Raw genomic sequence first — 52309 nt, 5'->3', positions numbered from 1 at the left:
CTCAAAAATGGGCAAATAGTAGGTGTCTTATATACTAGGCACTGGTAGGCGGTGGATAAATACACTGTTGCTAAACATCCAATAGTTTTAAAAAATTATGTTTGTGTGTGTGTATATATATATGCATACATACATACACACACCCAGGCTTATTTTGTAGAAGTACATGTCACACATACGCACACAATAAAAGTGCATACAGAACAGTTGAAAGTGTTCATTAAAATGCTGATTGGCAAGGACTCTCTGGGCTAAGAATGGAAACCCCATCTCTGAGAGGCCTCTACGTGACCTTGGCTTCCTTCTCCTTGGGACCCAGGATTCTATAAGTCCCAAGTCCCCAAGAGAGTGAGCTGCCTTCTCCTTTCCTTCTTTTGGGACCTCAAAGCCCCAGCCCAGTACGTCTCCCCAAACTGCGGGCCAGCAGTAGGGACTACTGGCAATCAGGCAGCCCAGGCTGCCTTCCAAGGCCCATACCGGAAAAACCGAGGAGAAAAGGGAGAGAACATTGGGGCGGGGCTCGCGCCAGGCCCTAGATCCTCAAGGGGGTGCCAGTTAGCCCACCACCGACCGACGCCAACCCCTCTTCCGGTCTGTCTCCACAACGCGCATGCGCAACACTGGCCTTTAAACGTGCACCGCCGGCCTATCCGGAAAAAGGTGCCGGTACACTAATTACAATCCTGTACCTCCGCCGTTGGGGTGGACTATTTGCTCTCAATCGGGGCGGTACTTTTGAGTTCCCGCTACCATATAGGGAAGCCACGCCAGTCGATTCAGCTCGTTCCCCACAGGATGAAGGCTTCCTACGGCTTAACCTGACGCAAGGTATAAGAGGCTCGGAGGACCACCCCGCGGAGGGATCCGGTTTGTTGTGGCGAGGGGAGGGGAGACGCTGACAAACCAAGATGGCGGCAGCGGCGGCGATGAAGGCCGCGGCAGTTGGGAGGTAACTGTGGTGGTGAATGCTGTGGTAGTTGGGAGGCAGCGGCGGAGTTTGGAAGGAAAGGAACGGGACGAAGAGCCTGTAGCAGCAGCGCCATCCTGAGAGTTTCAGAGCGCGGCAGCCACACACCTCCCTAGGTCCTCGGCGGGCGGCGGCCGCCCTGTTTAGGGCCTACTCTCCGAGCAGTGTCTCGGTCTCAGATAGCGGCGGCGCCATGAGCCCTTAAAGGGCGGTCCGAGTCCTTCTGATCCCTGGCCCAGTCCTAGGGCCCACCATGGAGCCAGGGGCCGACGACTTCCTACCACCGCCGGAGTGCCCTGTGTTCGAGCCCAGCTGGGCTGAGTTCCGAGACCCGCTTGGCTACATCGCGAAAATCAGGCCCATCGCTGAGAAGTCGGGCATTTGCAAGATCCGCCCACCCGCGGTAAGGCCCGGGGCCAGTGGTCGCCGGCGGTGAGGCCGGGGATGGGGAGACTAGTGTAGTCGGCGGAGAAGTCTGCGGCCGAGGGTAGCTCGAAGTGTGGGGAAGTGAGGCGGCTGGGACCCTGTGGATGCGGCCAGGTTTGGATAAAGGGTGCTAGGGCCAGGGGTCCTCTTGTGGTATGAGGCCCGCAGTGACACGGTGTCACAGAGGTTCCTCCGACCCCTCCATCCCCGCCTTCAGAATCACTCCTGGTAAGGTTCAAGACGGAATGCCTAGTGAGTGGAGGAGAGTTCACAGAGATACATCCTGCACATCCCTTAGTTACCCCTGACCTCCCAGGACAGGGCTGCACTAAAATAAGGCCTTTCCCTCATCTACTGTCATCACTTCCCTTAAGGCAGGCAGCCTGTTGTAATGGAAAGATCACAGCTTTGAAGGGAGACAGACCTGAGTTTAAAACTCCACTCTGCAGCCCTCCAGCTGTGTGATCTTGGGCAAGTAATATAATCTCTCTAAGCCTGGAATTGGGTCTCAGGTTCTTTGGTTATTTTAAGGTTGATTTAAACTAGGTAGGTAGTGTCTGTGTGTAGTAGGCACTAGATAAGTGGTAATTATTGTGGCTGTGAAGGTATTTGATGTGGTTATTGATTTGCTTCTCTGTGGGTTGATTCACTTACTCACACCCTGCCAGGCCAATCCATCTGTGATAATATCCTGGCCTAGTGGACCAGAGTCAGGAAGTCAGTTTCACAGGGAATGCTGTATCTGGCTCCCCTGAGATGGGTTGAAGGAATTGTCCCTTTCCTTTCTTAGGGTTGAAGGCCATGTCAGAGCTTTTCCTACATGTCACTCACTCCCCAGGCTTTACTTACTACAGAGAGGATTGGACCAATCAGCTTTGGGGTTGGGGTATGAGTCCTTCTCAGAAGATATTTATTGTGCTCTGTCCCAGGATGTAGGAGGTTCTGGTGGATAGGACATTTCTGGGTCCCCAGAAACAGAATGGGACTATGGAAGTCTGCACCACTGGAGCACTTGATTCCCAGAGGTCAGCAACAAAGGGCCTATTTTTTCTCCTAGGCCTGGCTTCAGGCCAGAAGTCCCCCAAGGGTTAGGACAGGCTGATGCCTTGCCAGCATGGAGGAGAAATAAAGATATATGGTGTTCAGTGACCACTTGGGATTTCTTGGGCAGAAATTGAGAGTTTGGCTGGAACAGGGTGTTTTTGAGTGGGTGTCTCTTGACTGGAACGGAATGGGAAGCCTAACTCCCACCTGAGGAAGGCACTGCAGGCCTTATCCACCTTGGTGCTTTCTGGTGCTTAGCCACAGAGCTAGACTGGATTCATGTGGATCCTCTGGGAGGTGTTGAGTAAGCCAATTTCTTCCTTATTGAAGCCTGGCCACAGACTTCTGAGGTATCCTTGTTCATTGTGAGAGAGTGGCAGTGGGTAGTGAGAGGGCAGGGAAGCTGGTAAAGGGGAGAGGCTGGAGTCCTGGGCACCCTCAAGGAGGAACTCCCTAAGGTGGTTGGGCAGGCCTGTGGGAAAGAGGCATATCTTACATAGGAGGTAGTTGAGGCCTTAATTTCCTTTATTCTGTATTGGACTTATCTGGGCATGCTGGTGTTGTCAAACTGCCTTGGGGGACCAGGAAAGGGAAAAGTGACATGTCTCAGGTGTGTGTGGCCAGCTGGGAGCTGTCCTTTGTTGTGCTTCTCTTGTCTACCCCAACACTGCTTCCCTCCAATCAGAGACCCAGCTGTCTCTGATTTTGTTTTGTTTGTGTTTTTTCCCTTTTGAGGCTGCTCCTAAAGGCAGCTAGGCCTTCTTCTATTTGGAATTTGAAACATTCACCAAAGTGGTTCTTGGACCCAGGGTGGGTGCTGAGAATTGGAGGTTTGCCTGTGGAAGGATGGTTTGGGGTCTGAATTGCAGGGCATGTGACTATGCTTGGGAAACATGGGTGGGAGGAGAGTGTTGATAACCTGGAGTAGTCCCAGGGGAGCTTGGAAGGACCTTTCTTTCTGCATCAGGTAGCCAACCCTTATATCACCACATCCTGATAATACTGACATATTGACTATTTGGCACACAGCAGTATGGGACTGAAGGAATGTTGAGGGAGCTGGTAGGTCCCAAAGGAGAGCCAGGCAGAGAGATTGCTGGACCTTTCCCAGCTGTCTGTTGCACCTACAGCTCCTGCTCTCGGATTCCTCATTCTGTCATTTCCTGTTGGGTTGCACTTCCTCTTTTTTAGAACTTGATTCCACAGGAAAGGAAGGGTGCCTGGAGTTTTGGGTGTGAACACTTTTCGAAGCAAGAGGGCATGGCCACCTTTGGGAGCCTGTCTAGGCTTGAGCCATACCATTTTAGACTACGAAACTTTTTTTTTTCTCCTGGCTTCACTGAGGCCCAGATGTTCACTGCCTGCATTAGGAGTTTGGGGGGAAGTCCTCTAGTGCCTTTTCTAAAAGTGTGTGTGCAGAAGAAGCCATTCGCTCTTCTACTGTCTACCTCCACCCCCCCCCACCCCCACACATACAAACATGTATGCATGTATATATAGACTTAACCTGGAAGCTTGGTATAGTGCAAAGAGCCTTGGACCAGAGGTCAGAAGACATGGGTTCTAGTCTTGACTCTGCCACAAATTCAGCATTTGATTTTGGAAAAATCACATTTCTTCTCTGGGCTTCACTTTCTAATTTGTAAAATGAGAGCATTGGTCTAGGTTACTCTAGGTTCTTTTCCCCATCCCGTAGGAACCAGAGCTCTGGGGAGAAGAGGACTGTGTGAGAGGTTTGTGTTAAGGGTGGGATGGGGGAGGGATCCCCACAGGCACCTTTGGGTAGGATAGAACAAGCTCTAACTTGGAAGAGCAGAGCCTACCCCACTTTTACCTTTCCCTGACTCCTTTTGCTGAAACAGTTGGGCATCCCAACACTTCCCCCTTCCCTAGGCTTCCTCCCCTGCCTCTTCCTGGACTGGGGAGGTATATGAGAGAATCCACAGAAAGCCTTCCAGATCTGGTGAGTGATGCAGGTTCTTGCTCCCTGTTCCTTTTTCCTACAGTATCTGTCTTAGGCTCCTTAAACTGAGAGGACAGACATTAAAGGCCCTAATCTTTAAATCCTGCCAGAGTCAGAGCTGAGCTACCCTGCCTGTGTATTGGGTGGTGTGGTCAGCTTTAGGTGTCAACTCTCAATGATGACTCCTTTGAATAACATTTTCATTTGAAAGCCAGTTTAATTTTCCAGTGTGGTCATGTGAGGAAGCCAGGGCAAGAGTTCATACTCCTGTCTTACAGGTTCAGGAAGGTAAAATCCTATAGCTAGTAAGTAGAGGTGCTAGGACATGAACCCAGGTCTTCTGACTCCAGGTCCTGTGTGCTTCCCAGTACTCACATACTGTGTGTCCTTCAGCACATGCCTAGAGGATGAGGAGTTAATGTGGAATGTAGGGAGGGTTTGGGGTCACCTGTTTTGGGTCCAATCTATTTCTTCAAATCTTGGCACAGTACTATTGTGAGGGACTTGGGAGAAATTTCCCAGAGCATGTGCATGGGGCCTTGGACATGGACTTGAGGGGCTACTAAGCCTGTTGTGAGTTAGGTGTGTTGGGGTGATAGGTTGATATTTGCCAAGTTGAAGGGTCTGGGATGCATAGAGGTCTGGAAAGGGTGCTGAGCTGCTTTTGGTGCCCTCTGGTAATGCACTGTGCTGTAATAACGCAAGTCCCTTTCTCTCCCTCTATCTTCTTAGGACTGGCAGCCACCCTTTGCTGTAGAAGTGGACAACTTCAGGTTTACCCCTCGAATCCAGAGACTGAATGAACTAGAGGTAAGAAGACTAGTAGCTGGTTGGGGGATGAGGAAAGTAGATACCTTAGCTCTGGTCCCACTTCCCTCTTATCCTCTGACTAAAGTGCTTTACCTAACTAGACCTTTATTCTCCATTCTGTGAAATTGATTTCTGTTGTGCCCAGGGTATGGAGTAAGCTTTACAGCTCCGAATATAACCAAGAACAGGGGGCATTTAACATCTCTGATTTGATAGCCCAAAAAAGGTTTGCTATTTCTGAAGCTCCTCTGTCAACTACGCTATCCTACCTAGGTCAGCAAAAGGGAAATTTGGGGCTATCTGGGACACTTTCTTGTAAGGCCAGCTGAATGTGGCCTTATCTGTCCAATTCACCCATGACCCTATATTTCCTACCTTCTTTCATGGTGCTTGGTAAGGTGGGAGGTGAGGTAGATGCATCGATGGGAGCAGCACAAGAACTACTCTTTGTAGAGGTTAGAATGGTTAAAAACTTGGACAGGGGTCAAACGTGTAAGCTTTTCCTCTCCCTTTTGTTCGGTACAGGAAATCCAGATTCTTGCATGGGTAGGTGGGGTTCTCTAGTAGGGACTTGAGAATTCGCTGGGGTGATAGAGTGGATCCCCTGAATACAGTTCTAGGTATGGTCCTAGAGTTTTCCTTGGAAGATGTAGGCTAGAAGTGTGATACTACACTTTCCCCCATTGGTTATTATGTATCCACAAGCCTTAATAGATGTCCTAAGGGGTTATTAGGCCCAGCTGAGTGCCCATGACCTAAAAGCTTCTTTGTCTTCTAGACCAGGGTTTTATTTTCAACCTTGGCACTACTGACATTTTGGGCGAGATAATTCTTTGTTGTGGAGGGCTATCCTATACATTGTAGATGTTTATCAGCATCCCTGGCTTTTACCCATTAGATGCCAGTAGCGCCCTCACCCATTATGTCAGCCAAAAATGTCCCCAGACATTGCAAAATGTCCCCTGGGAGGTAAAATTGCACCCCTCCCTGCTTCCCATTGAGAACCACTGGTCTAAACTCAGTCTAGGTGCATTTTTGGTCAGGGCAAAAGTCATCTCTGGTAAAGGGTGCAGTTCCTTAGAAAAATAGATGTGACCAGGGAGTAGGAGGAGTATACAGCTAGGGCAAGGTATAACCTAGCATAGGACAAGTACAGGTGTTCTAAAGGTATAGTGCTAGTTAATGTGGGGGAGGAGAAGGGGTGAAGCCAAGGCCAGAAACCTAAGGGATTGAGATGGAAGGAGTAGGATTTCTGGCCCCCTAGGGATTCTTACAGCCAAAGAGCCATAGGTTGTTTCTTTTAAAAAATAGGTGTTAGTTTTCCTCTTCTATGAAGTAGAAAGACTTGTCCCTGTTCCCCCTAATGCAGGGGTTCTTAACCTATTTTGTTCCATAGACCCCTTTGCCAGTAAGGTGAAAACCACTGACCCCTTACTAAGTCCACACTATACTGTGTATTATTGAATAAATATATCACACCCGCACCAACACATCCCCACAAGAATGTTTTGGTTTTTGTTTTTTTGTTTTTAATTTTAAAATTTTTATTTGTTTTTTTTTTAAAGATACATAGATCACCAAAAAAAATGTTACATTAAAAAATATAAGAGGTTCTCTTATACCCCACACCTCCCACCCCCCACTCTTCCCACATTGAAAACCTCTTTCATCATTATGGCACATTCATTGCATTTGGTGAATACATTTTGGAGCACTGCTGCACCACATAGATTATAGTTTACATTGTAGTTTATACTCTCCCCCAGTTCGTTCAATGGATTATGGCAGGATATATAATGTCCTGCAGTATCATTCAGGACAATTCTAAGTCCCAGAAATGCCCCCACATCACACCTCTTCCCTCTCTCTGCCCTCAGCAACTCCTGTGACCACTGTCTCCACATCAATGACACTTTCTTCCATTGCTAGAGTCACGATAGTTCTATAGTAGAATACCAGTAAGTCCACTCTAATTCATATTTATTCCTCCAACCTGTGGACCCTGAGATGGTGATATCCACTCCACCTCTGAATCAAGAGTGGGCTTAGATCCCATGTGTCTTGTGTTTTTTAAAAATTTCAATTTAAACTCATAGATCCCTTGTTTAGAACCCCGGCCCTAATGGGACCAAGCAGGGTAGTGAATGATAATGACTATCTAGTTCTTCTTGGAACCAAGCCTTCTGCTAAGGGTGAGGAGGTGATAGACTTAGGGCCTTTGGGAGCCCTTTTTGGGCTACTGAGATTTCAGGGAAGCATGGTTCATGCCTTATTCCTAGGATTTGGGGCTCACATTGGGTCCTGGGTTGACCAGGCACCAGTGTTACTTTGGTACATCATCTCTTAGTTCTTTAGGCCACCCTCTCTATAGCATGCTCTCTCATCCTTTAGCCACCATGGAACAGAGTTTCATGGTGCATAAGAAGAGGTTAATGTACTCTTCTGGAGCCTTCACTCTCTGAAACATCTTTAGAGCTTTGATAGAACTTTGATAGAGGGCCTTCACTGTTACTTTTCATAAAGTCCCCTCCTCTGGGGTAAGTGGACGGGGCAGTTATTTTATTATCTTTCACAATCAGAAAACTGGGGTCCAGATTGTGGAACTGATATGCCCTTTCTTATACAACAAATCAGTAGCAGAGGAAAAGCTAAAACTTAAAAGTTATTTGACACCCAGGTCTCTTGGTACTTGTTGTGCAACCTAACCATTGTGGGCCTCTTGTTTCCTCATCTGTAAAAGGTAATATTCACACAGCCCTGTCAGGGAAATTGAGTAAAGCTTTGACTGTCGTGACAGTTTCTGTTTTGAGACCTTGGGTTTATTTGAATAACTAGAAAGTACCAGAGGTGAGAGAGCAGGTGGGGCTAAACACTATCTAGAGACTGGGATCTAGTTCATTGGGAGAGGCCCTGAATAGTACAGGTAGGCTGTTGTGTATCCTTTCTCCTCCCCTAAGATTGGACCAGAAGATAGGAATTGGTATGGGGGGAGGGGAAGGGGTGGTCTCCTTGAGCCATTTTTTTCCCCCAGGCCCAGACAAGAGTGAAACTGAACTACTTGGACCAGATTGCCAAATTTTGGGAAATCCAGGGCTCCTCGTTAAAGATTCCCAATGTGGAACGACGGATCTTAGACCTCTACAGCCTCAGCAAAGTAAGAACCACCCTACCAAAACACACAAATAGTCTTGTTATTCAGGGGCCCTTCTTGGTGGGGATGTTGCATCTCTGGGCTAAAATGGAAGGGTCACAGCACAGCCTGGCAGCACAAAAGCTATAATCAGAACTTCTTGGCATCTCTTGCTGCAATTTGAGTCTGGGTAGTGGTGTTTGGGAAGAGAGTGTAGTCCCGGTGATGTGAAGTGCTGGAGCTGTCCTTTCTACAGACCTTCTCCCTCATATACATACACCCAGCACATTCATGTCCCTTCCCTCTTGTCCTTTTAGATCGTGGTGGAGGAAGGTGGCTATGAAGCCATCTGCAAGGACCGTCGGTGGGCCCGGGTGGCCCAGCGCCTCAACTACCCACCGGGCAAAAACATTGGCTCCCTGCTGCGCTCCCACTATGAACGCATTGTTTATCCCTATGAGATGTACCAGTCAGGAGCCAACCTGGTGGTAAGGACGTGAGGCTGGGGTAGATAGAGGCTTTATCTCCAGACACAGATTTCTATGGTTCTGACTAGGGACCTGGGAGCTAAACTCTATCCTTTTCTGTTGATGTTTATTCAATTTCCACATTACCCAGGGCCAGAGGTCCTAGAGTTATCTGGTCTGCAGGGCTAGGCTCCTTATCTGTTATGTGATAAGTCCTTAAATAATAGAGGAATTCAGAGGAAAGAGAGATCTTTTGGGCTGGAGGTGTCTAGGAAGAGATGGAATCTGGTTTAGTTGGGGAGATGGTTGGGAGGGAGGTGGTTGGAAGGAGGAATGATATAAGCAAAGGCACTGAGAAGAATTCCCAAAGTGTGTGCTGGTGTCAGTGAGAAAGATCAATTGAGTGGGGGCTATTGATGTGGGTCAGGTGGGTGGAATCACAACTTTGTCATTGGGTAAAGGTAGAGGGAAGCCCTTGCTGTTGGGGCCTAGAGCCCCATGCCCTGACTCTTACCCCTCACCTGTCCTCAGCAGTGCAACACACGTCCGTTTGATAATGAGGAAAAGGACAAAGAGTACAAACCCCACAGCATCCCCCTTCGACAGTCTGTGCAGCCTTCCAAGTTCAACAGCTATGGCCGGCGGGCCAAGAGACTACAGCCTGATGTGAGTACTTCCCTTCTTCTGTCTTAGAGCTTTTGGGTGGAGTGAGTGCTCTTCCTCCCTCTTCCTTTTTTCAGTTTTCTTAGTTCTTCTGAGCACTAGTGTGTTTCTTTGGTTTCATTCTTGCTTTTTCCTCTACTGTCTGCTGAACTGGATCTTGATCTGTTCATACTATATCTTGGCATATCTGCCCTTCTTGTCTGTCTTATTCCTTTCCTGACTCTCTCTGCTCATAGAGATACAACTCTTCTTTCTTGTTATATCTATATCCTACCTCCAGGCAGAGGCTTATGTGCCAGGCATTCTTCCTAGGCACTGAGGATACAACAGAGAACAAGACAGACACTGTTCCTGGGCTTATTGAAATTTGTAATTTAGCAAATCATCTTAGTCATCATATTTTGAATATTTACTCTATGACAAACATTTTGTGTTTTTGTATACATTATCCCCTAACACCCTCGTAACTATAAGGTACGAATTAAATTCTCATTTTATGGTTGAGAAAACAGATCCTGTCTTAATTCCTTTCTAGGAAAGGGCTAAAGAGGGAACTCATTTCCCAGTCTCCAAAAAAACAGCTCTGAATTTTGCCCTGGCCTGCTGTCTCTCAGCCCCTGGCATGAGCCCAGGCGATATATAATCTGAGCTATTGTTCTTTTAGAATGGGGTAATCTGCCCCAGATAGCAGTCTTGATTCATTTCTTTCTTTCTCCCTAGCCGGAGCCTACAGAGGAAGACATTGAAAAGAATCCAGAGCTGAAGAAGCTACAGATCTATGGGGCAGGCCCCAAGATGATGGGCCTAGGTCTCATGGCCAAGGATAAAACTCTACGGAAGAAAGGTGAGGCGTAACAGGCTGGGACAGTGTGAAAGATAGACTCACCTGGGGAGAGGAATCAGGTCCTTAACTGTCCTGGACCTGTAGAGCTGCTTTTCTCTCTCCTAGATAAGGAAGGGCCCGAATGTCCCCCAACTGTGGTGGTAAAGGAGGAGTCAGGCGGGGATGTGAAGGTGGAGTCAACTTCACCCAAGACCTTCCTGGAGAGCAAGGACGAGCTGAGTCACAGCCCAGAGCCCTGTACCAAAATGACCATGCGACTGCGAAGAAACCACAGCAATGCCCAGTTTGTAAGGACTAGCCCTGACTTCCTAGTGTTCTGCTTCTCGTCCCTTCAAAGAGCATTTCCCCAGCATGACACTGGGCCATTAAGGTTGCATTAACAGAAAAGTGGGCCTGGTGGGCCCTGCCCTCAGGTAGTTCACTTAAATGGGGAAACAAGGCCAACTCAAATGGAACAAAGAACGAGAATGGGTGTTCAAGTGCTGTCAACATGAAGTGCTGAAAGGGTCCAGAGGAGGAGACTTATTATCCATTGCTTCAGGATAAAGGCTAAACTCCTCATTACCATGCATGATCCAGTCCCTGCTGACCTCTAGCCTCATTCCCCAGCACTTTCCACCTCACTTCTCTGCTATAGCCACACTGACCTACTTATTAGGTATGTTCATTTTTTTCCCCGAGGTGCGGTACGCTCTTTTTGCTCCCCCATGCTTTGCACATGCTGTTCTACCTGGAAGACTTTCCCCCTGTGCCTCTGCCCTACTGCCAAACTTCAGTTTGCTTTCAGGTTTTAGCCAGTTTCAATTATCACTTTTCAATGAAGTCTTTCCTAAAGGCTGTCTATCTCTAGCTGATATGAGTGCTTCCTTTTCTAGGCTCCCACAGTATCCTTTATGGACCTCTGTTGGCTGTTTTCACACTGTGGTTTAATTTTTATGAACATGTATCTCTAGAGTACTGTATGTTCTTAAAAGGCAAATACAATGTCTTGTTTTATTCATCTCTGTGACTGCAGAGTCCAGCATAAGTGCTGAATGCATAGGTGTTAGTAAGTGATTACTGAATGAATAAAATCGGGTATCCAAGATGGAATGCTAAAATCCCTGCTCTCATAGCTCTGCCCACTTATTTGGGTTGTTAGTACGTGCATGCACTTAAATTCCAGACCTAGCATAAATAGCCTACATAAGGACTGAATGTTCCCACCAGCAAGCATAGTGGGTTTATAATGGACTGTGGACTGGAGTACTGGACTCTAGAGGAACCTGATGTTTGAAGGCTGAACAGTGCTTAAGTTGGTGACCTTATGATTCCCTGGCAGATCGAGTCATATGTGTGTCGGATGTGTTCCCGAGGGGATGAGGATGATAAGCTCCTACTGTGTGATGGCTGTGATGACAACTACCACATCTTCTGCCTTCTGCCTCCCCTGCCTGAGATCCCCAAGGGTGTCTGGCGATGCCCAAAGTGTGTCATGGCGGTAAGGCCTCCCCAGCTCCAGTCTGCATCTGCCTCATTGGGTGTCCTTGCCTTATTTCATTTAGCCTCATCCCCAGTCTTAGGTTTTGAATTCCTGGGGTGTGGCTGAGCTGGGCAGAACTTTGTGGGAAAGACTTTGCTTCTGTTTTTTGGGTGCTCCCAGGCCATTTGGGGAAGCAAGATTCGTGATTAGACAAACTGATAATCAAATGCTAAATTATGTGTTTGAAACTCTGAGAGTGGAAGTTCGGAGGAGAGAACAATGACTAAAGGCAGTCTTAGGAAGTATCAGGACTGAGATTTGAAGAACAGGAATATTAAAGAAAAAATTGTTCTTTTGATTTCCAAGTTATTTTGTTTTTTTCTTTGTTTTTTAGAAAGCTTGGAAAATAGACAAATTACCTATCAGCTCACTATCTAGAGATAACCATCGTTAATAGTCTGGTATATTTTTTTCTCATCTTTTTGCTATTGTGCAAATAACTATCTTTAACAAGCTTGGGATTTTAAAAAAATATATTTTCATTTGTTATTTCATATTGATTTTCTGTATTAAATTTATTCACAGGTATGTTTTTTTTTTCTTCTAGGGAATATATAATAGTCCATTATATGAGTATAACATTTATTTAGTTTTTCTTTTATTGTGTTATTTACTTTGGTTTAAAATAATGTATTCTTTAACTGTAAAAGAATGAGAAACTATTCTAGACTGGGGGACAGAGGAATAGCAGGAGCAAAGGTATAGAGTGAGAATGTACCTAGAGTAGTAGGGACAGTGAGAAGAGTTGCAGAAGCAACAGTGAGGCCTAAGAGACCTAGGAAATCTGGCAGGGACGTTTCATCAGCTGCCTCCCTACATCCAAATTCTGGGTGTTCAACATTTTCATTTGGGTATCTAGAGGCAGGCATTCATTGATAGTCTCTTGCCTTAGCTTAAGGATTTACAGTGGTCACAGAGACTAGGTATACATGTGAGAACACATGCAGATGGAAATGAGGAAAGCGATCAGGGCAGTGCATAATGACCTTGGTAGTGGTGGCGAGTCCAATGGGGAAGAGTTTGGATACAAACATTACCATGGGCAAGGAAGATGTCAGCTGTACTTGGCTCCCTTCTCTTAAATGATTGTGGGCCACTGGACCAGATTGACATATACTTTTCAGAAACGAGCAGGGTATGTGTCTGACTCAGGTACACTTAGTTCTCATCTAAAACCATGAGCATAGATACAAAGTGAGTCTTCTGAGCCAGCCTAAAGAACAGCAGTAGTGTTGGGTGTTTGACACTATAGAAGCTGGTGCCTTAGTTTCCCATGCTCCAAGATTTTAGAATATTCTGTGTCATTTTCCCAGGCCTGTAATTCTAGTCTGGACATAGAAAAAGCTTACCTGAGCATCCTATATGAATTCACATTTTAGCTAGAGAGAAAAAATGGTGGTACAAGTGCATAAGATTGCATGTTTAAGTCAGAGCTCAGTAAAGTCCTGAAGAAAGGAAAGATCATGGGATGTAGTGAAGAGGAAGGGCTTCCTGGAGGCTGGGGGACTGGAGTTGACTTTTGAAGAATCAGTGAAAGAAAGCAGGAGAGAATAGCCCAATAAGGAGAAATTGTATGAGCAAAGGCATGGTGGCAGTGCGTGTGAGAAATGAAAAGACTTAATTTTATCTGAGGGAGAAAAAGGTGGAGCTTAAAAGTGGCCTTAAGTGCAGACCTAGGGCTTGTTCTCCCTCCCTACTCCTACCCAGTATTCAAGTTTCACTTTTGAAGATTCTCTACCTCTTGCCGCTGCCTTTGTGACAAGTTCTCCTTTGGGTTTCAGGAATGTAAACGGCCCCCTGAAGCCTTCGGCTTTGAGCAGGCTACTCGGGAATACACTCTGCAGAGCTTTGGCGAGATGGCCGACTCCTTTAAAGCTGATTATTTCAACATGCCTGTGCACGTAGGTGATGGAGAGTTGGGATAGTGTTGGGGCTAGGGATGTAGGTATTGGTGCCTGATGGTCTCAGCTCTCCTGGGGCAGTGGGACCAAAATGATGAGCCACAGTTACCTGCTATTCCTGTTTTCCTAGATGGTACCCACAGAACTTGTGGAGAAGGAATTCTGGCGGCTGGTGAATAGTATTGAGGAAGACGTGACTGTTGAGTATGGGGCTGACATCCATTCCAAAGAATTTGGCAGCGGTTTCCCTGTCAGTGATAGTAAGCGGCACCTAACCCCTGAGGAGGAGGTGAGTGGATGATTCATGGTTGTATTTCATCTATGTGACTTTAGGCAAGTCATTTAATATCTGAAAGATTCAGTATCTTTATAAGATGGAGATAATTATGCCTTCCTCACATGGTTGATGTGAGATTTATATGAAATAATGCGTGTAAAGAATACAGCCTGGTAGCTGGCATGTGCAGACATGAGATTGGTTCTTTCACCCCTGTGAGCTTATTTATTTCCCTGCCTGTAAAATGGGGATAATGACTACCTTGCAAATTGGTTATAAGAATTAAATGAGAAGGCTTATGAAATGCTTCATTAATGAGAGGTGTTCAGGGACTGGAGGAAAAGGTGAGGGTCCAGGTCTGCCTTAAGAGAAGGCAACATTTTAGTCTGCAGCAAAGTTTTTAAACTTGCAGATATTTTGGTGGGTGAGCTTATCTGTAAACCTCTCGGAAATTGATGGCAAAATTGTGTGTATATTCCTTTTTGTGGAGAGGAAACCTATAATATTCCTTAGATATTTCAAAAAGGTCTCTGTGACCTCAATGTTCCCCAAGCTAGAGCAAATAACTTAAGATCTCAATTTCCTTACCATAACCTTCATCCCCTTTCCACAAATACCTGACCAGGAGTATGCTACCAGTGGTTGGAACCTGAATGTGATGCCAGTGTTGGAGCAGTCTGTACTGTGCCACATCAATGCAGATATCTCAGGCATGAAGGTGCCTTGGCTCTACGTGGGTATGGTCTTCTCAGCTTTTTGCTGGCATATTGAGGATCACTGGAGTTACTCCATTAACTACCTCCATTGGTGAGAAGGGGCCCTGGGGGAGCCATAGAGGTAGTCAAGGCAGGCTCCCTGCATGACTATGGGTGTGACAACTCTCTCTCCTTTCCGCTTGCACAGGGGTGAGCCGAAGACCTGGTATGGGGTACCCTCCCTTGCAGCAGAACATTTGGAAGAGGTGATGAAGAAGCTGACACCTGAGCTATTTGATAGTCAACCTGATCTCCTGCACCAGCTTGTTACCCTCATGAATCCCAATACCCTCATGTCCCACGGGGTGCCGGTGAGTGCTCAGAAAACAGGGACAAAGGGCAGGAATAATTTAGTGCTGTCATTTCTGGTGGTTGTCACCTGGAATCTACCGTTTGCCCTGTTCCTGTTCTGTATTAGTTAGGCTATAGATTTGACCACTGTAATAGAGGCCCAAAATAATAGTAGCTACTCATACAAAATGCAGTGGTGAGTCCTCTGGGCCACATGATTAAGGGAAACATCCTAGGGATGGCTTATCACATCCACATTCTAGCCAGTAGAAGAGGGAAATGGGGGAAAGACAGGGTAAGATAAGTCTCCTTACCTTTATTTTTATTTTTTTTAAAGATTTATTTATTTCTCTCCCCTTCCCCCCCCCCCCAAGTTGTCTGTTCTCTGTGTCCATTTGCTGCATGTTCTTCTTTGTCCGCTTCTGTTGTCAGCAGCATGGGAATCTGTCTCTTTTTGTTGCGTCATCTTGCTGCGTCAGTTCTCCGTGTGTGCGGCGCCATTCCTGGGCAGGCTGAACTTTCTTTCGCACTGGGCGGCTCTCCCTACGGGGCGCACTCCTTGTGCATGGGGCTCCTCTACACGGGGGGCACCCATGCGTGGCACGGGCACTCCTTGCGCGCATCAGCTCTGTGTGTGGGCCAGCTCCACACGGGTCAAGGAGGCCTGGTGTTTGAACCGCGCACCTCCCATGTGGTAGAAGGATGCCCTATCCATTGGGCCAAGCCCGTTTCCCATAAGTCTCCTTACCTTTAAAGGCACACATCATTTCCCTTTAGTCAGAACTTAGTCATTTGGCCACATCTAGCTACAAAAGAAGCTGGGAATTGTGATTCTTCTTCTGGATTGTCATGTACCAGCTACAAATTGGAGGTCATGCTATTTGAAGGATGGCGAAAATAAATTACCATGAGACAACACACAGTCTGCCATATTTTTCCTGTTACCCTTCTTGGAGTAATGGGTAGGTCTTTTTACTCAAAAGTTGAATCCAGAGTCCTGGCCTATCCTCCTTCTTATGTATTTCTTTCCTCACTGATAAAATGTGTGCAGGGTATATAACCTGACTGACTTGTGAGGAACTTTATATTCCTGTGAATTTCTACTGTTAATTAGCAGCAGCCCCTTTTTTTTGGTGTGGATCTTAAAACAGCCTGATCAGCAGCCCTATTGGAGCAGGAATTGGTACATTCTCTGTCCCTGCTATAAGCCTTATTCTTTGCTACTCTTTTCTATTCTTTTCCATTTCCTTTGGCCTTGGCCACTCTGCCACTTAGTTTAGTGCATGGAACATGGTAGGCAGACAATAAATACTGAATTAATGTGTCCTTGAGCTATCCCTGGGCATCTGTATAGTAGGGGTTAGACTAGGTCGGTGGTTCCCTCCTGAATTTCTTCTTATCTTCGGTTGTTTTCATGCACTACATATCCTATGAGAAACAATTTTTAGTATAGGTTGTAGTGATATTTAATCAAGGATTGTAGTATCTAGGAAACTGACCAAGGGAAGACATTCTATGACAGTTCAGGCAACCCTCCTCCACTCAGAAAGGGCCTATCCTTTCTCCTCTCTCCCTCACCCCATTTAATAATTATTGGACTAGAGATGTTAAGACAATCAAAGGCTCTTATAATTCTGTTGCTTCACAAATATACATTGGGTCTGACCTTAGATTCCTCTCTCCCTGACCCATTGCACAGCATCATCTTTGCCTATAATGCCAAAGAAAATTTTAAGAGTAGAAAAGAATTCTCTTTAACGATTTGGACAGTTTAAGATGCTTATATATAGAAGGAAATGGAGCTCATTAATCCTTACCTTTTTTAAAGAAACTTTGTCACAGATTTTTAAATGTGTTCTTTGCTTCTACGTCCACAGTATTTCTCCTGGTTATATGGCTCACCAGCTTCTCTGATCAGCTAGTTGATACTGCTCTGCCCTGTCATTTATCTGCCCTGCCCCTCAGTAGTTCTCAGCATCTCCAGGCTCTTTGGCTTTGCCAGTATCCCTCCTATCCAAGGTGTCTATGATTTTCATATTGTCATGCCGGCATGCTGCAGTTTAGCTAGCTGGAGCTCCCCCAGAGCTATCTTTAGACCCCTCACAGGGGCCGCGTTTGGGGAGGCCATTTCTTTTTATAGATACATAATGCAAGTATTATTTTTGTTAAAAAAGAAACACGACTCCTTTCCAAAACAATAGAAAGTAGAAAGATCATCCTTGTTTCCTTTACCCCAAACCTTTTGTTTACATAATACTTTTCTATGTATATTTTGACATAGCACTCGCTAGTCACCGTATGAATTTTATAATTGGTTTTGTGTCTGGCTTCTCTCACTCAGAATAATGCTTTTGAGGTTTATGTGTGTTGTGTGTATTGTACTTTGTTCCTTTTTGTGACTGAATATGTATATACCACATTTTGTTTATCCATTCTTCAGCTGATAGAGATTTGTGTTTTTACGTTTTGGCTAGTCATAGTCTTCATTTTTAACAGCTGTGGAATATTAGGAGAGCTTTTCTAAACAACAAGCTTTTCTAAACAAATATAGAAAACAGTAAAGTAGCTTTGCCAAAATGAGGGAGCCAGTCGAGACAGAGTCAGGAGCACTAGGTTCTACTCCAGGCTCTACTACCTGAGGCTTCTCTAGGACTCAGTTTTCACATCTATAAATTAAGGCTGGATTATGACAATAACCAAAAGGAAACAACCCAAGTTTCCATTAGCAGATAGAAACATTACTTCTAGTGAAATAGATCAGACACAAAAGGACAAATATTGTATGATTCTGTTTATATGAATATCTAGAATAAGCAAATACATAGAGACCAAAAAAGCAGATTAACAGTTACTGGGGGAAGGGGGTGTGTGGAATGGTGGTGGTATTGCTTAATAGGTGTAGAGTGATGAAAAAGTTTTAGTAATGGATGGTGATGATGGTAGTACAATATTGTGAATGTGATTAATACCACTGAAGTGTACACTTAGCTTTGCACAGTGGCAGTGTCATAGCCAATAAGGTTTATCTGAGGCATAATTATTACTAACTGAGAACTTCCCAATACCCCACCATGACAATTTGAAATATATTCAGCCCTGACAATTTTTGACAGTTTTTATGGAGACTGGATTAAAAAATAAAAACAACCAAAAAATGGTTAAGATGGGAAATGTTATGTTATAAATATGCTGCCACAATAAAAACTTCTTAAAAATTAAGGCTGGGACTAGATTGTTCAGCATGTATTTCTAGAACTCCTTCTGTGTACAAGGCCTCCAGTCAGTACCCTGAAGGTAAATAAACTAGTCCCTCACTTCAGGGTATGCACAGCTGAATGGAGGACAGAGATGAGTATGCAAGTGGAGTAAAGTGTTAGAGGCGCTACAAAAAAATAATAGACTAGGTCACTTAGGATGGGGTGCTCAGGAGAGGGTTTGTAGAGGAGGTGACCCTTGAAGAAAGAGTAAGAGTGGACATGGGGCTTTAATGAGAGACTCCTAACAGAGGCTTGGCATGGTCAGATTTGCATATTTTGGAAAACTATTCTGGTGGTTGGTAATGGTGGCTAGTACAATAATACAGGTAAGAAACGGTGATGGTGTTTCTAAGTAGGGATAAATTTGAGAAGGAAACTTATTAGGGTGGTGGGAACTGATGAATAACCTGAAGAAATGTGAAGATATCTCATATTCCTGAATGGCAAGATTGAACATTGTTAGGATGTTGATTCTCTCCAAATTAATCTAGAATCCTAGCAAAGGAATCTTTTGTTTGATAGACAGAAACATTTTAGGTTCTTAACATATTAACAAGTTTCTTTCCAGAGAGTAGGATCTATTGATCCCTTTAGCCACATGGTGTCTGTTTCACTGTTCTTTGCCAAAGTTGAATATTCATCTTAAAAAGCTCTGTGAGGCTTCTCAATAAAGAGAGCAAATTAATCATACACATGGCTATTTCCACTCCTTCCTGAAACCTCACTAAAATGACACAGAGTAATTTTTTTTTAATGTGAAAAATCAGAGATGAAGAAGACAAGAGAGGAGACAATAAAACTTCAAAACTAGAAAACAGAATCTTACACTGCATAATCCCCCACAGTTCAGGAGTTGGTGGCACCAAGCATTCTGGAGGTTAAGATGGATGGAGTGAAAATAAGGATTGGTTCAAGTCTATGTAGGAAGTGGTAAGATCCCCTCATGTACTGAGCAGCTAGGAATTTAACCCTCCCTTACTCTTTGAAAAGACTGGAGGTTTATTTCTGAAGAGGTTAAAACAAAGTCTCTCCATTGAGGTCTTCTAGGTACAGTCGAGGGTAGAGTATAGTGAAAATAGTAGGATTCATTAATGTATGCATATGAGATGCTGAGATTCTTATTCATCTTCCTGCACTTGGCTCTTGAAAAACTGGCAGCCAGGCCTTTTTCCTACAGGTAGGAAATTGGTAGAGTTTTTCTCTGTGGAGAATCTGACTGGCCTGAGAGAAAGACTTAGATTTTCCCAAACTAAATAGCCGAACCAGATTACCCTGTTCTGTAGCTCTTAATTAACAAGCTTCACATATGCAGTCAGAGCTTCCGTTCCATTTTTCCGTCTTTTACTTTTAAATATGAGGTACAGATTAACAGATAATTGAGGAAAACCAAAAAGAAAAAAAGCAACTTGGAGAAACTGGCAAGGCAAAGAGAAGGAAACTTTAAAAGAAAAGGAAAAGAGACCTCAGTATCTTCAGAGATAAGCCTATATTGCAAACATGAAGTAAGAACAGGATATTATTAACAAGGAACATACTGAGAACAAAAAAGAGCTCTTGGAAAGTAAAATTATAATAGCAAGTTGAGAAAGAAGCAGCTATTTTTAACATATTCTAGAAGTATGTTATTTAGGCTTGCGAGGTTAAATACCAAAATAATCAGAAGAGAGAAATGTGATTGCCTCTGGGGAGGATAGAATGGCAGGGCCTTCTGATTTTGTAACCTTGTAGAACCATTTGACTCTTGACATTGCATATATGATGGATAAAAATAAATATTAATGAAAAATGCTTTGTCAGTTTAATGAAAATTTTTAATAAAAATTACCAGGAAAGTCGAAATATTTTTATATACACATTTCCTATTTTTGACTCTGAAATCTTATGTCGTCTGTCAATACAAATAAAAACTTGAGAGTAGAGACCTTAGTCCATCCTTTCAGAGTTGGAAGTTCTGGGAATCTGTTGTCAGACTGTGTTTCCTGAGGCTTTCCTTTACCTCCTTAAGGATCTTGCACTTAGATTAGGTTTCTATAGACTGGAAAACCTGTCTCACCAACCTTGGCCTTTCTTTTCCTCAGGTTGTCCGCACAAACCAGTGTGCCGGAGAATTCGTTATCACCTTCCCCCGTGCTTACCACAGTGGCTTCAACCAAGGCTACAACTTTGCTGAGGCTGTCAACTTTTGCACTGCTGACTGGGTGAGTCTGGAGTATGGTGGGCTGACTGGGAGAAGCAGGAGAGTTGTGCGGGAGGTTGAAGACACCATGGCTTCCAGACTCAGCCACGCTCAGTCTTGAATCTGTCCACAGTTGCCTGCTGGGCGCCAGTGCATTGAGCACTACCGCCGGCTCCGAAGATACTGCGTCTTTTCCCATGAGGAACTCATATGCAAGATGGCTGCCTGTCCAGAGAAGCTAGATCTGAACCTGGCAGCAGCTGTGCATAAGGAGATGTTCATCATGGTGCAGGAAGAGCGGCGTCTACGAAAGGCCCTGCTGGAGAAGGTGGGTGGTAGGGAGAGTGCCTGGGTCAGACATCCTCATCTGGTAGAGATAGGGGGAGGAAAGGACAGCATCATAAAGTAAAAGATGTAGCCTCTACTCTTGGGGTGTAGTGAAAAGAAGTAGACCTGTGATTGAAAACCATGTTCCATTCTCTATTAACACCATTTACTTGCAACCTTGGACAAGTTAGTTTACCTCACTGAGTGTCAGTTTCCCCATCTGAAAAATGTGGATTAAAGATAATGGTTGTTACATAACTGGCCTATAGTAAGTGCTGGTATAGCCTTATTTCATCATTATTTAATCCAACAAGATAGACATATGGAAACCCCCACCGCTAACTAGCTGGGTGACCTTTTCAAGTTAACCTCTCATGTTCTCACTTTCCCACTCTGTAAAATGAGAATAAATATCTAACTTGCAAGGTGGTTATAAAACTTAAGCAAGGTGATTTATATCAAAGCATCTATTACTGTACTTGCAGCGTAGCCACTGCTATTGTTATTGATAATATTAAGGCATGAAAAAAATGATTGAAATATGGAACTTTTGTCAGGAAATTCCATTTAATTATATTCATATGGTTCAGTAACTCAAGCTAGAGTAATAATATTACCAAGTAGTAGGAGGTCCTACTTTAACAGGTTTCTCATTAGGGGGCATTGCTACAAAGCTATAAAGTCCACTCATATACTTCAGCCTTTTTAAAGTTATACTTGTGTAGTTTGCAAACTAATTTAGTAAGGATCCTCCATAAGATTACAAAGAAATATTAGTCCTAAGGACCTCTTGCTGCTTGTTTGGTAATACTTTATTATTTTAAAGCTGAATTACAGCTTTCCTACAAGCATGAAGAACTGTAAGGAAAGTTGCAGCTATAGTAAATGTATGGGGCCTTGCAGTTTGTGGTGTTGGTGATCTCTTCAAGGATCATTTTCTCTCTAGGAGCCTTTCACTGCTGTTATTAAGTGATGACCTTGTGGCTATGCCAGGCTATGGGAAGGAGCCAAAGCAAGGTGGGGAGAATAGACATTCTCATGCTGACATTCAAAATTCTTTACACTTCAAGTAGGGTTCTGCACCCACCCCCAGTCTTGAAATTCTTTAAAAGATTGTATGTGTATTTGAGTACTTTTCTGGGGAGAGGGCTTATAGTTTGTATCCCGTTCTCAGTGGAACAACAAAAACAACAACAAATATACCTAGGGGCTTCACTCTTAGAGCATTTTTTTGAAGTCAAAATTGACTGCAGTCATATTCTTACTTTAGGCAAATTGCTGACTCTGAGACTTCCTCCTCAGTAAAATGAGATTGGCCTATGAAGTAGGTATTCTTGTCTGAAAATTAGAGATAATAACCGTAAATATTGGTTGAGCATTTATTCTAAGTTCTAATGTGCTTTTCTCAGCCCTTCATTGCTTTATGTTTGTTAATCCTCAACACCCAGTGAAGGTGGTACTGTTATCTCCATTTTACAAGATAAGGAAACTGAAACCCAGAAAGGTTTATATAATTTACTCAAGATCACATAGCTAATAAGTGGTGAAGTGGGATTTGTTTTATGCAGTGGACTCATATCTTATGATGCAGGGGTTGGGTTTTGTTTTTGTTTTTTTATTTAATCTTATTTTTAAAAGATACTTAGATTATACAAATGTCACAAAAAATATAGGGGATTCCCATATGTCCTGCTCCTCACACCTCCCACATTTTCCCACATTAACAACATCCTTCGTTAGTGAGGTACATTCATTGCAATTGATGAACACATTTTAGAGTATTGACACTAAGCATGAATTAAAGTTTACATTGTAGTTTACACTCTCTCCCACTTAATTCTGTAGGTTATGGCAGGATATATAATGGCCTGTATCTGTTGTTGCAGAGTCATTCAGGACAATTCCCAAGCCGGGTTAGGTTTTAAAGTCATTAAATATGACAAATTATGGTAGTCAAAATTTCCTTTAAATTCCCTAAAATTGCCTGTTATGTATAACATTGTATTGTCTCTCAATTATTCTCATATAGCTGGCTTTTCCTGTGTTTTTTTTGGAATAGATTACTTTTTCTTCATCTGAGGAACAGATGAAGTCATTGGCTTAGGTTTGGAAGCCATGTCATTGAAAAAAATGTGTATCTTTGAACACTAGGCATGAACATGTACAGTTGAATATATTTAAGTTAGGTATGTATAAGCAATTTCTTCTGTCTGCTAAGTAGCCAGCATTGTTACACAGTACACACCCATACTAGCCAGGCCTTTTTTTGGCCACTCCCACACATTGCCAACTCTCTGGGGACTTAGTCTACCACTTTCCTTTCTTGCCCAAAACGCCCTTTTGGAAACCCCTGCTCTAAAGTTCAGGTGTGCTCTCTGGGGTTTGGGCTTCTCCACTGTCATCAGCACAGATTTGAGTCTTTGAGTCTAAAGTGGGGCTCTGGTCTCTGAGATGGGGGTTTCTACAATGCTGTTCTGGTTTTATATAATGTGTATGGGCTGAACACTCCCAGGGCATCACAGAGGCTGAGCGAGAGGCTTTTGAGCTGCTCCCAGATGATGAGCGCCAGTGCATCAAGTGCAAGACCACGTGCTTCCTATCAGCCCTAGCCTGCTATGACTGCCCAGATGGCCTTGTCTGTCTTTCCCACATCAATGACCTCTGCAAGTGCTCTAGTAGCCGGCAGTATCTGCGGTGAGCATGGGGCCTACCTGGTAGAAATGGGGCATGGAGGAGGAGGCAGAGTTGAGCCAGATATGCTGTCCCTTTCCCTTGTCCTCCAGGTATCGGTACACCTTGGATGAGCTCCCTGCCATGCTGCATAAGCTGAAGGTTCGGGCCGAGTCATTTGACACTTGGGCCAACAAAGTGCGAGTGGCCCTGGAGGTGGAGGATGGGCGGAAGCGCAGTGAGTGATGGGGGGACAGAGGGACTCCACAGGCAAGTTCTATTCCCTTTCCACCTGTACCTCGAACCCTCCTCATCTGCCTTTCCTCAATACTGCCTACTCCTTGCTGCTCTCGTTCTCTCTCCAGGCCTTGAAGAGCTGAGAGCACTAGAGTCTGAGGCCCGTGAGCGGAGGTTTCCTAATAGTGAGCTACTGCAGCGACTGAAGAATTGCTTGAGTGAAGCGGAGGCTTGCGTGTCCCGGGCTCTGGGACTGGTCAGCGGCCAGGAAGCTGGGTATAGCAGCATGAGGTGTTGGGGTAGAGATAGCCTATTGAGGATCATGTACCTAGGAAAAGTGCTATCATTGGTGGATTCTGAGTACCATTGGGCAGACTGGACATCAGGAAATTGGAAGCACTGGATTGTGAGGTAGCTTGGGAGGCCTTGGGAAGGGCAAGGAGATGAGGCAACTTAGAATGGAGAGGGGTGCCTCAGTGACAAGAAAACTAGAGATGTTTCTTTTTTTTCATAAGTACCTGAAGGATAGTTGAGGGATAGGCTGAGGGGTTTTGTGGGCAGGGAGGAATTGTAGAAGGTTTAGGGGTAAGGAAAGGACACAGAAGCATAAGCCTGCCCCGTAGTTGCACAGCTTTAGAGTTTACAGTGAAAGATGATGAGTTGAAAATGGAAAGTCCAGCTTCTGTTGCCATTAGTTAATTTTAAGCCGTTATCCTACTCCAATTCTTTCACCTCATATGAAATGCTTGTATCTTAAAACTCTCCCTCCACCCAACTTAGACATCTGGAAGAATTCTGAGGTATGAGAGATCAAGGTGGGTAGGTATGGTGAGGAAAGGTGTTGAGTCTTAGCACAGAGATGGAGGGAGGGGGCTGGATTTGGACCTGAAACCCTTTATGTGAAACTCCATAGCCCCCACAGGGTGGCTGGTCTACAGATGACCCTGGCTGAGCTCCGGGCCTTTCTGGACCAGATGAACAACCTGCCTTGTGCCATGCACCAGATTGGGGATGTCAAGGTGAGGAGGGATGGGCTTGGAGTGCTGCTGAGGGATCAGGGACCTGAGCAGTAGGCCCCTCTTGGTTCCCTTAAATAGTTTATTTGGGTAAGAGAAGATAAACATGTGAAAAAATAATGGAAAGTATGAGGCAAAAGGACTAAGGACTGCCTTTTGCAAATGATATTTGAGGAGCTGGTGGTAAAGGGTACAAGTATAGGATGCAGAGTCAAGGGAAGTTTTCCTGGAGAAGTTGGAGAAGGAGAAGAAAGTGACAAAGATATTTGTTGGGCCTGGAAAGTTGAGCAAAGTTCATGAAGATAGAGAAGAAATGGGGTGGAAATGGCAGTGGACACCAGTGGAGATGAGGGTTTGTGAGAAGATTAAACATAGCTTAAGCGTTTTTTAGGGCAAAGGGTCTCTTGGTGCTGCACATCAGAATCCTCTGGGAAGTTAAATAAAACGCAGACTCTTGACCAACCCCCATGAAGGATCTCTGGATCTCTAAGTGTTGGGCCCAGGAATATGCATTTTGAACAGATTGCCTCAGGGTATTCTAATAGCATTGGAAACCACTGTCTTAGGGCATGGAGAAGGAGAGCCTAGTGCAAGGTCGGCTTTCTTTTCCCAAAAGCTAAGGAGCTTGTTCTTCATCCTGTTTCCTGTTAGGGTATTCTGGAACAGGTGGAGGCCTACCAGGCTGAGGCCCGTGAGGCCCTGGCCTCATTGCCCTCTAGTCCAGCACTACTGCAATCCCTGTTGGAGAAGGGGCGACAGCTTGGGGTGGAAGTACCTGAGGCCCAGCAGCTCCAGCGGCAGGTGGAGCAGGCACAATGGCTGGATGAGGTGAAACGCACGCTGGCTCCCTCAGCCCGAAGGGGCACCCTGGCTGTCATGCGGGGACTGCTGGTTGCGGGTGCCAGTGTAGCCCCCAGCCCTGCTGTGGATAAGGCCCAGGCTGAGCTGCAGGAGCTGCTGACCATTGCTGAACGCTGGGAGGAGAAGGCTCATCTCTGCCTGGAGGCCAGGTAGGTCCAGCTTCTACCTCTCCCTGCCGTACTGTAATCCTGGTATACCGATACCTGGAGGACATGGGAAAGGGAGAGCACATCTAATCTTCAGGAGAACCTGAAGATGATTCCCATGGGTGGGAATCTAGAATCTTGTGTCGAAGTGTTGACTCTCCCCTCTTTTGTATCCTATCTTGTTTTTAAACATCATGTACACATGGAGGCAGAGGTGGGCTGTTAGAGATGCAGAGATGGACAAATGCCGAGATATATAGAGGTCCAGCCCTACAAGCCGACATGTTTACCTGCACATAAGCAGAAGTACTAACAGGCAGATAAACAAAGTTGGTAGAAAGACATCACACACAGGGCAATTTGACAAATCTGCAGCAACAGATTAATACCACAGGTTTATATGTGTAGGCACTGCTAGCAGGCTGACAGATTAGCAGATAAGCAGAAGGAGCTATGGCAGAAGGATGAAGTTTGGTGCATACAATCTGAAACAAACAGGGACTGGCAGCCACCCATAGACAGAATGCAAGCAAGTAGATTCAACTAGGAGAAGGATGAACAGGTGCACCAAGGGCCTATGCAGATGTATCTGGTGGCCAAGCTGGGCTGTTCAGACAGACCACCCCAGACCAAGTCCTCTTTTTTCCCCTACGTTTAGGCAGAAGCATCCACCAGCCACACTGGAGGCCATAATCCGTGAGGCAGAAAACATCCCTGTTCACCTGCCCAACATTCAGGCTCTCAAGGAGGCTCTTGCTAAGGCCCGGGCCTGGATTGCTGATGTGGATGAGATCCAAGTGAGGACCCTATCGTCCACCCCCACCCTTCAACCCCATTCTTACCCTGGCCTTCAGTCCAGCGGGGAAGAGATGGCACATACATAGGTTGTGCTGGATTGGGTTGGCTAGAGAGAGGAAGGGGACATGGCACATAGGAGGCACCAGTGTGCTTGGTAAGCAGTGTGAATAGGGGTTGGGAGGCTGACCTGAGGGAAGAGAGGATGCTGGTTAGAATGAAAATGGTAGGAGCAGGGAGGCAGGTGGTGTGGGAATGGAGCTGGGCAGGGGCTGTTGGCATGGAGGAGGGTAGAAGAAGCAAACCACAACAAAATAACTAGTCTGGTGGTCCTGGAAATTTTGGGGCTGGGCCAATGAATGTAGGAGTTTTGGGGGAGAGACAGGTGGAAGCTCCTTGGTATATGATCCCCGTTTTTTTTCTGTCTCAAGACCATGAGTCCAGTCCATCTTCCCTGTCCTGCCCAGCTCAGGACCAGGTACAGTAAGAATCTGTAGATTTTGACAAGTTGAACTGAACTTTCTCTTACCCTTATCCCCAGAATGGTGACCACTACCCCTGCTTGGATGACCTGGAAGGCCTGGTGGCTGTGGGCCGGGACCTACCTGTGGGGCTGGAGGAGCTGAGACAGTTAGAGCTGCAGGTACTGACAGCTCATTCATGGAGGGAGAAGGCCTCCAAGACCTTCCTTAAGAAGAATTCTTGCTACACGCTGCTGGAGGTGAGGCCTGAGACCCTGACCCATAGCCTCACCTGTCCCCTTGCTGTTGTCAGATGACTCATGAGAAGACGGGCCTTTTGGGGGGACTGGGGACGGGAGGAGAGAGTGCGGGCACCAGAGGAAACTCAGTCATTCCTCTTCTGTCTACCTGCCTCAGGTGCTCTGCCCATGTGCAGATGCTGGCTCCGACAGCACCAAGCGCAGCCGATGGATGGAAAAGGAGCTAGGGTTGTACAAGTCTGACACAGAACTGCTGGGGCTGTCTGCACAGGACCTCAGGGACCCAGGCTCTGTGGTAAGGACCTGGAGTGTTGATGGGGAGAAGTTGGGTTCTGGGTATCTCCCTGCAGTGAGGACATCCTGGCGATGATAAGACTGTTGGAGCCAGGTGATCCTGGGAAGACCACTTTCCCCTTCTGAGCCTCAGTTCTGGTTTGGGAGTGGGTTGTTAAAGGGGCCAGAGAAGGGAAGAGATGGGGTGCTGACCGACTCTCCTCCTGCCCTGGTCACGGCAGATCGTGGCCTTCAAGGAGGGGGAACAAAAGGAGAAGGAGGGTATCCTGCAGCTGCGTCGCACCAACTCAGCCAAGCCCAGTCCACTGGCATCATCGACCACAGCCTCCTCTGCAACCTCCATCTGTGTGTGTGGGCAGGTGCCAGCTGGGGTGGGAGCTCTTCAGTGTGACCTGTGTCAGGACTGGTTCCATGGGCGATGTGTGTCGGTGCCCCGTCTCCTCAGCTACCCAAAGCCCAGTCCCATCTCATCCCCACCACTGGCCTGGTGGGAGTGGGACACCAAATTCCTGTGTCCACTGTGCATGCGTTCACGGCGCCCACGCCTGGAGACCATCCTGGCACTGCTGGTAGCCCTGCAGAGACTGCCTGTGCGGCTACCTGAGGGTGAGGCCCTGCAGTGCCTCACAGAGAGGGCCATCAGCTGGCAAGGCCGTGCCAGGCAAGCTCTGGCCTCTGAGGATGTGACTGCTCTGTTGGGACGGCTGGCTGAGCTTCGCCAGCGGCTGCAGGCTGAACCCAAGCCCGAGGAGCCCCCTACTTACCCTTCAACCCCTGCTCCTGACCCTCTTAGAGAGGGCAGTGGCAAGGATATGCCTAAGGTGAGCTGCCCAGCCCAGCTCTTGTCTTCAAATTCCTTTCTCCTAGCCCCTACCCTTTTTAGGCTCCAGCCCTGTTCCTGTTTTATTTTCAGCCTCCTTTGACCCAGCCTCCCTGCCCCATTGTGTATCCCATCCAGATCCCTAGATTATGCTCCCTGCTGGCAGCCTGTCTCTGTCCTCTTCCTTTAGGAGGTGGAGGGTCCCAAGCTTGGGGTTAGGGGAGGAGAATAGGGCCTAGCTATTTGGTTCAGTTACTCTTACCCATTCTTGCTCTTCTTGGCAGGTCCTGGGGTTGCTGGAGAATGGAGACAGTGTGACCAGTCCTGAGAAGGTAGCCCCGGGGGAGGGCTCAGGTAAGAGAGGTAGGTCTAGGTGTGGGTAGGCTATTGGCTTGATACTACCATAGTTACCCATATGGTCCTTGTCTCTGTTGTGGTGCTGGGGGTAAGACCAGGGGCAGCCTCTAATCCAGTCTGTTCCCCCAAACTCCAGACCTGGAGCTGCTGTCCTCGCTGTTGCCACAGTTGACTGGCCCTGTACTGGAGCTGCCTGAGGCAACCCGGGCCCCCCTGGAGGAACTCATGATGGAGGGGGATCTGCTTGAAGTGACCCTGGATGAGAACCATAGCATCTGGCAGCTGCTGCAGGCTGGGCAGCCCCCAGACCTAGAACGGATCCACACACTTCTGGAGGTGAGGAGAGGAGAGGAGAGGAGTGATGGGCAGGGCCAGGAGGTCAGGCCAAGCAGGCAGGGAGCCCAGGCCTGACCACTGGCCCACAATTCTTTTCTGCCTATCTGATCACAGCTGGAGAAAGCAGAGCGCCATGGGAGTCGGGCACGGGGCCGGGCCCTGGAGAGGCGGCGGCGGCGGAAGGTGGATCGGGGTGGGGAGGGCGATGACCCAGCCCGAGAGGAGCTAGAGCCAAAGAGGGTACGGAGCTCAGGGCCAGAGGCCGAGGAGGCCCAGGAGGAGGAGGAGCTGGAGGAGGAGACTGGGGGTGAGGGGGCCCCCCAACCCCTTCCCACCACTGACAGCCCCAGCATCCAAGAGAACCAGAATGGCTTGGAGCTGGAGCCAGGGGCTGGTTCAGGCTCTTTGGCACCGTTCTCCACTCTGAACCCCCGGCTGCATATGCCCTGCCCACAGCAGCCGCCTCAGCAACAGTTGTGACAGTGGCTCAACCCAGCACAGACCCTAACTGACCCCCCTCAGCCTCAAGGATCCTCTTTCTGACCATCAAACCCACTTCTTGGGAGGTGGGCGGGTGGGGGGGAGGGGGGATGGCCACCCCTCCCAGCCCACCCTGAGTCCCTTGACTTTTGTATTCTGACTCCAAGGTATTGTTCAGACCTCAGCTCCTGGGGGCCGGCCCCTGGAGTTCCCCCTCCCTGGTAGCCTCTAACCAGCATTCCCAGACACCTGAGGCAGATAGATAGATGGGCAGGTAGGCAGGGTGGGTGACAGGGGTTGGGCCAGCACCATTCCAGAGACAGGGCCAGTGCATATGCAAACTGGGGGATCTCCTCTCCCTTCTCTCCCCAGTTCTGGCCCTGGCCAGGCCATGCTACACTAACCTCACCTCCCTCTCCCTTTTCCTTCTCCCTTCCTCTTTCTCCTTCCCTCTCCTTTTCTCCCTCTTTCCTTCCCCCTTCTCCTTTCCCTTCTTCTCCTCCCTTCCCCTGACTATTCCACCCAGGAGGAGGAAACTTCACATAGCTGTGCTCGCAGTTTTTTATTTTAAGTCGATTTGGTTGGGGAGCTGAACAGGGCTCCCTGTGATCTGAAGAGAGCTTTTGGTGCTTGTCCTCACAACCACCTCAACCCTTCCTCCCTGTACTCTCGTCTCCTTTCCTCCTCCTGGGTTCATGTTGTAATAAAAGAAGATTGTTGGTGTGTAATTAATTTGTTCAAAAGAAAAAAGCAAGAAACTTGGTTCCAACTGAAACCTATTTTAATTTTATTTTATTATTTTCCTCTTGTTAGAAATAAAACCCTTAGCAACATTTTTTTGGAAACATGTTTCTGAAGTGCATTTCTCTTGGAAGGGGGAGAGAGTTGCCTCCATCACTTGCCTGTGCTGGCAGTAGCACAAGGGCTGAAGCCAGAGTGCTCTGGGTTCTGACATTGAATTCCACCAGGTTCTCTTTAACCTTGGGTAAGACATCCCCAATTGTCCCCCACCCCCAAGCCAGTCTTCCAACAGGTGGGCCTTGACACCTCTTGCCTAAACTCCTTCAGCAGTCTATTCCACTTTATGCCCTCCAATTTCTCTTTAAGCTGTCAGAGGGAATTTTTTTTTTTTACAGCTTTATTGATGTATACTTGATACCATAGGATTTGCCTGTTTTTAATGTACAATTCAGTGATTTAGAGGGATGCTTCTAAAATGTAGATATGATCATGTCACTCTGTTTAAAACCTTCCATGATGCCTTATTGCCCTTAAGATCAAGATACGCACCATACACGACATGGACAAAATTTCATTCTTTCTAGGAATGCTTTTCTATCCAATCCATATGCCATATTCAAGGAGCCTTCTCTGATTTTTCTCCTCCCTAAAGAGTTCTTCCTGCTTTTTGTGAATGAGGACTAAAGCCCAGATGTCATTTGCAACCTGAGTTCACTTTTTTTTTTTAAGCTTTATTGAGGTGTTACATACAATTCAGTCAGTGGCTTTTAGTATGTTCACAGAGCTATGCAGCAATCACACCACATCGTCAAATTTTAGAACATTCTTGTCATTCTAAAAAGAAACACCTCCTAGGTGTCATCTCAATTCTGCCACCACCCCCCCAGCCCTAGGCAACCACTATCTAACTTTGTCTCAATGGATTTGCCTATTTCAGGCATTTAATAGAAATGCAATCATGTACATGGTTCTTTATGACTCCCTTCTGAGCATAGCTCTTTGAAGCCCAGAGTTTACTTTTTTTTTTAATTTTTTGAGGTACCAGGGTCAGAGATTGAACCCAGAACCTCGTATGAGGGAAGCTGGCACTTAACCCCTGAGCCACATTGGCTCTCCTTAGTTGGTTTTCTCCTTTGCTGGTTTTTGTTTTTAGGAGGCATAGAGAACCGAACCCAGGACCTTCCATGTGGGAAGCAGGTGCTCAACCACTTGAGCCACATCTCCCCGAGAGTTTACTTCTAAGTATCTTTAAAGTGAATATCAATGTTAATCACCTGAAGTTGTTTTTATGGGAATTTGCATGCATGTGTTTTTCTGGCAAGAAGGCTAACTAGTTTACCTCAGATTCATAAAGGGATGCTTGGCTCCAAAGGCTAAGAACCACTCTTTGGTCCTGAATGTTCTAGGTTCTCAGTCTGGCTATGATAGAATAGAGGAGGAAGCAGTACTTAGGTTTTGCTAGGCCAGTCAGCTTCCTCTCATGCCTGACTCCTCAAAGGCTTTCCCTCCTGTCAAGGGATTAAGGGCCAGGTCCTGATCCATACCCCTGGAGTTCATCACACTTTTCTATTTTGCCTTTCTTCATCTTCAGTGGGTTCATTCTGCTCCAGTTTTTCCCCTTCCCCAAATGTCCAGTTGATAAAGACCTAGTGAAGACAAAGCTTTGATGGATGGGAGAGTCTGGCGTAGTCAAGGGGGAGGAAGGGATCAACCTTAATCCTGGGCCCAGTTTGACCCCAGGCCTCAGTTTGGGGGAAGAGTTGGTCCTTTAGTCTGTCCACCTATCTGGAATTGATTATGAAAAGGGGGTTGGAGTTGAGGACATCAGAAGAAATGGGCCTGAGCTTGGGCAGACAGGAAAGGACTCTGCCTTAGCACTTCACTACTGCTCCCTAGCCCAAGGCAGCCAATCATGGGAGGAAGTGGCCAGAGAAAGGAGGGAGAGAGAGTGCCCACAACCTGCAGCAACTTCGAGGATAGAGAACCGCTAGACCTTGGATGTAGGTCCTCCAGAGAATGGTTCCATCCCTCACCAGGTTTTAGCCTTTTCCATCTTGGCACCTCCCTGACCCATCTCACATTTCCTGCTCCCTTCTCAGTGGATATGCATCCCATGAGCTTTTCAGGATGGGCCCTAGCCCCCCCATCCTGCAAAAACCAGATCAAATCTCACCTATCCAGAGTTTCATCTAGTTCCACACCTGCCACCTTTCAGCATGCACAACTCTAGGAAGGGATGAATGACTGATTCAGAGGTGCTTCAGGTGAGTGGGGGATGGGGAGAATGAGATTGAGGAAGCAGAGGATATCTTCACCTCAGTCATTTCCTACTATATAGACACTACCTTGCTGTGTCATCCCAGAGGTTTCCATATTCCTCACAATGGCTCCTGGGTCTGCAGGTGATAGAATGGGGAGACGTATTCCTGCTAAAGCCTAACTGTCTCCCTTAGGCCCTCTTCTCACCACCACCCACCCCCAACCCCCACCCTTTGGGTCTTCTCTGTTCCTTGTATTGTGTCTCAAGCACTAGGGTTAATGGGTCTGTCCTGCTCCCAAATCCCATGTTGGGAGCTCCTGGAAGAAGGGCAAGGCTGAGGCCTGAGTCCTCTGTCCCCATTTCCAGGCCAGGGCCCTGCACAGTCGGGGCTCAGAAGAAGGGAGACAGGCTGAGCAGTTGGGACCCTACACTGTGCATTTGAACTCTCTTTCCTTTGAATTGCATAAAGTTCATTGACAGAGGGTGCTATCCCATGGGAGTGGAGTCTGGGGTCCAGGGTCCATGGGGCCCTGAAGGTACAGAAACCAACCATGGTTTCCCAGAAAAGTCCTGTAATTACAGTAATGGGAGAAGAGGGTTTGGGAGGCAGGCAGATAGACAGGATCCTTGCCTTTGGGGCACTCCCTTGTAGATCCCCTTCTGGTTGTCAAGCTCCATATGAGATATTTCACCAAGTCCCCTTCAGACACAAAGGAAACAGACCCCTAGAAAAACCAGCCTGGCCCAAGATATCCTGGCAGAGTTGGAATTTCCACCAAGTCTCTGTGTTAAGGCCTGTACTGCCCTTGAAAACGGAAATGAAACAGCAGGGACACAAGGGGAGTTTAAACCTGGAAGAAGCATTATAGGCAGAAAAGGCAAGTACATATTCAGAATAAGTGTCTATTCCAGTAAAGATGAATCACTGCCCCCTGCATAACAGAAGGGGTCTGACGTAATCCACCTGGCACCAGGAAATAGTTCTACAGAGGGGGTTCAGTGTTGATCCCTGCTGCTGGTAGGTTGAGAATTCAGCAGTGGCTATAGCCACACTGGCTTGAGTAGGTAAAAGTCCATATTGCTGAACTTGTGCATAACTTTTATCCCTGCCTGTATTAGTTATGTATTGCTGTGTAACAAATTACTGCAAAACTTAGTGGCTTAAAACATTCCTGTAGGTTAAAAATGAGGACACAACTTAACTGGGTCTTCTGCTTCAGGGTCTCTTACAGGTTGCAGTCATCTGAAGGCTTGACTAGGGAAGGGTCTGTTTAAAGCTCACTCACTTGATTGTTGGCAGGATTCAGTTCCTTGTGGGTTGTGGACTGAGGACCTCAATTTCTCACTGGCTGTTGGCCAGAGACCACTTCAGGTTTTTTGCCATGTGTGTCTTTACATAGGGCAACTCACAACATGGCAGCTTGCTTAATCAGAGCAAGCAAGGGAGGAGGGAATATGGGAGGGAAAGAGAATCACAATATTTATAATCTAATCTTAGAAGTGGCATCCCATCCCTTTTGCCATATTCTATTCATTAGAAGTGACTCACAGGTCTAGGCCACACTTGAGAAAATTACACAAGTGTGTGAATACCAGGAGGCAGGCACTGTTGGGGCCATTTTGAAGACTGACTTCTATAGTTTGTCCTCTGGTCCCCAATGATTCATTCATGACCCTTCCACATGCAAAATACATTTACCCCTTCCCATGGTCTCTAAAATTCTCATTCCATCATATCATTGGCTCAAAGTCTAAAATGTTACCATCTAAATCAGGTCCAGGTGTATGTAAATGGAGCTCCCTCTGGTGTATTCCTTGAATATGGCTCCTTGGGTACTATTTTTCTTCATCTCCAGAGCTGTGAAACTAAAGATAAGTTATCTGCCCTCACCACACCCAATGCACAATGGTAGGATAGGCATAGAATAACTGCTAAGACATTCCAGTCCAAAAAGGGAAGAGCTGGGAGACACAAAGAAGTCACTGGTCCATAGCAACTCAGAAATCCAGCTGGGCAAACCAAAGTTCCTTGATTGGGTTGCAAGGCTTGGGACTAATTCTCTGTGGCTCTTGGCTCTATCCTCTCAGCCCTTGGTTCTACCCTCTGTGTCTTCATTTTATATGAAAGGTAGCATGTTTGCAACTGAGTAATCTCAGCCTGCATCGTGCCAAGAGAATTGTGGGGTGGGGGCAAGGCATGGTGGTCCAATGGCCTCTTTTCATTTTATACTGTCTCTGTAATCAGTTGCCACCAGGAAATATTTCCACAGCGGAGCTTGGTATTGATCTCTGCTGTTGGCAGGTTGGGCAGTCAGCAGTGGCTACAGCCAGATTGGCCTTGATCAAAGTCCGTATTGCCAAGCCCATGCATAACCTCCATGCCTTTGACCATGGTCATTTTGTTCAGGAGTCCACTGGACAAGAAAAATGTGGCAGGGATAGACCTTGGCTGACATGCATAGAACAGGATGTCTTGTCCATCTGACAGATCTTCCTCTATAGTAGATTTTTTCTGGTGCTTATTTATGTGGGATATGGATATCCTCGCACTCTGTTCCCTTTCCAAGGGGAAATATTGCCTCTTCAACAATATTTCGATCCTGTTCTTTCCAAGTCTCTTGACTATCTAGCCAAATCATTAGTGATTACGTATTTATCAGTGGAGATCTGTACATCTGACCATCTCTGTGTAGGCAAAGTTTTCCTACTGGGAGAATTTCTCTTCCCACTATCCTTCAGGATCAGCCTCAAGTGGGACTGTAACAGTGCATCTAGCCACTTCCAGCTGGTGAGAGCATATCATGCAGAACCATCTGTAAACCAAGCTTGAATACTGTAGCCCTTAGTCAACTGGTAATAGGGAACGCCCCTTGAGGCCTCATGTGTGAGTGGGAAAGGGATGGCAGTGCAGTTGGTGGGGAGACTGATCCACCTACTCGGGCAGCTTATTTGCGTCTTCTAGACCTGCTTGAATAAACTTACTCTATTTGGTGGTGAAGTGCTTCTGCACACAAACAACTTTATGGCATGATGGGACAGTTAACACACAGGTTGCATGGGTTACTTGATGTCGTGCTCAGTTTCATTCACAAAGTAGATCCTCTCTTCCATTTTTATTATTCTCTGGGGATTCCTATTATCTCAATGTGGCTGTTTTAAATTTTATCCTCCATTTATTTAGTCTTTTTTAAAAGTGTTTTGTGTCTTTCTTCTTTGCTGTTGATTTCTAGAAGAGGTCCCCAATGTAATCTTTCACTCACTGATTTGTTCTGCAGCTATATCCTTCCTATCCTTTATATCATCTATAATGTGTGTATTCCAATAATGTATTCTGGAACTGGAGAAATCACTACAGGATAGGATTTGGGATCTCCTAGGCCTATAAAAGAAGGACTCAGGCCCAAATGTCATGTATTATCTGATCACACTGTGACTGGTGGACCATGGAGACATTCTAGGTCAGAGCCAGTATTCAGTCTGTTTCAAAAGGTCTGGGTATTTCCCTGTCCCCAGGGAACAGTTACCCTGAACATAGGTCCCTTTGGGGAAAGCAAGGAGGGAGAATTCACCAAACGCATTCGTGAAAAGTGTAGCAAGGTCCTTCCTCAAATGGACCCAGCCTCCCCTTTATTCAAGGGGCTCTAGTCTGTGAACTGGCTCAGGTCTGGCAACTGGGAAAGAGGCTTGAACTCTACATTTTGGGGACTAGGTCAGGCCTCTATTTGCCAGACTAGAAGATTTTTTTGGTTATATAGATCGATTAGGACCTTATTAGGCTGTCCATCTATTTTGGTTCTAGAAAAAAACATGCTAATTTGCCACTACTACAGATTCCCAAAGGTCAAACCATTCTGATTACTGCTATGGCTCAGCTGCCCAATTTAGGAGCCAGAGTAACCTTGTCTCTCGAGGTGATCCCATCACCCCCACTGAAATCAGGGAGGCCATTATCATAGTCTCTTACCATGACCCCTGACCTACAGAATAAAAAACACTGAAGTTTTTTTAAGGATACTGGTACTAACTCATGCATTGTTAAGGTAAAGCTAGCTTCTGGGACAGAGAAAAAAAAAAAACTAAAAAAAACCCCACCAAATCTCTGTAATCTAACACAATGAAAGTTTACTTCTCCCTCCTTTAACATTCCAAAGTAGGTGTGAATAGTTGGACTGACCTCTTCTAAGTGGTCATTCAGGAGGCCAAGCACTTTCTGTCTAGAGGGTGTACCATCATCAAAACATGATCGTCATTGTACTACTGTCATCTAGAGTCCAGCCAGCCAGAAGAGGAAAAGACCATGTAGGAGGTTTTTAGGAGCCAAACCTGGATGTAGGGCACATCACTTCCATTCACATTTCATTAGCTAGAACTCAGACAGTGGTCATACATAACTTCAAGGGACACTGGGAAATTCAGTCTGAATCTATCCCCAGGAAGAAAAGAAAACAGGTTTAATGACCATCTAGCTAGTCTCTGCCACACTTCATAATGTACTTTTGAAAGCTCCTGTGAAAGGAATGTCCACACAAGAGGGTGAGTTGATAACACATGAAAAATCTGCTGCAACATTCTTATTGCCCTATACATCTGGATTCCTCCTCCATCTATGTTGTACCAAGGAATTTCTGGTATCTTAACCTCATTTAACATAGGCCACTATGAATCCAAGTTTTAGTCAATCAACTGAGCAACTCTTAGAAATACTTCTAGCTATTTCAACTAACACAGTATATCTGGATTGCTGCAAAGTACACTCTTGTTGAAAAGTTTGGCCCAATCTGCTATGGCTCAGCTGCCCAATTTAGGAGCCAGAGTAACCTTGTCTCTCGAGGTGATCCCATCACCCCCACTGAAATCAGGGAGGCCATTATCATAGTCTCTTACCCTAGATCCCTAGAATCGATTCCTATACATATTACTGAGGTTTCTGTCAATATAAATTAGCTACATTTTTGTGCATATTTAGACCTCTCAGGTCAGATTCTACTTCTCCTGGGACAAACAGGAATGTGAATCCAGTAATGGATGTGGAGTCACCATGGGTGGATGTTGAGAAAGATCATGTGTCCCGAAGTCAGGTAGGGCCAGCTGCATTAGAATAGGGAAGAAGGGCTGCGTCTGCTGCCAGGGGAGGCTTGTGGGCTTTGGGATTCAGGGCACTCAGATTTATCCAAATAAACCTTGATGTTCCTCTTCCAATTTTCAAGGTCCCATCTTACCAAAATCAGTGGCTTTGGTTTCACATAAGAGGTCTGGAGATCCTTTGAATTCAACCTGCATTGTAGTTCAGCAACCTGCAGGATTTGGCTTTATGTCTGATTTCAGACTACATCATTCCTGTAACTACAAGAGATGGTAAATTTATATTTTTAGGGCAGTCAAAGAAGCTCCCCAGTGTCTGACCATGCCTCAAAACAAAAATTTAAAACTGTGATCTTGAAAAATTTTTTTCCTTAGTCATATCAGCAATGCATATTATTGCTGTTTATAAATGGTTAAAAGACAATGCCTATTATTAGACTAAAACAAAGTACATCTACTCAAATACAACATCACTTGGACACAGGGTGTGAAAAGACCAGTTATATATATATATACATTTAAAAACCCATATATACACTATACCCTCACATCCAATCCAGACAGATGTTCTCCATACTTTGCTTCAAAAGCAAGAAACATAGAGCTGCAGAGGTTCTAAGATTCAGAACATGCTGAACATATCTCAAGCATAAAAATGCACTGAAATAGCAAGAATAACATTTTGATCTGAACTCATGCAAAGCAAATAATGAGAACCAAAGATTTACCTACAATTTTAACATTTATTAGAACAGACTGGAAAGAAACTGTGCAAGAAGACCGGTTTCATCCTCACTATAAAATATTTAGCAATTTACTTATTAAACATCAAGTTGAGCCAGTTTAAACCTAAGATTAATTATTATTCCAAACAGGACTCTGTCGCTCTTTGTTTCTACAGGTAACAGTTTCACAAGTACACATTAATACAATTCTAGACAGTATTCATACAAAATTGTTTTCTGTTTTTTTTTTATCTTTTAAAATTGTGAAACATGGCCGCAAAGAGGAAAGGGTATGTGTAAACTTTAAAAATTTTAAAAAGCAAATCACCCAGGTCAAGAAATAGAAAATTACTCAAACCAAAGAAACTCCTCATATGCCCTTTCCTGATCACAACTCCTTCCCCCCAGACCATAAATAATGGTCACCTGACTTTTTACTCTTTTTAAAACTTTCCAAATGTACACAAAAGTAGAGAATATAAAAACCCCATGTATCCATTATCAAGCTTCAACAACCATCAAAATTTTACCATATTTATTTCATATAGCCACCTCTTCTCTCCCTTCCTCTCCCTGCTCTTGATCTCTTTCACTCTTTCTTGGAATATTTAAAGTAAACTCCAGACATGTTATTTCACTCCTAAGAACTTAAGTATGCACCTCAAAAAAAAAGACATTTCTTTATGCAATTACAATGACATTAGCATACCTAACACAATTAAAAATAGTCCCTTAATGTAATCTTATCTATCTTCAAGATTTCCCAAAGTAACTAAAATAATGACTTTTAATAGTTGGGGTGTTTGAATAAGGACCCAAACACTTACTTTTATGGTAACCACTTCCTTACTTTAAAAAAATTTTACCACATAAGTATGAATTTCTAACTATATAATAAGCTTAGTTTTGCCTATGTTTTAAAAAATCATAAAAGTGGAGTCATACATTATGTATTATTTTGTGTCATTTCTTTCACTCAACATTATGTTTTTAAGATTCATCTGTAATTTTACAATAGTTGTATTTTATTTTCTTGGCTGTATAGTATTCCATTGCATGACTATCTATCTATCTATCTATCTATCTATCTATCTATCTATATCTATATATATATATATATATATCATTATCAACTATAATTTGAAAGACATTTGGTTTATTTCTGATTTTTGGATATATTAAAAAGACTGCAAGAACATCATGTGCCTGTATCCTCTATATGTAAACATACATATCTGTATGGCATATGCTAAGGAACAGAATTGTTGGGACAAAGGGTATACACATAGGCAACTTTCGTGAGGTAGTTTTACCAGTGTCCACTGCACCAGCAGAGTATGAGAGGCCCTGTTGCTCTGCATCCTTACCAATCCTTGGTATTGTCAATTTTAAATTTTTGCTAATTTAAAGGGTATATATTGATTCTCATTGTGGTTTAAATTTGCATTTCCCTGATAACTAATGAGGTTGAATACCTTTTCATATTCTTAGTGGCCATATGGGTATTCACTTTCGTGAAATACTTGTTCTATCTACTCTTGCATGTTTTTCTATTGGTTATCTCTCTCTTATGGAATTGTAGGACTTCATATTATAATCTCGATATGAAATCTTTGATGGTTTTAAGTCATACAAATATCTTCTCCCATTCTTTAGCTTGCTTTTGTACTGTTTGTATGTCGCTGGGTGAAAAGAAGTTCTTATTTTTAATGTTTTCAATATTATCAATCCTTTCCTTTCATGATTAGTACTTTTTTTTGGTATCTTATTTAAGAAATCTTTCACTACTCCAAAGTTAAGAATATATTCTCTAATTATAGTCTTTGCCTTTTACATTTAGATCTATAATCTACCTGGAAATTATTTGAGTTTAAAAATACATGGTATGAAATAAATATCTAATTTAGTTTGTGGTTTTTTTCTATTTGGACATCTAATTGTCTCAGCAGAATTTATTGAAAAGACTGTCCTTTTACCACTGCTCTGCAGATGCCATATTTTAGTTAAATCAAATATGAAAATATGCTTGGGTCTTTTTCTGAGGTCTTTGTTCCATTGGGCTATTTTTCTATCTAAAATACAGTCTTTTAAAATTTATTTATTTATTTATAATGCAGTCTTAATTACTATAGCTTTATTAAAAATCTTAGCATCTGATAGAGTGAGTTCTCCCTCATTATTCCTCTTCTTCAGAAGTCATAGCTATTACTTGACTTTTTTCATTTCCATATAAATTTTGAAATCAGTCAAGTTCCATACACATACAAAAATTCATCAGGGTTTTAATTAGAGTTGCATTGAATCTGTATATCATTTTGGGGTGAACTGACATCCTCACGATATTAAGTCCTCCAGCCTATGAACAAGTTATATTGCTCCACTTATTTACATTTTGTTTAACCTCTCTCTAAAAAGTTTTATAGTTTTCTCCAAAAATGATATGCACATCCTTTGTTAGATTTATTTCTAGGATTTCTAGGTACTTGGTTTTTAAATTCTATTTAAATGGTAACTTAAAAATATAACTATTTGCTTGTATAGAGAAATAGATTTGATGTATGTAAATCAATTTTGTATCCAGCCAACTTTAATCCTAGTATATTTATCTCCATTCTTATTTATTTATTTATTTATTTATTTATTTATTTATTTATTTATTTATTTTCTCTGAGACTATTATCAAGATTCTGGCACTTCTATTCTCCATGGCTCTTGTTTTTTATTAATATTTTTAATATTTTTATTACTTCATGCTGCTTTCTGGGAGAGTTCCTCAACCTATTTTTTATCTCATCTACTGTGTTCTTTATTTCAACTATTATATTTTTCATGGCTAATATTTCCACTTTTTGTGCCTGAGAGACGGGATGAAGGAAGGCCCCACTGAGGAGGTAATGATGAATTGTCTAGAGAGATGAAATGGGGTTTGCCAGATTATGGAGAGAAGGAGAATAATCAACCTGAGGGTTTAGCAGTAGCAAAGGCCTAGAGACCAGACAGCAGGGCCCAGTAGGAAGAGAGATGAGGTGGAAAACTACAAGGCTTTATAGGGCCAGAATCACTGAGGTTCATGAGGAGAGTCCTGACTTATGACCCTGCAGATTGTGGTTACCTCCAGGAAAATGGAAGCTTCAAGGCAGTGTTGGAGTATACCCAGCCCTTTGAGGCAAAGACCCCCTCCACTTCATGCCTAGTTCCATTCCCCTTCCTTTGAGATACCTGCCAGTAGGTCCCTCCTTTCTTTCCTGGAGAGGAAGGTAAGTAGAGAAGGGAGAGATGAATTGGATCCAGAAAAGGCATCCTAGAGAAAGTGTGATTAGATATGGACTTTGTGGAATGGGGAGAGAGGGGAAAGGAAGTGGTTCAAATACAGCAGAAGAGTAGAAGGCAGCCATCATGGAGACAGCCTTCTGTATATGAGAGAAAGATGGTGGGGAAGTGAGGTGACAAGAGCCTGCCTTTGAGCAGAAGGGCCTAATCTGGAGAGGTCTGGGAGCTTAAGCTGGTGAAAGAGGAGCCAGACCCTGGGGGCACCCCCAGGGCCAGGCCTATCATTTCTCCAGTCCCAAAACCACTGTGGGTCACAGGCAATTTTCTCCCTCCTCTGGTTGCCCCACTGCCTCCTTCCTAATGGCTTTCTGTGATCAGGCCCCAATCATGCCAGAAGTTCTCCCATCTTTCCCACATATCCCCTCCCTGCTTAAGGAGAGAGTGACCCTTGTTTTATCTTCATAATTTGCTCCAGACAGGTAGCTCCAGGGACTTGATAGGTGTGAAAACTTCAGAATGCCCTGTCCACTGACAGCTTCCATAGCACCTCCCTCCCTGGATGGCCTCCTCACAGGGTTCTTTTAGGAGATTTTGGATGGTGGTGTGTCTCTGTGTCTCTGGGGTTGTCTGATAGAGGGTTAGCTCTAGGAAGAGAAAGATAGTTTCTGGACATACATAGGCTTCATGGAGGTGTGTCGCAGGTGTAGGAATCACATCCATAGGCACAAATCATGATCCTACCACGGTCTTGACCTAAAGGGAGACTTTGATAAGAAAGGGGCCCTGAGTACCAGAGTCAGGGAAGTTAGTTCAAACAGGTGAAGAAATCAGAGGCAGAGAGGCATCAGTGAGTCCATAGAATAAGAGTGTAAAAGCCCTGGTTAGGGTCTAGGCTTCCCGAAGGATTCAGACTACCAGTGTAGCCCTCACAGTGTAGCCTTTGGAGAGGCTTCCAGATGCAAACAGGCCTACAAAAGATATGAAAAAGGAAGCCAAAAGGCTAACAGGCACATGAAGAAACTCAAACTCAGTAGCCATCAGATAAATACAAATGAAAATAAAATTAGATATCATTAGACTGGTGAAAAACTGAAAAAGATGAAAAAGTGTTGGGATGTATGCGTGCAATGCTATAGGAATCCTTATGAACTGCAGGTGGCAGTGAAGATTGGGGCAACCATTCTAGAAAGCATCATCAAATTAAGAATATTCTTTATGACCTGGCAATTCCAGTCCTTGATATACATCCCAAAGATGCATAAGGAAACATGTTGAAGAACAATCATCACATCATAATTTGTGATAGCAAAGAACTGGAAACAATCTAGGTATCCATCCTTAGGGTGTACGCAGAGAAAATAAAGAGTTTTCACACCACAGAGTGCTGTGCAGTAGTTGAGGTTGATGGAAGATGTACACACAGGCTCTTGAATATAGCTTAAAATATATTGCTGCCCATTATTCACAATGCCCAAAAGTAGAAACAACTCAAATGTCCTTCAACTGATGAATGGCTAAATAAAATGCGGTATATCCACACAATGAAATATTTGGCAATAAAAAGGAATGAAGTACGTATAAATGCTACAACACGGATGAACCTTATAAGACATTATGCTGTGAGAACCAGACATAAAAGACGACAGATTGTATGATTCCATTTATATGAAATGTCCAGAATAGGTATATCCATAGAGACAGAAAGTAGGTTAGTAGTTGTTTAGAGTTGGAGGTAGTGTGTGGAAGGAAATGTAGAGTGACTGCTATTGGATATAGGTTTTTCTTTTTCTTTTTTTTTGAGGTACTGGGCCAGGGACTGAACCCAGGACCTCGTATGTAGGAAGCCAGCACTTAACCACTGAGCCATATGGCCTCCCATGAGTTGGTTTTTTCATTTGTTTGCTTGTTGTTTGATTTTTTTGTTTGTTTGTTTTTTAGGAGGCACTGGGAACCGAACCTGGGACCTCCCATGTGGGAAGCAGGTGCTCAACCACTTGAGCCACGTCCAATCCCCTGGGGTTTCTTTTTGGGGTGGTAAAAATGTTTTAAATTTAGATTGTGTACAATACTGTGTACAATACTGTGAAAATACTTTAAAAACCCTGAATTGTATACTTTAAGTGAGTGAATTGTATGATATGTGAATTATATTTTAATAAAGCTAATATATATATTTAGAGATAAGTATATTTCAATAAAGTTGACATGTATATATAAACACATTGCCATACTGTTGATATGGATAAAGCATACACACATACACACACACACACACACACTCCTGCCTCCTTGGAGAAATGACTGATTCCAGGGCTGAGATCAGAGTTAGGAAGGACTTAAAAATGATAGAGACATGACAAAAGAGCCAACTTGAAGGATCTCCCAATGTTCAGATCTGGGACAATTTGAGCAACAAAAGAAATAATAGTTGTAATAGATTATAACCCTTAAAATAAAATAAGAATTCATGAGTTCATACCAATAAAAACAATGAATTAATGAGTGAGTGAGTGAATGAATGAATAAATTAATAAATGGGGAAGGAAGAGTCTTCATTACAAAGTAGAATTCTAACAAATGTAGAAGGAGTGATGGAAATAGAAACACCACAGTTATAATTGTATCAGACATGAATCATTAGTGAGTGGAAGCTTGAGAAACAGAACATCTGCAGAATCTCAAAGTATCTCCTCACAAGTTAGTTATTAATTACAAAGGGAAAAACAGCCACTTTACAATGGTGGAAACCACTTTAACACAGTGATGAAGGTTATCATGAATAATAAGATACATGGACATCATGTACCTTCTGCTATGATGTACTGAGCAGAGTGCATTGTTTATGTGGTATCCTTGCCAAAAGTGCATAACCTCAGTCTAATCATGAGAGAATATCAGACAAACCTAGTTGAGGGACCTTAACTTGGAGCTTTAGAAGTTTTTCCAGAGGGTGTGCGTTTGGATTTGGATCTTGCAGGATGGGTAGAGGGACTTGGGAGAACTGGGGGCCTGAAGTCATGACAGTGGCAAAATATCTACGCTTGAGCTAGAGCTAGATGGTACTGTCAGGTGCAGGGGGCGGGGCGCGGCTAGGGAAGTGTGTCAAAGCCTGCCTTGGTCATAGTCCAGAGGGGCTTGAGAGGGGCTCAAACCCTGGAGATTCCTTCAGGGCCAGTCTCCTTTTTTCTGGTCACTTCATCCCCTCAGTTACCGCGAGGGGGTGCTGCTGGAATTGAGCACCTTCCCTTCAAGCACCTCCCCATCCCCTGGATAATGGCATCCCCTGTTTTGTCCTGTGGTCGGCTCCAGACACGAGGGTAGATAAAGGCCAGGCCTTTGCCCTAGACTGGGGCTAAGGATTAGAAAGGAAATTAAGAAAACAATTCCATTTACAATAGCATCTAAAAGAATAATACATCTAGGAATAAATTTAACCAAGGAGGCAAAAGAAAACTGCAAAACATTGCTAAAAGAAATTAAAGAGAACTAAATAAATGGAAAGACATCCCATCATTCATGGATTAGAAAACTTAATATTGTAAAGATGTCAGTACTGCCTCAAAAGAGCTACAGATTTAACACAATCCCCACCAAAATTCCAACAGCCTGTTGTGCAGATAGGAAAAGCCAATCCTCAAATTTATATGAAATTGCAAGGGGCCCAGAATAGCCAAAACAATCTTGAAATAGAAGGAAAAAATTAGAGAACTTAAAGTTCCCTATTTCAAAATTTACTACAAATAATTCAGAGCTACAATGATCAAAACAGTGTGCTACTGACATAAGGATAGACATATAGACCAATGGAATAGAAATGAGAGTGCAGAAAAAAACTCATACATCTATGGTCAATTCATTTTTGGCAAGGGTGCCAAATCTCTTCAATGTGAGAAAGAATAGTCTCTTCAAAAATGGTGCCAGGAAAACTGGATGTATACATGCAAAAGAATAAAACTGGATCCCTACCTCAGACTATATACCAAAATTAACTCTAAATGGATCAAATGCCTAAATATGAGCACTAACACCATAAAACTCTTAGAAGAAAACATACAGGAAAACCTTCATTGCCTTCGATTTGAAAGTGGATTCTTAGATATGACACCAAAGCAAGAGCAACAAAAGAAAAAAATAAACTGAACTTCATTAAAATTTTAAAGTCTTGTGCATCAACGGATACTACAAAAAAAGTAAAAAGGGAACCTATAGAATGGGAGAAAATAATTCCTATCCACATATCTGTTAAGGGCTTAATATCCAGAATATATAAAGAACTGCTAAAACTCAATAGCAGAAGACAAATAACCCAGTTTAAAAATGGGCAAAGGATTTGAATAGACATTTCTCCAAAGAAGGTATACAAATGGCCAACAAATATATAAAAATATATTCAATAGCATTAGTCATTAGGGAAATGCAAATGAAAATCACAATGAGATTCTACTTCAACCCCCAATAGAATGGCTATTACTAAAATAATGGAAAATGATGGCGAGAATGTGGAAAATTGGAACCCTTATGCATTGCTGGTGGGAATGTTAACGGGTCCAATCACTGTGAAAAACAGTTTGGCAGCTCTTAAAAAGGCTAAACATACAATTACCCTATGACACAGCAACTCCACTCCTAGGAATATAACAAAAATAACTGAAAACAGGTACTCAAACAGATACTTGTATGCTAATGTTCATAGCAACATTATTCACAAGAACCAAAATATGTAAACAATCCAAATGTCTATCAACAGATGAATAGATAAAATGTGGTATTTACATATAATGAAATATCATTCAGCCATAAAAAGAATGAAGTTCTGATACATGCTACATTGTGGATGAACCTTGGAAACATGCTAAGTGAAAGAAGTCAGTTACGAAAGACCAGAAATAGTATGATTCTACTTAAATGAAATATCGAGAATAATCAAATTCATAGAGAAAGTAGATTAGGGGTTACAGAGGCTTGGGAGGGGGAAATGCGGAGTTACTGCTTAATGTTTCTGTTTAGGGTGATGAAAAAGGTTTGGTAATGGATGGTGGTGATGACAGCACAACAATGTAAATGTAGTGAATGCCATTGAATCATACAACTTAAAATGGTTAACATTTTCTCACCACAAATTAAAAAAACAAAAATGTTTTACTTGAATCTCAAGGTTTTTAGAACAAACTCTAGTGCAAAGCCATTAAACCTTCCTATTGCTGTGGACTTACTATCACTACACAGACTTGTTTCAAAATCTTGATAAAAATGCAATGCATGATCCTAGATTGGACTATTTTGCTATAAAGGACATTATCAGGAAAACTGGTGAAATCTGAATGGGGCCTAAGGATTAGATGGTAGTAATGTGCCAGCATTAATTTCATGACATTGATGGTTGTTGTATTGTAGTTATTATAAAAGAAAAGGTTCATATTTGTAGAAAAATATCAGAAGTGATGGGGTAGCAAATCTGCATTTACTATCAGATGGTTCAGGAAGAAATTTTTTATACTGTTCTTGCAATTTTCCTTAATTTTATGATTGCTTCAAAATAAAAAATTATTCAGGAAACGACTGTTTGAATATTTCAACCTGGAATAGTTTGTTTGGCCTTGTAGCTTCCTCTGATAATTAATTTTCCATGCAAACCTTACATTTAGGCTGAGGAATGATGGCTTATTTAAGCACCTGAATCCAAGTCTGAGATGATTCTCATGACTTAAAAATCATTTGTGGACATTGAGTTGTCTTGGAAATACAATAATTTTCCAGTTTACTCAAAAGATTGTCTATTATGATATGAAAATAAATATCTACATAAATTAAATATACTTACATGTTAGGTTCTTAAAACTGAGTTTTAAATGTTAGGATGCATTGAGTGCTTTAAAAAAACTGCATCGAAATTTTTTAAAAACCACATATGGTAAATGAAACACTAATTTTTGGGTAACTTAATACTAAAAATTCACAAAATAAATAGCACTTATACACATGTATGAAAATATTTTGAATGATAGGGTTTTTGTTTTGTTTTGCTTATTTATTTATTTAATTATTTTGAATGATAGGTTTTTGAAGCTATGAAGACCTATAGTTAACCTCTTCTAATGAATCAATTTAATTAAAGAATTCCACTAGTAAGTGCTTTCTTTCTTTTCTTGGAAAAAAAAAAGATAATTCAAAGTGAAATTTCATCAAAAATCAGACTTTGGCTAATTGTCAACATCAAAATCCCATAATACAGGGAGTGGATGTGGCTCAAGTGGATGAGTACCCACATCCCACATGGGAGGTTCCAGTTCGGTCCCACTGCCTCCTGAGAAAACAAAAACAAACAACAAGCAAAACAAATGAAAAAACCAATTCAGGGAAGCCAATGTGGTTCAGTGATTGAGCACCGACTTCCCACATAAGAGATCCTGGGTTCAATTTCTGGCCCCCGGTACCTTAAAAAAAAAAAAAATCCAACAATACAGAAAGAGAGGGAGAAAGAGAAATGGGGAGAGTAGAGTGACAGGAGGAAAGAAAGAAAAAGGGGAAAAAAGGGTGGAGGAAAGCAGGAGTAAAGGGAAGGAAGGAAGAGAAAGAGAATGAGGAACTTACACAGAGAAACAAAATCAATCTTTTAACAGCACTTAATATTGGATACTGATGATTCTGATGAGAAAGATACAACTTCCATAACTCCTGTGTTACCAGAAAAAAAGTGAAAATAAGAGCAGTTTGAATCTAATCAAAATTTAAATATTATACATATGCATACGAAACAAAATATCTTGATGAGCAGGAGCAAAGTAAAAATCAGATTAACTGGAATGATTCCCAGAGAAATGCTGCATAAAGCAGCCCCCACAGAGCTGCTATGGTGGCTGCAGCTGTACATGAAATCTTTCATGTCAGCATAATCATCACTGGATGAAGAGGTTCATAGAGGGAACCATGTGAATACTGTACTGTTCAAATATATTTTTAAAATAATTTAAAACGGGTAAAACCAGTTGTAAATGTTTGCTAAGGATATTTTATAAACATTTATCACGGTTTTAAAAAATTTCACTGCTACTAACTCCCACAGCTGGAACAAAAATAGTGAAAATTAACCAAATCAAAAGTGGTTCTTTGAAAAGACTAATTAGAAAGACCACTGACAAGAATGATAAAGAAAAAAAACTGAGAGAAAGTTTTTTTAAAAAACAAGCCTATATAATGAAAAGGGAGAAATAATTATGGTCAAAACGTATTTTTTAAAAAGGAGAATTATGAATGATATGACAGTGAATTTGAAAACCTAAATGAAAAGGATATATTCTTAGAAATATGTAACATGTTAAAAGTGACACAAAAATAGAGGTCCTGAATAGTTCAGTAAGTAGTAAAGAAATGGGAGTTAAAGAACTCTCCTCCATCAAAACCCCAGTCCCAACAGTTTTGTATGTGAGTTGTAGCAAACTTTCAAGGAATAGTTAATTCCCATCTTATGCATAATAACATAAGAGCAAAACTTATCCATTTTATTTTTTGGACCTAGTGTAACCTACATGGCAAACTTAGAAAAAGAGAACACAAGGGGGAGAAAACCACTAGGGCCATTTCATTTACGGACACAGAAACAAAAATCTCAAATTGTTAGCTCATAGGCATCAACAGGGTATTCTAAAAGACAGTTATGACCAAGTAGAGCTTATCACAGGAATATAAGGATGTTATAGTTCAATATAAAAAATCAATTAATATTTTCAAAAGTTACTTAAAAACTATAGTAATCAAAGTAGTACAGTATCAGCACAAGGACAGACATATAGACCAATGGAATAGAATTGAGAATACAGAAATAAACCCACACATCCATGGACAATTGATTTTTTTAAATCCACCTCACCCCCCCCGCCCCCGCCCTTTGCAGCTTTTTGCTTGCTGTCTGCTCTCTGTGTCCATCCACCGCACGTTCTTCTGCGTTTTTCTTGTCTCCCTTTTTGTTGTGTCACCTTGCTGAGTCGGCGCTCCGTGGTGCTTGCAGGGTGGCAGCTCTCCGCAGCGTGTGGATGAACCTGCCTTCACAAGGAGGCCCTGGGACATGAACCCAGGGACTACCATATGGTAGACGGGAGCCCAATTGATTGAGCCACAGCCACTTCCCTGGATAATTGATTTTTGACAAGGGAGCCAAGTCCACTCAATGGGGGAAAGAAAAATTTATTCAATAAATGATGCTAGGAAAACTGGATAGTCAAATGCAAAAGAATGAAAATGTACCTCACACCGTATACAGAAATTAACTGAAAATGGATCAACAACTTAAATATAAGGATTATAACTATAAAACTCTTAGAAGAAAACAGGAAAATATCATCAAGACCTTGCATTAAGCAATGGATTCTTAGACATTACATCAAAAACACAACCAACAAAAGAAAAAAAATAGATAATTGGACTACATCAAAATTAAAAACTTTTGTGCATCAAGGATATTATCAAGAAAATGAAAAGACAACCAACAGAATGGAAGAAAACATATGCTTGATAAGGGTTTAATACCCAGAATATATGAAGAACTGTTAAACTCAACAACAAAAGGACAAATAACCCAATTTTTTAAATGGACAAAACACTTGAATAGACATTTCTTCAAAGAAAATATACAAATGGCCAATAAGCACATGAAAAGATGCTCAATATCATTAGCCATTAGGGAAATGCAAATCAAAACCACAAGGAGATTCTACTTCATACCCAATGGAATGGCTACTATTTAAAAACGGAAAATAAGTGTTGGAGAAGATGCAGAGAAATAGAAACCCTCATTGTTGGAGGGAATATAAAATGATGCAGTCATTGTGGAAAATAGTTTGGCAGTTCCTCAAAAAGTTACATATAGAGCTATCATTTGACCCAGCACCCCACTTCTAGGTATATATTCAAAAGAATTGAAAGCAAGGACTCAGGCAGATATTTGTACACCAACGTTCAGAGCAGCATTATTCACAATGTTAAAAGGTGGAAGCAACCCAAATGTCCATCAACGGATGGATAAATAAAATGTTGCACATACATACAATGGAATATCAGCCTTAAAAAGGAAAGAAGTTTTGTTGTTTGTTTTTTTCTGCCACAGTATTGAAGGGTTTATTTTTCCATCCAAAGAAAATTAAGGAATATTATGCATGGATAGATTAATAGTTTAGTTTTTAAGGAACAACTTTTCCATAATTTTCAAATATTTTTGTCCAGGAATGCCTGATAATAGGAAGTCTAGCACAGAAACTTATATACATATATATATATGATTTTAAATCTACTTATTAATTTTTATTTTAGTAACATATATACAACCAAAAATGTCCTCCTTTGACCACATTCAGATATAATATATCCAGTTCTCCCAGCACTATTTGTTGAAAAGACTATTCTTTCCCAATTGAGTGGCCTTGGCACCCTTGTCAAAAATCAATTGGCCATAGATGTGAGGGTCTATTTCTGAACTCTCAGTTCGATTCCATTAGTCTATATGTTTATCCTTGTTCCAGTTCCTTGCTGGGTTTTTTTTTTTAACTTTAGTTTAGAGAAGTTTCAGTTTTACATTTACAGAAAAAATACATTGAAGTATAGGAAATTCCCATATAACTCCCACCCCTGCACCCATACATATAGTTTCCCCTATTATTGACATCTTACGTTAGTGTGGTACATTTGTTATAATTGATGAACCAGTACTGAAGCATTGCTACTAACCAAAGTCTATAGTTAACATTCGGTTTATGCTTTGGGTTGTGTAGTTCCACAGGCCTTGCAAATGCATAATGTCATGTGTCTGTCATTGCAGTATTATACATAAGAATCTCACCATCCCAAATATGCCCCGTTGTATCCATTCGTTCCCCCCATCCCTTCTGAACCCCTGGCAACCACTATCTGTATATCAATGTTACAGGTTCTTCTGCTAACATAACATCCACAATAGCAATTAATCTGCTTTGGTCCGCAGCCACAACACTCCCATGATTGTTCATTTCCCAATCCCAGGAGATGCGGAATGACATCTGCTCCGACAGTCCCGGGCTAAGAGGGGACCCAGATACCGCGGGGCAGATGAAAGGGATTATCCCGTCTGTCACTGCAAACACTCCCAGTTTTTTGGGATGGGATATGTCCATCATTATCTTTTTGTTGGTTGTCTGGGGCAGGCACAAAGAACTGGAGAGTAGGATTTGTCTACTACTCTGCTGGGATTCAGGGCTCAACTGGCATTTCAACAGTCCAAAGATTTAAGTCTCTCTAAAATATACTTAACAGTACATTGAAAATTAGAGGTTCAAATAAAAGGAGTATAACAATCATGAGTAGGGGAGCTATAAATGAATATAACTATGTTATACTGGGGAAAGAGATAATATATATTCCCAGATAAATTGCACTGAAGGGGTGTTGATTTTACAGTGCTATGTGTCTTGCCTTTGTTGTCTAGATGTCCCAAGAGCCCTTGGGAGCACTCGTTTGAGGCTTTGTTTCCTGTGGCAGTTAGTGAAATCTGCGTGAGTCCTGCATAAGCTGTAACCTCTGGAATCACCGCCAGACTCACTTTGAAGTCTCTTAGCCATAAAAAATCTTTTATGCTTGGTAATAATCCCTCAGTTCCAGAGACACTGATCCCCAGAAGTCACTGGGAGTCATGTTACATGCGGGGGGGGGGACG

At 43.3% G+C, this 52309-nt stretch overlaps 1 protein-coding gene and 1 non-coding gene across 37 annotated transcripts; both read left to right on the top strand.

Annotated features, from left to right (window-relative positions):
- The first annotated feature begins 608 nt into the window (after window positions 1-608).
- Window positions 609-43849, top strand: KDM5C (lysine demethylase 5C). 36 transcript variants are annotated; one of them, XM_058291876.2, is made up of 27 exons: window positions 609-1370; window positions 5133-5210; window positions 8242-8364; window positions 8658-8828; window positions 9339-9473; window positions 10191-10314; window positions 10420-10601; window positions 11636-11794; window positions 13618-13737; window positions 13868-14026; window positions 14640-14821; window positions 14918-15080; window positions 20396-20515; window positions 20627-20821; window positions 23333-23514; window positions 23604-23728; window positions 23856-24003; window positions 24641-24746; window positions 25395-25753; window positions 26409-26547; window positions 27087-27266; window positions 27424-27561; window positions 27782-28381; window positions 28665-28734; window positions 28874-29073; window positions 29188-29313; window positions 43570-43849. In XM_058291876.2, the coding sequence occupies exons 1-27, from the start codon at window positions 1221-1223 to the stop codon at window positions 43627-43629; spliced, it is 4494 nt and encodes a 1497-aa protein (XP_058147859.1). In that variant the 5' UTR covers window positions 609-1220; the 3' UTR covers window positions 43630-43849. The 36 variants fall into 36 exon arrangements, with proteins under 36 accessions (XP_058147859.1, XP_071069241.1, XP_071069239.1 ...); XM_071213140.1 differs by lacking the exon at window positions 43570-43849 and adding an exon at window positions 30080-30398 and having other exon boundaries at window positions 24650-24746; XM_071213138.1 differs by lacking the exon at window positions 43570-43849 and adding an exon at window positions 30080-30398 and having other exon boundaries at window positions 24650-24746; window positions 28665-28743.
- LOC111762161 (U4 spliceosomal RNA) lies at window positions 18047-18185 on the top strand. The gene has a single exon (XR_002795347.1). It is a non-coding gene; the product is annotated as a U4 spliceosomal RNA (small nuclear RNA).
- Window positions 43850-52309: the final 8460 nt, after the last annotated feature.

This window comes from Dasypus novemcinctus, chromosome X (assembly GCF_030445035.2).
Source record: "Dasypus novemcinctus isolate mDasNov1 chromosome X, mDasNov1.1.hap2, whole genome shotgun sequence".
NCBI lineage: Eukaryota > Metazoa > Chordata > Mammalia > Cingulata > Dasypodidae > Dasypus > Dasypus novemcinctus.
Note: the sequence above shows the minus strand (reverse complement) of the source record. Positions and strands in the feature narration are given on the sequence as shown.

What these genes read in the sequence shown, in the direction of transcription:
- KDM5C (XM_058291861.2), top strand. Translation starts at nt 1,221, where the DNA reads ATGGAGCCAGGGGCCGACGACTTCCTACCACCGCCGGAGTGCCCTGTG. An exon ending in AGTCAGGAGCCAACCTGGTG is followed by an intron (nt 8,829 to 9,338) that starts GTAAGGACGTGA and finishes ACCTGTCCTCAG; the next exon opens with CAGTGCAACACACGTCCGTT. An exon ending in GAAAGGCCCTGCTGGAGAAG is followed by an intron (nt 20,822 to 23,332) that starts GTGGGTGGTAGG and finishes GAACACTCCCAG; the next exon opens with GGCATCACAGAGGCTGAGCG.